This window comes from Sphaeramia orbicularis, chromosome 11, assembly GCF_902148855.1.
Source record: "Sphaeramia orbicularis chromosome 11, fSphaOr1.1, whole genome shotgun sequence".
In the NCBI taxonomy this organism is placed as follows: domain Eukaryota; kingdom Metazoa; phylum Chordata; class Actinopteri; order Kurtiformes; family Apogonidae; genus Sphaeramia; species Sphaeramia orbicularis.
Genome location: NC_043967.1, coordinates 47,530,098 through 47,590,686, shown reverse-complemented (window position 1 = coordinate 47,590,686; position 60,589 = coordinate 47,530,098). Strand labels below are relative to the sequence as shown.

At 36.5% G+C, this 60,589-nt stretch overlaps 4 protein-coding genes across 8 annotated transcripts; all 4 read right to left on the bottom strand.

The window, feature by feature from the left end:
• Positions 1-1,091: 1,091 nt before the first annotated feature.
• Positions 1,092-21,721, bottom strand: recql4 (RecQ helicase-like 4). Of its 2 annotated transcripts, none has more exons than XM_030146478.1 (28): positions 21,381-21,721; positions 21,220-21,253; positions 20,980-21,099; positions 19,677-19,823; positions 19,427-19,596; positions 17,468-18,476; positions 17,296-17,378; positions 17,112-17,211; positions 15,826-15,991; positions 15,499-15,606; positions 15,241-15,402; positions 15,051-15,143; positions 11,807-11,943; positions 11,600-11,683; positions 11,319-11,507; positions 10,260-10,442; positions 9,938-10,127; positions 9,209-9,402; positions 8,265-8,348; positions 7,746-7,883; positions 7,521-7,661; positions 6,015-6,204; positions 5,585-5,714; positions 4,827-4,993; positions 4,200-4,377; positions 3,838-3,991; positions 3,618-3,726; positions 1,092-1,342 (listed from the first exon to the last, which is right to left on the bottom strand). In XM_030146478.1, the coding sequence occupies exons 4-28, from the start codon at positions 19,782-19,784 to the stop codon at positions 1,221-1,223; spliced, it is 4,389 nt and encodes a 1,462-aa protein (XP_030002338.1). In that variant the 5' UTR covers positions 19,785-19,823; positions 20,980-21,099; positions 21,220-21,253; positions 21,381-21,721; the 3' UTR covers positions 1,092-1,220. The 2 variants fall into 2 exon arrangements, with proteins under 2 accessions (XP_030002338.1, XP_030002339.1); XM_030146479.1 differs by having other exon boundaries at positions 19,677-19,873; positions 21,034-21,099.
• A 1,639-nt stretch (positions 21,722-23,360) lies between these two features.
• On the bottom strand, positions 23,361-36,794 carry cndp2 (carnosine dipeptidase 2). Of its 3 annotated transcripts, XM_030147861.1 has the most exons (13): positions 36,630-36,794; positions 34,757-34,808; positions 34,602-34,672; positions 32,855-32,998; positions 32,578-32,740; positions 28,713-28,801; positions 27,340-27,540; positions 27,100-27,184; positions 26,010-26,170; positions 25,745-25,909; positions 25,347-25,488; positions 24,777-24,924; positions 23,361-23,565 (listed from the first exon to the last, which is right to left on the bottom strand). In XM_030147861.1, exons 3-13 carry the CDS (start codon positions 34,659-34,661, stop codon positions 23,499-23,501), a joined length of 1,425 nt encoding a protein of 474 aa, XP_030003721.1. In that variant the 5' UTR covers positions 34,662-34,672; positions 34,757-34,808; positions 36,630-36,794; the 3' UTR covers positions 23,361-23,498. The 3 variants fall into 3 exon arrangements, with proteins under 3 accessions (XP_030003721.1, XP_030003719.1, XP_030003720.1); XM_030147859.1 differs by lacking the exon at positions 34,757-34,808; XM_030147860.1 differs by lacking the exons at positions 34,757-34,808; positions 36,630-36,794 and having other exon boundaries at positions 34,602-34,750.
• Positions 36,795-38,259: 1,465 nt separating this feature from the next.
• LOC115428172 (zona pellucida sperm-binding protein 4-like) lies at positions 38,260-47,932 on the bottom strand. The gene is made up of 12 exons (XM_030147018.1): positions 47,797-47,932; positions 46,262-46,492; positions 46,050-46,153; positions 44,654-44,848; positions 44,436-44,535; positions 42,029-42,198; positions 40,113-40,210; positions 39,869-40,011; positions 39,557-39,734; positions 39,318-39,453; positions 38,383-38,457; positions 38,260-38,307 (listed from the first exon to the last, which is right to left on the bottom strand). Exons 1-12 carry the CDS (start codon positions 47,930-47,932, stop codon positions 38,260-38,262), a joined length of 1,614 nt encoding a protein of 537 aa, XP_030002878.1.
• Positions 47,933-50,766: 2,834 nt separating this feature from the next.
• dus3l (dihydrouridine synthase 3-like (S. cerevisiae)) lies at positions 50,767-60,239 on the bottom strand. Of its 2 annotated transcripts, none has more exons than XM_030147795.1 (16): positions 59,969-60,239; positions 59,675-59,780; positions 58,356-58,626; positions 57,912-58,263; positions 57,719-57,795; positions 57,539-57,628; positions 57,341-57,382; positions 56,646-56,798; positions 55,848-55,964; positions 55,338-55,403; positions 54,987-55,097; positions 53,965-54,061; positions 53,755-53,830; positions 52,059-52,247; positions 51,628-51,756; positions 50,767-51,122 (listed from the first exon to the last, which is right to left on the bottom strand). In XM_030147795.1, exons 2-16 carry the CDS (start codon positions 59,740-59,742, stop codon positions 51,050-51,052), a joined length of 1,911 nt encoding a protein of 636 aa, XP_030003655.1. In that variant the 5' UTR covers positions 59,743-59,780; positions 59,969-60,239; the 3' UTR covers positions 50,767-51,049. The 2 variants fall into 2 exon arrangements, with proteins under 2 accessions (XP_030003655.1, XP_030003654.1); XM_030147794.1 differs by having other exon boundaries at positions 59,675-59,769.
• Between the last annotated feature and the right edge of the window lie 350 nt (positions 60,240-60,589).

Genomic DNA, 60,589 nt, shown 5'->3' with positions numbered 1-60,589 from the left:
GTTAATTTTCTTGTTAAACAAAAAGTCTAAGTCAAATTAACAATAATCAATTGTTTTCAGTTTAAAGATCATCACCCACAGCAACGTTTCCCTGTAGTTTAACCCAGGAGTCTTACTCAGACACGCTGTCCTGTGAGGTGTTTTACCACAGCTCTTTGTTTTGTTCTTAAAAATAGATGGACATTCCAGTAAAACACCACATCCATATTTCCATGTTAGGGTAAATCTATTCTAGCAGTGTTTGCTTTCAGAATAACATTCCTAAGGAGCGGCTGTTGAGCATCAATCATGCATCATGTATGGCTTTGTCAACTGTTCAAGGAAAAGGATGAGTCAACAGGTTGGATCAGATTCAACCAGTCCTCAGAGTTAAACTGTTAGTGTTAAAACAGGTGATTATATTCAATTTACTGCAGCAATTGGCTGGATTAAATACGGGAAAAGTGACTCTTTGCAACCAAGGCAATTTTGAGTAATTTGGAATTCAACACATTCTCCAATGTATGCATTTTCATATAAATCAATTATCCAGATCTGTTTTTTTTTTCAGTTTTTCAATGCAACTTCAGTCAGAATAGATCACAATTTATGCAACCTTTGGCAACGTAAATATTTATCATAACTGAACAGGAGGGAGTCACTCATAATATAATTAATGCATTTTCATATAAAGCAAAATACTCATTGTAACATTGTAAAATAGGCCAAGTAGTTGCACAATCATGTTTAATTTTACTATAAGGAACATATCTGCATTTATTCCATTACCTGGACGTGGGTCTGGTGATTTATAGGATCCACGGGTTCTGCAGAGGTAAATATTTAACACAGGTGAGAGAAATTTACGGAGACCCCACACACCAGCTTTAAAGAAGTCATTATTAAGATTAAACTGGGACAAATATTTGTGTTCTTATCGTATGTTTGAGTTTCTTGAGTCAACAGCGATATGGCAGAATTTTCACTCTATTTTTACTTCCTTGTGTACATTCCTGGGTCATGAACAACCTGCGAGAAACAAGAAAAGTTTTGTTAAATCTGGTATAAAAACATGCAAATTTGTGGAAATGAATTTCAGTGAAAAACAAAGCTAGAAAAATAGAGGTTTTATTTGAGTTTTTTTTTTTTCCACAGTTGGACAAACATAAAAAACATTAAAATATTTGAACATGAAAGTAACAGTGACATGAGGTAAATCCATTATAATCCTGTGTCTTTGGTCACTTAAAGCGAATGATCTCCTGAGTGGCGAGTCGGATGAGCTGGTTGAAGTCAAACCTGATGTATTTCCTCCAGTAGCGTCGGTCTTTACCATAGACTTGGGCAGGAAAACATGGGCTGCCTACAGAGAGAAATGTTCAGTTTAAATACACATCCTTTAATGAGACAGTAAAAGTACTTCAATCAGATTGAAATTAAATAATCATCAAAAACTCCCTAACTCATATCTCCTGACAAATGGGAGAAGAATGTTGTGTTTTATAGTGTATTAATGGAAACTGAACTGGAATCATGAGAACAGCTGCACCGTCATCTGTTTAGATCCAAGCTTTAACACATATAGCTCTAGAAAAAAACAGAGACCACAGCAATTTTCTGTGAAATCAGCATCTGTACATGTGTGACAGCCATTCCATCCCAGTGTCTGTTGAATTCTAACACAAGCACACCTCATTCTACTGAATGATCACTTGAACCGTGTCTGATTTAATAAGTATAAAAACCATGCTGTGGTCTCCAGGATTCTCTTGCAATAGGACCAGTTGGATGGCAAAAACAGCGCCGGTAATTCCTCAAATGTAATTGGAATCAAAAAATAACTATTGAAAACACCTCTCCACTGACCAGGATGACCATCAACTCATTTGAATGTCTTAGGATGTCCTCAAGTCAACTAAAAAAAATATAGCAAAAGGCAGCTGAGGAGAAGTGCACGGTGGCAACAGTTCAAAACAGACTCTTTGGGGCAGGACTCAAGTCTAGAAGATAGAAAAAAAAAAACCTTGATCAGTGAGAAAAAAGAAGGGCCAGGCTGAGGTTGGCAAAAGACCATAAGGACTGGAGTAAGGTCATGTTCAGCTTTGTCCAACACCTGGTCATCTAATGTTAGAGGGAGACCTTGACAGGCTTAGAGGCCACAGTGTCTCATACCCACCATGAAATTTGGTGATAATCTTGGGGGTGGGGGCTTCAGCCAGGCAGATTCACCTTAGTGAAGGACACGTGAATCAATGTCCCGGAGGAAAACTTGCTTCCTTCTGCTTTGACAATGTTCCCCATCTGTGAGGATTGTTTTTCCAGCAGGACAATGCTTCATGCCACACCGCAACATCAATAAAATTGTGGATGAAGGACCACCATATCCAGACCCTCATACCCAGGCCCATGTCCAGACCTGAACCCACATTAAAAACCTCAGGAATATGATCAAGAGGAAAATGGATCATCATAAGACAAACATCACTGAGCTACTTGAACTTTTGTGCCAGTGAGTGGCATTAAGTAAACCAAAGACTATGGAGAGCTCGCCAAGAAGAAAAGGAGAAAATCAGGGTTATTCCACCAAATATTACTTTCTGAAATCTTCCCAAGTTAAAACATTAGTATTGCGTTTAAAATATTGAATAACTTGTTTTCTTTGCATTATTTAAAGCCTGAAAACACTGCATCCTTTTGTGATTTTGACCATTTGTTATGTTCGGCAAATAAATTACAATATTTTTATTTGGGAGAAATTATGTCAGCGGTTTATAGAATAAATCAAAACAGTTCATTTTACTCAAACACCTACCTATAAATAGTAAAATCAGGGAAAATGACAATTTTGCAGTGGTTTCTTAATTTTTTTCCAAAGGTTTGGCAGAGTAACTTCTTACAATCAGTCCCACAGTGCCCTCTAGAGGTCAATACTCTATATTCATTAGTGAATCTGCAATATGGTAGGTAGGTCTCATTATACAGAGGTTATAATTTGTTTGTAAGTCTAATGTTAGGGAAATTGTCATATATATGCAGATTCTTGACTGTAGTGGCAGTAAAGAAACCTTTCATCTTGTGTTGAAATAAGTCAAATGGATGAAGATCACAACAGATTAAAAACACTGTGCCTGCATCTAACAGCTTTCAGAGCAACAAAAAAACTATTCATAAAAAAAAAAAAAAAAAAAAAAAATCAACTGTGTTTATGAGGAGTGATGCAGTATCACAAGGTTTTTCCAAAAGTTTTAAAGTCTCATTAAACAGCAACAATTTGATGTTCATTTAATTATGGTTTCATGCATTTTATTTGCTGGTACTGTTTATTTTTATTTAGGTGAGATCGTTGCATTAAACCTCTTGATTTTTTTGTCTCACCTGCAAACTTTAAGTCTTGTTTTCAATCAGTGATATTCATCACAGATTTTTGGCCACATAAATGATCTTTTACTTAGTTATTGTGGGAAAAAAAAAGTTTGGTGGAGAAAATTATGGTTAGAATTAGTCAATGCCAGAGAGAATGGGGTTTGTGTAATCTTAAGCTATTGTCTGCTATCAACATCATTATTATTAATAATAATAATAATGCACATTATAACCACACATGATCAGATGTTTTGTGTTTGTTTGGGTGTTCTCACCGATGCCGTGGAAGATTCTAGCAACAGCTCTTCCAGAAAACTTTTCATCACTTCGGTAGGAGAGAAAACTTCTTATATCCGCTCTGATCTGATTCTCCCAGTCTAACAACTAAAAATACGAACACAACCAAAACAAACCACAGTGCTCAGAACAAGACACAAACAAGTCACAAGTCACAAACTGCTAGAACTCCTGTAAAACATCCTGGGTTTTTTTTACCTTATATTTGTCGAGCTCCTCAATGTCGACAGGTGTGAATGTGTGATTTTGGTCTCGCCTCTTTTCAAAGTACTCCAGGAGAAGGTTTTTGAGCTCAAGACTGCGACTCTCCTCCAGATCATCAACACAGGAGGAAACTCTCTGATACGCAACACTGCACACAAGGACAAGAAAATATCATTTGTGAACTTTAACACCCAACACTAACGAACTGATGATTGAGATACATACTGTATAAAGTCCCACAATCAATATACAGCACTGAACAAATTTATTAGACCACCTTTCCTTCAGTTTAACACTCGATTGAGTTCAGCATCACTGAACTCAAACATGAACGCAGCCTTAAAAACAGTACGTACCTCTTAAAAGCCTTAAAGCAGGCGGTCAGCTGGAAGAGCTGGGTTTTCTCCTGCTCCTGCACTCGATTGTGGAGGAACTGACACACTCTGTCCATCTCGTCATCACTGAGGTCACCATAGGAACGGAAGTAGAAGGAGGGATCAGAGAACTCAACGAGGACCCCGCTGCATCCCCCACCTTAAACACAATCAGATTAGAGTTTGATGAGGATCAGCTGTTTTTTTGTTTTTGTTTTTTTTTTTTTTAAATCAAGATCTTTTTATAAAAGTTTTCTCAGTATAATACAAGTTTAGTGCTGAATGGTCTTTACAGACATCTGAAGTAAGCATGGGTGTATATCAATGGCAGCTAGCACCAAAGTAAAACAAAACAGAACAAACAACAGACTATACATAAAATAATCCCTCCTCAGTCATTGCCAGTGCACTAGACATAGTAAAGGATCACTATCACAACAGAAACCTGTGCTAGGAGTAAGTACGAAGTGTGCAGCGTTGTTAAACTGCACCTAAATGTCAAGCATTTACAGGGTCTGGAATGTTTTTCAGAAGGGACCCCACACTTTCTGGAATTTGATGAGGATCAGTTTAACCGGGTGGAGGTTCACATCAGCGTCATAGTCGTACCTCTGTCGGTGCTCCACTGCAGCTGTCTCAGGCCTCTCTTCACCAGAGGGAGCTGCCAGCCCATGGTGTCCGCCACCTCCACAACGTCAAACTCCAGCTGATTACATGACTCCACTCGCTCTCCGGCCATCCGCCTTCTCGCCAGCACCACGGCGATGGGAGGGCAGCTGAGGAATATGAAGACAGACACAATGCTGACTTTAACAAATGGATCCAATTTTAAATATGTCTCATCTGGCTTTTGTTTTTGTCTTTGTTAATTTGCATTTTCAGAAATTGGTGAACATATTAACAGCAAAATATCCAATTAAAAGATGCAAAAAAGTCAACTCATTACATAATTATCCATTGATACTATTAACAGGTTTCCCACAGTCATGAAAAACCTGGAGAAGTCTTTGAAGTTAAATCATCAAAAAGTCATGGAACTTCATTTTTAGTGATCTAATTTTAGTGCCTTTTTTCCTTCCATTTAGAATTAAGTTTCCATTTCTGTCCAAGCCCTTGTGATTTATTCAGTTATTGCTATTATAAAAGGAACAAATGACAGTATTTCCACTTCATCTCACAAAGTAAAATAGTATATTTTTGAGAAATATAAAAATATTTTCTCTTAAAAGCCATAAAATATGTGAGCGATAACATGAATCCGATTCAACTTGTGGGAAAATCATTCCCATTTACACAAAGTGCCATTTATATTTTGTAAAATGCTCCAACAGAACATTTTAAAGGAGGAATACACAGATACTGCTTACATTTTAGTGATCTTCTGGAGCTGTCTCGGTCCGTCATAGCAGCTGATTTTACAAACTGACATAGTGGGATGAAGAAGTTCAACAAAGCGCTGAGGGTGCAGCTCCAGATAGCAGAGCAGCGTTTCCACACCTGATGGAACACAAGCAGACACACAAAAGAACAATTTACACAGGGAGGTTGTATCATCTTCACACAAGAGACATAAAGAACATGTTATACACCCCTGCTACTTTAAATAGTTCATTATTTCACTGAAATATTTCTCTGAAACCCACCTTTCTGAATGTGCGTGGTCTGAATTCAACTATATTTCGTTAATCCTAAGACATACTACTTTTACTTTCCACCCAGTCATTGTTGTCGACCAATCTCTGTATTCTTCTTTTTTACTGTTTCTTCATTCACTGTCCTCACCTGGTTTCTTCTTACCTTCTTCTGTAATGTCCAGACTCTCAACCGTCTGCTGGACAGGTATAGCTCTCTCATGTGTGTGACAAACTCGTTCTTTAGGCCAATCACTGACTCCAATCACCTCCTCATGTGTGTGATTTGACAACCCGTCAGCTGCCTCTTGTTGAACCAATTGCTCCACTTTCTTTTCCTCTTGGACTGATATCACCTTCCAACAAAAACATTCATTAAAATCCATGTCCCTTGTACAGATAACATCTAAGCTAAATATACAGGGTGTCCACAAAGTCTCTTTACAATGGAAAAAATGTATAACAAAAGCAGTTGAGATATGTTAATCAGATTTGTTCTATGTACTCAGTGGTTATCAGCGTTTTTATATAATCACATTGCATTGTGTATTTCAGGTACCCTGTTGATGAAATAGGTTGCGTTAAATGTTTACTTTGACATTTTGACTGAATATGTGTCACCACAACTAAATGACCTTCGACCAACCATCATTTTCTAGGTAGATGGTGCACCACCACATTGGGGACTGTATGTTGGTGGGTTCCTAAACCAAACATTTACACACTGTTGGATTGGAAGGGATGGCCCAATGACCTGGACACCTTGTTCACCAGATATTACTGCCCTGGATTTCTTTCTATGCTTTCTATTCTGGGGTTTTGTTAAAGATATCATGTACAGAACATCAGTGACCTAAAGCCAAAGATCACTGATGCTATTGACACCATTGATGAGGCTATTCTACAGCCAACCTGGCAACAAATCCAGTGCCATCTTGATGTCCTTCATGTAACTAATGGTGCCCATATAGAGGAGTATTAACCCATAAAGTCCCAAACATCCAATGTCAACCAAAACCAACTACTGATGTAAACTGTTTGATACCTGTTCATCCACTGATTCTATCAATCCATGTGTAAAATGCAGTTTGTCATCTTTTCATGTTCATCAGATATGACCCATTTGGATGTATAGAGGCTCAGTAGTGAACATGGAAACACCGTCATCTTCTACAACACTGATTCACAAATAAAACCTATGGAGTTTAATCAGTGACAGTGGATCGAGACACTTGGTTTATGTTCAGTTAATGATATATTTTACAGAAAAAGTCTAAAATAACCTTTGAATTTACTCTGAGCTTTAATGAACATCTACATGATCAGTGTATTGAATATAAGAAAATACATGATTTACACTGAAAAAACTCTAACTAAAGAGGATAACATTGCAGTAAATGGTGATAAATTACTTAACAAAGGTTAAATATAGACAAAAATTATTTGGGAACTGCCACCAAGGTAGCACTGGGTCTTTATGGGTTAAATGAGGCAAAAAAAACCAACAACTTCAATATCTACTTTTCATTTTATAATAATAATAATAATAATATGTAATAATTTCCATAGATTTGTCTATTGATTTCATTTCATAATAAATTTGTTAAATTGTAAAGAGACTTCATGGAAACCCTGTATATGTCAGGCCATAGCAGTAGAAATCCATTTGTACCTGTGCTGCCAACAGTTGTGATATATTTGAGTTCTGGCTGTGATTTGTGGACAGTATTGTGTCCTGCTGAGTAGGAGGATTCACACCGTTCTCCTGATCAGCAACATCCATCATCTCCAGCATCTCTGAGTCGTCAATGTCCTACAGACACAGAGAAAACATTCTTTCCTTTATTTGTTCAGTCACCACACAAAAAATCTGGTGTGGTAATAGTTTTATAGTTACCTCAGTTAGTTCCTGCTGCTTCTGGCGAATCTGTTTACATTTACACGGAGGGAAAACCTTCTGGACCAGTTTCTTTACTGTGTAGTAGTCCATGGTGTCTGCATAGATGTGACGACGGAGTTCATGAAGATCTTCACCCTAGACAAAACCGCAGAAAATTTACTTCAAAGAGTCTTCTTGAATAGATTTATATTAACTGTTTAATGTGGAAAAAAAACTTACATTACTCAAGCAGTTTCAATTACTTCATTTATAGATTCCAAACCAAGTAAAAAAATATTCATCAAAGACAGTTATGAGCCTATTTTTGACAAATACATTTGCTAATGTTCAGAGTCACTGTCATTTCGAGCTTTTGCTAGAACTTAATCGTCCGTATATCTCTATTTACTGCTTTCAGAACACATTGGCAATAAAATAGATCACTTTTGGATCGAGACCCACTAGTTGAGAATGCTGGTACTAGAACAGAGTAAAAATGAAAAAACATCCTTTCACTTCCTTCAGATGAATCCTCACCTCAGGGTCCAGGAAAAGGTGGCAGTGAGCCGGTTCTCCATCTCTGCCTGCCCTCCCAATCTCTTGAACGTAGCTTTCAAAACTCTTCAAAGTAAAACAAAAACTGTTTTAACTCAGTGGCAAAGAACACAGGACAATCTAATTATTAACCTTTAATGTATTCCTTAATTTATCCATAGAGTTTCTTTGCCATGGGTAAAATGTATTTATAGAGCCCTTTTCATTGTGGATGCACCAATTGCAAAATTCTTAGCCAATACAATGACATACCAGTGTTACTTTGTTTCTTTATATTGTTTTTGTTGTAATTTTTCCCCCACCTTCACACAGACATCGTCATTATAAATAAAAAAAGCACAGACTATTTTAAAGTCTTTCAGTCACTCATCACATTATCTTTGAATGAACACAGATTGAAATATCCTCTTGAAACCCAGCAAAGCATTTTAGTCCTTTGTAGACAAGAAGAGCTTCACAGATTTGCTTAAAAAAAAAAAATGCTCTGAACTGCAAGGGACATTCCATAAAAAAGTTTATGAAAAAACTGTTGCATCATGCAGTTTCCAATCAAAACAATTTAATGTAAAAAAGCCAAAACTTTTACTTTCCTAGGAGGATATACAAATTTATGAAAAACACTTTAACATACCCAGACAGACATAAACATCTGCCACTGCTGTCGGTGACAATATATCTTACATGTAGATGCAGATATTGCCAATCTCAGCATATATTAGATGACATATTGGTGTATTCTTACTTTTAATGGACAAAGTCAAAACTTGCTTTACAAGAGACAAAATGTGGTAATATAGAAACAGAAATTAAAAACAAAAGTTAAATCGCACAGTAAATAAATCTGGAATGAAAAGTACACATAAATGAAAAGTAACTGACTAACCTCCTCAGCTCAGATTCAGTTACATATTAGATGTGTTGTGTACCTTGGGCATGTTGTAGTGGATGATTCCACGGACGTCAGACTTATCCAGGCCCATACCAAAGGCCACAGTGGCAACAACGATTCTGAGCTCCCCACACATGAAGTTGTTCTGGACACGGCGGCGCTCAGATGCTGACAGGCCGGCGTGATACGACTCAGCCTGCCATTTCAGGGGTTTACGGATTTTCTTCCTTGCTGAGAACAGAAGCACAGACCAGGGTTCCTACAGGTTTCAACAAGTTAAATTTAAGACTTTTTAAGAACTTTTTAAGACTACTTGGAACAAAATTTAATGCCCATTTCACAGCCATACTGGCGAAAATACATGACTCGAGAAAATGTATTTACTTAGTCCAACATTTTAATTCCCATCGTTCCGAGTCATTTCTCACTGGTGGCTGCAAAGTTAGTGATAACTGGTTCCTAATTTCAATATAAAATGTCAGGTTGGAACTGACTAGACTAATGCTACTTTTTTGCAGCTTGGACATTTCCCTGACACATTTAAACACAGTACAGCCAACAACATAACTGAAGACCTACCACATCAAATTTAATATCTTTTAAAGACTTTTTTAAGGTATTAAATGCAGATTTGTAAATTCAAGACTTTTAAGACTTTTTAAGACCCTGTGGGAACCCTGACAGACAGAAAGAGGAGAAACTATGATGGGGTGTTAAAACAATGCTCCTGATCATATTTTTAAGCGGTAGAGTGTCTCGTCCTTACCCAGTTCTTTCTTCTTCTGTCCTGCAGGGTTGATGCTGTTGGTGATTTGCTTATTTTCTTTCACCACCACCCCCTGAAGGCAGGTTCTGAGCAGTGCAGCCACACGGACAGTCTCATCTCTTTTGGTGCAGTAGACGATGATGGAGTCCAGACAACCAAACCGATCGCCTCTCAACAAGGACACTAGAGCCTTAAAGATGGAAATGCAGCAGAGACAAACTAAATACCACATAGACTCATTGTTCTTCAGAAGTACAGACAGACACATGAAGGCAGGTGAAGTGTGGCTTTTTACTAATAATCAAAGTGTTACTCATCCCACCTGATCCTTTTCTCTGTCCACCGACACAGACAGATTCAGGTTCGGAGGCACTGCTGCAGATCTGACAGCAATGCCGTCTTCATCACTGATGTCTAAATGTCGAGCGATGTCCAGAGCAGTAGACATGGTGGCTGTAGCAGTGAGTCCCAGTAAACACTGCACCCCCAAACGCTCCCTTAGGACCTGCAAACAAATGCATGCTTTTCTGTAAATCAAAATCACAAAATGATGATCATATCTCTTCTAAAATTATCTTCAGTGGAACAAAAACTGGTCCACAAAACAACAGCAACAGATGGGAATCAAGAACTGGTTTCTGTTAAGAGCCAGCTAAAAATGGTCCAGTTCTGTGGAATCGCATGCCTCCAAGCAGATCAATTCCCTTTGACACCACTGTTATTATGACAATTGCAAACTGTAATGTGATATAAAACTTTACTGCTGCTGGAAACTTGCAGCAAGAAGCATTCATGACACTGCTACTGTCTTGGTTACATTGTTTGGGCTTTGGGTGACTTACTTCAACTGTATGTTTATGTATTCTGGACTTTTATTTTAAGACAAAAATCTGTCAATTAATCAATCAATAACAGAAAGGAAGAAATAATAAATAAATAAATACTTTGAAGTACTAAGAGTGGAAATAAGAGCAATATCCTCCTGAGATAGAGCAATCTATTTTCTGTCCTCTGCAGGGGACAAGAGTTTCACAGTTTTACTTGGGGAAAAAAAAACAAACAAAACATGACGCTGTCCACTGCAAAAGACATTCCATAAAAAATTTTTTAAAAAAACATTTATCTGTAGAAACTGTTGTATCATGCTGTTTCCAATCAATCCCAAACTTACTTTCTGGGTCTCACAAGGATAAGCTCAAACATCTGAGGACGCAACATGAAATTAAGTTTAAGAGATATGGTTTTCTTTTTCCATTTTTTAACCTTTTCCCCACATAAATAAAGAACTGAACTGTTTATCAGAATCAATAATATAATAATAATATTGTATGAATAAAATATTACCAGTTCCCATGCTTACATACAACCATCTCCTATTTACCTTACAGAGCCTCAGGTAGCAGGGCCTGAAGTTGTGTGACCACTCTGACACACAGTGAGCTTCATCTATGCAGGCAAAGGCCACAGGGGGAAGCTCCTGAGCAGACGGCAGACAACCTGACCCTGAACCGCCTCCACCAACCAGAGCCTCTGGAGACAGCAGCAACACACACACATCACCTGACTTCACCTGGAGGAACAGAGGAGACATGACTAAGAACTCTGCATCTTCATCTAAAGTCTTATAGTTATTCACATTGCAGATTCTAAACAGTGTTTTACCTTTTCTATTGCAGCTTCTCTCTGTTTCATCGTCATGTTGGAGTGGATACAGGCAGCTTTCAGTCTGGTTGGAAGCCCTGACAACTATACACAGTCAAAACAAATCTGTTAACAAAACTCCTGAATGAACATGTGCTGCAAACCTTTCAGTAATGATCAGCAAAGGCAGGATTCACATCTACATGAGCGTCAATGTGTCTGTGTTACCTGATCATCCATCAGTGACACTAAAGGTGAGATCACCAAAGTGATGCATTTTGACCGCTGTGCATAGAGGTAGGCAGGAAGCTGATAGCACAATGATTTACCCATTCCTGTTGACAACACTACAAGAGTGGACAGACCTAAAAACAGAAAGAAAGAGAAACAAACAGCATAGAATCAATACACAGTTCACAGATTTAAAGTAAAAATTCACAGATGAGTTGAGATCTCTTTCTTGGGAGAAAAACAGAGGAAATTATCTGGGTTGTGTTAAATCATTTAATTCAATTCAATTTTATTTGTAGAGCCCTATATCACAACAAGGTTGCCTCACAGGGGTTTAGAGAGGAAGATTAATTTAATGAGTAAACTTAACAAAAATAAAGTAAACAAAGACAAATTAACTTTGCAAAGGGAGTGAATAAAAACATAAAATACAATTCTTGCAAGACCACTCAGATCACGTACAGACAGCACTTCACAAATGTTTTCTGGATCACATGTGACTTTCCTAAAGAAATACAATATAACAACCCTTCAACACTGATATTTTTGTACAAAATCCACTTAAGGGATTTTTAAAAAATACGACATGATAAAAATTGATGATAAACAATTCTTTTGATAAACTCTGCACAGAAAACACAAAATATTTAAATGGTAAAAGTTTAATTTTACTCTTCATGACCAAAACATTTTGAGACAAAATTATCACATGCATCAGCTACATGTACAAGGTTAAAACAGTCGAATGGATTTTTTAACTCAGAGAGAGTTAGATAAGATGAAAACTTCAAGGACATCGGTAAAGACCAAAACAGCTGTTTATTTCAACCTCTTTACAACAAAATACAGTCTAATACCAGAAAACTCCATAAAGAAAGAGACAGAAAACACATTTCAACTCCACATCACAGTGGTTTAATAGATATTCCCAAAGCTGTATGTATGTGCATATGTAGCTTTCCCAAACCTTAAACGGGTCATTCCATGTCAAATCACCCAAAAAAAATTGACATTTTAAACCCCACCTCCTCCAAATTCAATGAAAATTGGTTTATAGGTAAATCCTAGCCAGAAAAGCCAAATTTTCAAATTTTAGCTAAATCGGACCAACGGTTTTTGAGATATCGCCATTTCTTTTTTTCACTTTTTTGCGAATAATGGCGTGGCCGCCAAATTTCAAAGTGCTGTATCTCAGTAACCAGTGGTCCGATTTTCAAAAATGAAGTATATTTGTGAAGGGGAGATCATAAGGAATCTAAATACATCATTACTTTTATCTTTTAAGTGATATATCTCATCATGACCTTTTGACCTATATTTTGACCTTGAAATTGACAATTTGGGACAAATGACCCTGCGACTACTTTTCCTGAAAATTGTAGCCCAACATGTTGCCTACAACATATAAAGAAATTGGAGAGGTAATATTTTTCATTGTGAAGCAATATCAATTAGAATGAGACATACTTGCCACTAAAATGATCATCCCTGTATTCTGTGTACATAAACCATGTATTATCCATGTACATCACATATTCACAAAGTCAAGAGAAGATATATGCCAATTATCAGTCTTAATATGGAAAATCCAGTGTCTTTAGTCTTTTTATATAATGACATGTCTATTCAGTGTCAAGAATCCATTTGTTGCATTCACTTGAAATCCTGAAAAGGTCATCTGAAGAGAGGCAATAGTTTCTAGTAGAGGAGGAGGTTAGGTACGGAGCAGTTATCACACATAGAATATCCGACTCCGGAATCCAACATTGGTCATCCCTTGATGGCCAATGGAAGGTTTTAGCAGGTCCAGATGGATGCATAAATTTGATGTGGTAGTCACCGAATTCCTCAGAAATTTCGTCAACTAGTCCGATCCACGGATGTTCATCGTACATACAGCAGACGAAATTCTGCTGTTTTATTTCCAAGGGAATTTGCATGACCCTGGGTGTACATGTTTCATTGTTGGCGTCTTGGATTTGTACCAAATCTGGAGGACTGTCCTGCTCAGAGAGTTTAAAGGCTTTAATCTGAGTGAGGGAGACAGGTACAAAACGATGATACTGCAGAGTGCCTTTGACAGTCCTTGCTAACTGGAATCGAGGTTTGAGGTTTTCTTCGTTGGCGGCGACTTCATCTTGTTTGACATGAAAGAAGGAGATTCCAGGGATATTCTTGACACAGTATTCAAACATTGCTTTAGAATCCAGAATATAACCTTCAGTAACACACTGCAGACTGGCCTTTGTGGCCAATCGCTTTATTTTTTTTTATTTTATTTATTTTTCATTCTTGTGTATGATGTAATTTAGGGCAGACTTGAGGTCTTCAGTTAACAGACATCAAAGGCTGAGGGAAATTTAGTGGCAGACATATGTTCTGCAGTTTAAGTGGGTTAGGTCATGTGACCCCTGACTTGTATTCTAGATATTTTTTAATAAAGTTTCAGTTGAGAATAGCATGCACTACTGCAAGCAAGTGGTTTTGAGTTGTCTTGTTAGTAGTGTAGAGACAGAGAACATGTTAACCATGTGGTAAGCATATAATGTGTGAAATGTGTTGAATTGTGTGTACGGATGTACATAGAATGTACAGGAGTAGGACTTTTAGCTGTGGTAATGCACATTTCAAACTGATGCTGCTTCAAAATGAAAAATATTACCTCTCCAGTTTCTTCATATGTTGTAGGCAACATGTTGGGCTACAATTTTCAGGAAAAGTTGTCGCGGGGTCATTTGTCCCAAATTGTCAATTTCAAGGTCAAAATATAGGTCAAAAGGTCATGATGAGATATATCACTTAAAAGATAAAAGTAATGATGTATTTAGATTCCTTATGATCTCCCCTTCACAAATATACTTTATTTTTGAAAATCGGACCACTGGTTGCCGAGATACAGCACTTCAAAATTTGGCAGCCACGCCGTTTTTTTGCGAAAAAGTGAAAAAAAGAAATGGCGATATCTCAAAAACCATTGGTCCGATTTTGCTAAAATTTGAAAATTTGGCTTTTCTGGCTAGGATTTACCTATAAAGCAATTTTCATTGAATTTGGAGGAGGTAGGGTTTAACTCATTGGGTGATCTGACATGGAATGACCCAAACAGAATAACTTGAAAGTGATTTATGTCATATGCGTGGATGTTCGTAACTCAGATTCAGTGTTGGCTCCAGAGGCTTTAATCCCAATAATATAAAAGGTATGAATACAGATACAGTCAATGTGTGTATTCTGTTTGTACCTGAGAGGATCCTCATTATGGCCTCTTCCTGTCCTGGTCTAAATGACTGGTAGCCAAGGTCTCTTAGTCCTGCAAACACCTCAGCTGGTGTTACTGAAAAGATACAGAGAGACAAACAAACTCTGAGCAAATGTTTTTTTCCATTGGTCATTTAAGTAAACACAACAAAAACACACAATGAATGTTTTACCTTGAACTTTCCCATCATCTTTGAGATCATAAAGTGGTTCCATGGGCGGAGGAGGAGCCGGACGCTCATAATCAGGACGAATCACATCCAGCAACACCTCATCTTTTTGTTTAACGTCCACTTCCTTTTGCTTATTCTGCTCATTTTTGATATTGGGAGAAGCTATGGGAGAACAAATCAGGATATTAACACAGCTCATTCTGAATTTCATGATCCTAATGTGGGTTTTAATACAACAGGGAAGTTCATTATGCATACCATGTGACTGTTGCAGAGTTCCTGTCGCCCTGGCAACCTCCTCCAAGGTGGGAAGTTCAAATGGCTCCTCATTGGCAGGTTGTTCATCAGGAACAGGAGCAGGTGGAGCTACAATCAAGATTTTACAGATATTTAGGGATCATTATAATAGATACATAATTCTGTTTAAATATCTAACATTCTCCTTCAAATATGAGTGAAAATATCAGAAAGTATCAAAACTAAATCATATAATTTTCACACTTTTCCACAGGTGAAATGAAAGTCTCAAAATTCAACAGCCCTGCCTAATAAGGACATTAAAGTGTGAATGTGTGAGTGTGTTACCTCGTCCCTTGCAGTCGATGGCCCAGTGTCCGGTCCCTCCACACTTGTAGCAGGTATCACCCTGTCGACTCAACCCTCCTCTGAAACCACCTCGTCTTCCCTGGCCGAAGTATCCACCTCCTCCACCAAAACGCTCCCCTTTCAGCTGGAACTTCTGCATATACATCTAAACACACATTTACATAAACATTTATTACATGACAATTTCAAGCAGCATCTGGAGTATCATATTTTACAGTGAAACTAATTTCCAAGTGCATTTGAATTTTTTTTTGTAGTTTATGTGATGAGACCAGGGCTGTGGCAGAAACCCTGACATTTCATTTCCAGATAAAACGCATTTTATGATACAGCTAATTTTCTTTAAATTCAATTAATAAAAGTATGTACGTATACACTGCCTGGCCACAAAAGTCCCCACCTGGATTTAGGGTAAGCAAATAATAAATAGTAAAAAAAAGTAGCAAATAAATGTGACATTGAATAAATGTATTGAAATTATGCCACAGTGAAAGCTCAGGTTAAATTAAGGTTAAGTAAGGAAAAATATTAGTGTGGCCCTTTAGTTTGTGGCTAGGCTGTGTATGTTTATTTTTCTCTTTAGTAGGTGGAATACTAATGTTCAAATGCTAAAAAGTAAATTTAAAAAACACAAGCATAAATGTGTAAACTCAATCTAGGATTTCTGCAGGTTTCAACAAGTTACAGTCAAAACTTCTATACATTTTTAAGAAAGTGATTTTAAGGCCTATTTCACATTTCAAAAAAAAAAAAGAAAAAAAAAAAAGTAGTAAGTACATGTAGGAAAATCTCAATCAGACTTTGGTGATCCTCCTGATGTGATGGCAGGACATTGCTGGTGGGTTTTTAAAGTGATTTTATGTTCCTCTAACTTCCAAAGCAACTCTAATGCATTTACTTAGAAAGTCCAAAGTATTTTCTTGCACAAAGTGTTGCAGGATTTACAAAGCACTGAAACCCTTCCATATTTAAACACGTCAAAACTGTATATAATTAGCTTAAAGTTTAAAATTCAGATGATTAGATTTTAGACTTTTAAAATAAAGGAATATGTTGGTATATAAATCACCAAGCAGCACAATAAGGCTTTAAATAAATAAAGCAAGTAAAGAAACAGCATTCATCTGTGTAGTGTGGAATAATACAAAGTCTTTTCCAAGTGAAAAACAGTGCCATAAAGAGTGGGATTTGTAACACAATAACACAAAAGATGATATAAAGTACAACATTTTTCTATCTTCACACAGTACACTGTATTCACTTACCTGTTTGCGTAGAGCCATCCCTCTTAGTGCGTATCCTTTGACATGAGATTTCTTTTTCAGATTTATCTTCACAAAGTTTCCCTCCGCACCTTTCATGTTCCTGTTCAAATAGTTTTTTGTTATTGAAAGACTGAACGTTTTTTCCTGAATACCATCTGTAGTTTGAGGAAACGTCCAGTCTTACCTGGCTTTGACCGGCTGTGGTTGATATAATTTTCTGGCTCCAAAACCCTCCTCAATTTCTCCAAATAAATTCTCTTGTGGAACCTTGAGGGGAATCATCTTCACCTTAATCTGAGGTTCATAAATGTGGATTGGGTATGCTTTAGTTTTTTTGGTGTAATGAACTTTCTTACCTTTTTCGGCTCCATTTTTTCTTTCAGCTCTTCTTCTCCATCGTCCTCTCCTTTCTTCTTGGTTTTCCTTTTCTTTCCTCCTCCTTGAGGTTGGCTGGTGTTTGTATCAGAATCCTCTTTCTTTTTTCCATTTCTTCGTTTCTTTTTTACTCCTCCCTCTTCCGTCATCTCTGCCTCATCGCCGTCTCCCTCTCTCTGCCTCTTTTTGACAGTTTTCTTTATACTTTTGGATTTGGGATTAGAGCTAATGTCGTCTTCTGGGGTCAGTCTTCTCTCCATCTCTTTACTTTCCTCTTCCATCTCTTTATCCTCTTTCCCTCCTCTACTTTTTCTTTTGTGTTGTACTGCAGGTCTCTGTGCACTGTCATTGACACTCTCTAAACCCTTTTCCATGTCTGCTTTTTTATTTCTGTCCTCCTCTTGTCCTATTTCTCCTTGTCCATCTCTTCCATTTCTCCGTATTTCTACTTCTATTCCTCCTTCTTTACTTTTCAGATCTATCTCCTGGTTTCCTGCTCCAGGCTTTTCCTCAGCCCCCATTTCTCCAAATACCTGACACCTCTCGAGCCACTTCTTATCAATGAAACCCAGCCTACTTGCAGAAGGCCTACCTCCTGTTCCCCCTTTAAAACCTCCACGAAACTGTGGACTTCCCCTCATGCCAGTCAAAGTTCCTATATTTGCAGCAACATCATGTTTATGTGGAGTTTCTGTGTTTACATTAACATCATTTGGACCAGTGATGTGTTTATTCATTCTGTCAGTTACTCTTATATCATCTTTTGAAGTTTCAGCACTACTTGAAGCGGATAATGATGACAACAGGCCTGACCGTCTGACTGGCGAGGGAGCATTTTCAGTAATGCTGTTCACACTGTTGTCAGTACAACTGATGCTCACAGCATTTAGACATTCAGACTCTATGGCTTTAAAAGGTTCAAATGGCTCCTCAGCCTCCACTGGATGGACTGTCTGTGAAACCGAGGACCCGAGACTAGTGCTGAATCGTCTACAAACAAATGGAAATTCAAAGAAAGACTTGTAAATTGTTTATATATAACTGTAATGTCACAAGATATAGCATTCTGCACACTGTGTTACTAATACTATAAAACCACTTGTTAAGTTATCAGTTATTTGTGCGCCCAATGCTATTTTTTTTCCCTTTTAGCATATTTACATACAAAAATAACATTTCTTCTGTAGGATGTTGGGTGATTAAGCATAGTATCTCAGAAAAACCACGACCAAAACTTTATCAAAGTTGAAAATGACTAATAACTTACATAGTCAATGAATATGTAATAAAAATTGATCATGGGTAAAAAAAAACATTATATATACTTTGATTATTGTATCTTACGCATTCATTGTACCACTGTATTTGTGGTGTTTCGTGGCTTTATAGATGAAGACTGTATATTTTGGTCATCTGTGATTGTGTATGGTTGGGACCTAGTAATAGCTTTGAAATAGAAAAACTCAGCTTTCATACTCTGTATTGAGCTGCATTTTTAACAGGGTTTATAGTTGGTGTGATTTCATTTGCCAGAAATGTACAATGCAACATTTATGTAGCTTTATTGGTTCAATAGTTCCCTCTCTGGCAGCCATAATACTATTCCAGTTCATGAAAGCCTGAAGAGGTGCATTGCCAAATAAAGCCCAGTACATAAATATTGTGTAGGATGTACGTGCTACAGGAGCCAAGTAGCATACAATTCTTTTGTTGTATGCTGTGACAGTTGACTACAATGAGTCAGTGTTTACAACTGACTAGTATATATTCTTCTACTCAGGAAATAAACACTAGCATTGCAAAGTCAATCAAGCCTTTGGTCTATGGTTTCAGACAAAATGTATTGTTGAGGAGTTGTTTCCAAGCTGCTGCAACAAAGTGTATCTGATTCTGATTGATTAAACCAATTAATTTATTCAAATAAAAGCATGCAATAATACCTTGGTGAGAAGGGGTTGGAGAGAGTTTTGGATGATTCTTTGGAGTGTTGGATGGATGTGATCTTGGGAGTTCCCATAGGATTCTTTGTTTGTTCACCTTGTCCATCTTCCAAGGAGTTTAGAGGTACCCGACCATGAGGACCAGACTTCTTTAATGACATCGGCCTCTCCTGTAGAAACAATTTTGTCAGTAAGAATGAAAAAATCTTTATTCTTTCACATTACAGCAACAGGGTTCATGTGTGTCCACCTTGGTGAGACTGCCCACGTTGGCTTTAAACTTCAGGCCATAGTATTGAGCAGAGGCTTTAAGACTGTCTCTGTCCTGGGACGTCAGTTTTGGAGACGATGCCGGCATTGCACTACGATTTAGATGAGCTCCCCAACAATCTGAGCCCTGAAACAACAAGAAGATACACAAGTTAGCACAAACCAGTGTTGTAAACTCTGGAAACACTTGTCTGTATCAGTTTCATGTTAAGTTGTGAAGGTAGACCAAGGAAGCCAGTTTTACCCTATGAACCCTCGCGGACCCTGAGGTCCTCTGGCACTGGCCTTTTAACAGTTCCAAAAGCCAATACAAAAACCCATGGAGAGGCAGCTTTTCAGCATTATGCTCCTCGCCTCTGGAACAGCCTGCCAGGGAACCTCAGGGCCGCAGAGAATGTAGAAATTTTTAAAACCAGGCTCAAGACCCACCTTTTTAATTTGGCTTTTAACTGATGCTTCTGTTTTATCTACGCAAAGGTTTTATAGTTATATTTAATATATATATCTTAAGATTCTTTTAACCAGTGCTTCTGTTTTATCATTTTAATGTTTAATATTTTTATTATTTTCATATATGTCTTAAATTTAGCTTCTTTTAATCAGTTCTTTTATATCTTTTTAATGTTTCTTATTCTCCGGTGTTTCATCAGAGGGAGCCCTCCATGCCAGGGGGCGGCTGTGGACTCCGGGGGCTGTGGCGCCTTCTTTCACTGGGGTCCGCTCCTTTCTGGTGGGTGGGGGTCCCAGTTGGCCCTCTCCCGCTAGTTGGGATGCGGGGCTGTGTTGCTGGTGCCTGGTCGCCGGGGTCGGCGGCTGCCTCCTGGTGCGGATGGCTCCCTGACACAGCGCCTCCTAAATTGATCTTTTACCTTTACTTGTACATTTTTGTTCTGGTCTACCCGTGCTCAGTCAGTCTTCTTAAATATGTGTGAGCTTGTGGGTTTGCATGTATATGTGTGTGTGTGTGTGTGTGTGGTGTGTGTGTGTGGTGCGGGTGAGTGGGTGGGTGTGGGTGGGGGGCGGTACTGATTTTTAAACTGATATGTAAAGCACTTTGTGCTACAGTTTTTAATGTATGAAAAGTGCTATATAAATAAAGATTATTATTATTATTATTATTAAAAAAATATCCAACATGAGGGAAAACAGAAGGTGGCATCAAATACTTATATTCAAAGAGATATTAAGGTAAATACTGGAGAGAAAACTGTCAACCTCAACCATGTTTACGCTAACATAGTGTCACATTTATTCCACAGCTTCAAACACACTTTCTCTGGTACCTTTTGGGGTGGGTTTGCTTCAGATGTAGATTGAGATTGTTCATTTTTTTCCACTAGTTGAATTGGTGCTGCTGCTGTTTTCTTTAGCCTGTTTCAAACTGCGGTACTCCTTATACAGTTCTGGGGGGAAAAAAAGACAATTTAATAGTTTAATCCTATTCATGCATAAAGGGCAGGTTAATAATGGGTAATAAAATGCTTATTTGTACATCTGTGTTGTAAGTTATAGACTGTACTCACTCCTGGTCTCCTCTGGAGCTTGATCAATGTCTTCCTGCAGAAAAAAAGTGGTTGAATAAGTATTGAAATCTTTTAAGTGCAAGTGTCAATACAGCAATACAAAAAAAAGTTGTAGTCTTACTCTCATAAAACAGTGAATGGTTTCTGTTTTTTTTTTTTACCTTGTTGGGTTTCCTCTGATGGTCTCTGACAAACTCCTGCTCCCAGTTTTTTAGAAGAAGTTTCACCATGTTATACCGATCCATAATGAGTCTTATCTGACAGTTTTATCATTTAAACGTTTTCAACAGTTAGTGTTATGCTCAGACAGGTTGCACAGTTCGGATAATAACGCTATAACATGATTAACAAACTTTACTCGTTACGTAAAAAATCGTAAGGTCTGTAAATGTGGCTGTAAACTTGCCAGTGTAGTAACAACGAGCTACTTTAGCTTATCGTTTCTTTTTAAAGCCATATTTAGATTTAATTGCCCTAAATTTGATGTAAATGTCAACCAACCAGCCAGACGAAGTGTTTATAAAGAGCCTCTTCCGGTGCACGTTTCCCGCCCCAGGTTACGTCATCACGCGTTGCCAGATTGCAAGTCATCTATCCCCCGATTTCACAAATCTAGTTTACTAGTATTTTCATTTAATGAATTTTACAGCTGATTTATGTCCCCTTTATATGTATGATTCTGATGCCAAGATCCATTTGTCATTTTTTCCTTTACTGCAAATATACATGCAGTATAAGAGAATATGACCTAACAAAGTAAAAACAGGCAATTTTTTTTTTGCTGTTAAAATATGTTACAATAGACTATTTTTCTGCACAAAGTTGTGTTGCAAGACACATTTCTATTTCCTCAGTCAGGATACTTAATGTTTAAATTCTGGGTGACTATAGAAGCAGATTGTCAATGCAAATAGTACACGTCAGCCAAATATATTAACAAGAAAATTGTAAGAAGTTTTTCAGAATCATTCAAATTATGTATTGACATGGAAGACATTAAAACAACTTTCGTTGTTATGTGCCAATGACACATAGGCTACAAACACCAAAGGGGTAATTCATAAAATAATTCAAAATAATATAGAATTCAATCATGGAGGACGTTGTTGAGACTGGAAATGTACTTCAGTATTAGAGCTGCAGGGTAGAAGCTGAAGTGAGTAATGAAGACACCACTGTGTTGTACACAGTCTAGATTTTGTTTCATCTCCATCAATAGAGCAGTTTATCTCCCACTGCAACCTCCTTTGCTCATACTTATCCAAAGTACTTTTGCATAATGATGTGATAAGTAACAACAGTTGTGACTTATGATGCTACCTGACATAATCAGCAGGGTGTAAAATAGTGCAAACTGAAGCATATTTCAATCCTATAGTCAGTGGTGGAAGAAGTATTTCCAAAACTTAGGTAAAAGTAGCAGTTAAAGTAAAGTGCATGTCTAGCATTCAAAACTTTAATTAAAAATATGCTAGTATTATCAGCTACATGTACACTATATAAAGTATAAAAACAAATGCAGATACTGTCTTTAGCTGTTAAATTATATCCTATTTTTGATTAACTTTACTGCCACATGAATAGTTATATATTACTGCTATACATGCTTACAGTCGAGTTCATTTACACTACTCTATATTACATTAATTTATTCTGCAATGTAATTGTTTTTGGCTTTGTGACAATGTATTTTCCAGCAAATTTCAGATTGTTTAAGGTTTATTAATCCCAAGAGGTAGAATTTTCTCAACCATTAAAGTAATGCCTAATCATTATGACAAATATTCCATATGAACATATTTGCAGATATGTGGTTTTCACTGGATAGGAAGGGACTGAAATATAATAATCTGATAAGCAAAGCTGTCAAAGAAGCGCAGTGGAAAAACAGTGTAATCTAGTATAAAATGGGAATACAAAAATTACATTACATTATTAAATAAATTTTGCCAAAAACTCAAACTTGTTTTTTTCATTTGACATCTGTAAAATCGAATTTCATTACATACAAGCAGGTGCATAAAGAGTAAGTATGAGTCACTCAACTGCTATAATTCATGGCCAGTATTTGTTACAGTAAAGTTGATAATTGGTGCAGAACACAACAATGTGATGAAGAATTATCAAAACAGGACAAAAACCAGTAACAAAGAAAAATACTTTTATTAGGAGGAAGTGTGTATAAAACTGATACTGTATCAGGTAAATCATAGCACAGTTATTATGGCTTTGATAGTGAGGATGGAAATATTTCACAGCTGTTACGATGAGACATGAATTCATTCCAGCTGAGAAACCTCGTGGAAGTATGCGCCCAACATCTTGATCCCCTGGATGTAGTTGGACCTGAAAATGGGAAACAATGATGAACCTTTGAGGATTTTCAGCTATTTGTTTGCTGACAAAAAGAAAAACTGAGATGACAATACAATAAAATTGTGGTGGTCAGACCAAAAACCACAAGAATTTTGCTAATTATCACACCCAAATAAGCAAAATTAAGCAAAAATGACATGTCAATAACCAAAGATAATACAAAAATGTGTAAAAATAAAATAAGTGTGGATTTGACATTACAGTGGTATAAAAAAAGTTCGGGCACCCCTGACAATTTCTATTATTTTCATTTATAAATCATTTGGTGTTTGGACCAGCAATTTCATTTTGATCTATCAAATAACTGATAGACAGCAATATCTGAACAGTAAAATTAGGTTTATTGGATGAACAGAAAATGTGCAATATGCATCTTGCAATTTTGTGTCCCAATTAATCAGTGCTAAGTAGTTACAGGTATTCAAATCAACAAAATGACAAGGGTGCCCAAATTTTTGCAAAGCCTATTTTTCACATCTCATTTAATTTCATACAATTTAATACTGTTACACTAAAAATCTTTGTATGGACAACACCCCAGTACTCAGCTTTTATTGAAGATGAACGGCATGCCACTGTGATCATTTTCTGTGAGGACAGAGTAAATTAATATGCAGCCTCAGAGGGGTGCCTAAACTTTTTCATACCACTGTATAAAAAGCATTATTTTGGCCATTGAACTGAAATTAAATCTACCATATTTCCTAAAACAAAAACCAATCAATTCTATGCTGGTGATGAGGTTGACATGAACAAACTAGGGCCAAGCATAAAAAATAATATGGATAAACCTCAGATGTCTGCGCCAGTTCAGCACTGGTTAGACTTCTATTGCTTTAATTTAACATATTCAGCCACATACTGCTGCCTTTTTTTTAAACACTTTGTTGTTTTAGATCACTCATCTGTAGTGTTATTGTCCAGTCTTGGTCACTGCAGGTGTATGTGAATATTTTAGCCAAATTGTAAAACATTACGAGGCACAGGAACACATTTATCCCTGTTAAGCAAAGAATAGCTTCCATGGTCTGAAATGGAATGTTAAATTGCTATAAATGACTTCTATATTACCCTTAAGTGAGGCTTATTTATCTGATTTTGATTTTAACTTCAACAAACTTTTTTTTTTTTTTTACCTATACTTTGTTACAGTTGTTCAAGTGCAACTAAGTTAAACAAACCTGTTGATTTTCTCGTTCTGGGAGTGAGCTCCATCATCTGAGGATCCGACTGGAAGCAGCATGACATTACGTCCTGTGGCCTCCTGGAAGGTCAAGGTGACGGGGATGCTTCCACCTTCGCGGGTCAGGTCAGGCTCCACACCGAAGACTAAAGCCCAGCAGGACAACCAGACAAGGAAGGAAAAAAACAAAGTCAAAAATGTAGACATAATGTTTAAATCAGCTACCTACAGTGACATAATTTTCCCAGACTACACTAAAGAACTCTTTCTTTCCCACCGTCATCAGACTCAGGACTACCATTGTTTTCACTACCTGTTTACATTTTTACTTGCGCAGACAGAATTGCACCATTTACATTTACCCTATTTTTCTTTTTTTAATCTATCTTTTTCTTTTTTATCTATATATACTCATTTGTTATATGTATTTATTTGGCATTCAGTGGACAGCAAAGCAAGAATTTGATTGTAGAGGGAACATGTTTCCTCACCGTGCATGTGTCAATAAACGCCTCAAATCTCATGAATCTCAGTGGAAATGAGCCTGTCTCATTCGTTTCAAATTTACCTGTCTTCATGGCCTTCCGACCAGCCATGTAATGTGGGTGGTTGAAGTCAGACACCCAGGCTTTGGCTCCATGACCCATGTACACTTTCAGTTTGTTGGGACTTCCCAGAGCAGCAAACTTCTTCTCCAAATGGCTGATAACCTTGAAAATAAAAAGATAACAAAACATTAGTGGAATCACCAATACGTATTTTGAAAATGTGATTGTTTGTAACAGCATTGTAAGACAGTCTGACAATAACAGATATAGATATTTCCCTCAGTGGAGAACAATGACACAGAGGCTTCAGAGGTTTTGAGGCAAAATTTGCTGCTTTGGTAATCGTCTGTCTATGTGAGCAAAAACTTTGGTGTGGACAGAAGGCTGAGGGTTTTCAAATGCGCAGATGTTATGTTACCTGTTTCTCCACAAGTTTGGGGTCCATGTCAGGGACGAGACGGATGGAGAACTTTCCGATGACCTTGCGTGGGATGACCGTCTTGGCTCCGGCTTCAGCGAACGCTCCTTCGATCCCGTGGAGAGACAGAGATGGGTACCTCCAGCGATGCATTAGGATCTGCTCCTGAATGGGGAAAATACACAACATACGGGTGATTTAATGTGCAGGAACCCAAAGCAGTGAAGCACACGTCCATCCAAAAAAACAGTGTTAATTTTCCTACCTTGGTTTTATGCAGGAGGCATCCAACTCCGACATCTTTGCAGTATTCATCCAAGTCAAACTCTATTTTCTCGTACAGTTTTTGCTCCTCATCTGTCAGAGGGGCCACGCTGTCATACATCCCATCAACCAGAATTTTTCCTCTTCCATCCACAAGGGTCCCTTTAAGAAAAAAAAAAACAAAACATTGTTACACTGGCCTGAAAATGTCATGTTATTAAAGTTTTTATTGAATTTTTTGTGTAACAAAATTTACCACACAAACATATTAATTTTCATCAGCACATGTAACAGTTACTGGACAAAAAGAAGAAAATACACTAAGTATTTTAATAAGTAAATACACTTACAACACTTCCCCTTTCCACAATTCCATGAAAAATTGCACTATAACTGTATATAAGTTGATACTGTATCTTTATGTGTATATATATATATATATATATATATATATATATATATATATATATATATATTTTATATGTATATAGAGTTACTTTTTTTCTTATTTTACTTTCCTTACATTTTTTAATAAATCTTGTACTTATAATTTACTAGAGAGACAACATTTACCAGCAAAGAATTCCATGTATGTGTTCACAAACTTGGTGAATAAAGATGATTCTCATTCTAAGTAAATTAATTTAAAATAATGCTTTAAGTCCTGTCTCTGACTGGACTTATGGATGCACAAATACAGTAAAAAAAAACAAAAAAAAAAAAACAGGTAAAATAAAAAATATAAATAAATTAAAATACCTCAAGAGCACCAATACTGCAAAAGCAAAGTTTAGCTCTTATTGAACATTTTCAGCTTTTATAAATAAGAGCAAGTCCATCAAATATAATTCTTTGCGATTGTGTGATTCAGTTCAAATATATAAGTATTAGTTCAAATGATGCGTTCACTGACAACAAGTTAAACGATTCTTTATAATCAGCTCTAACTTGGGGTTTCCAGTGACGAAGGATCACTCTGGGAGCTGATATAAAATCTTTTAGGGCTAAAGGAAATTTGGGAATCATTTGTTTGAGTTATTCTACTCAAATTAACTTCATGAAACTACATTTAAAGCACAAACTTCACTTACCCATAAGTGCAATAAGGTCGGTCATGGCCTCATGAACGGAGCCACCGAACACACCTGAGTGAAGGTCCTTCTCACAGCATTCCACCTTTAAAGAATAAAAAAAAATCCTGTTAATATAGCACAGAATTTCACAAAGCTTGATGTCTTACGGTGAAATGCTGCATTACATTACATTTACACATGGTTTCCAGGTTTTTACAAATTGTGTGACATAAATAAACAGCAGGACAATGACTTCACCTCAATGAAGAAGTAGCAGATCCCCCTGAGACCATATGTGATGCAGGGTTTGGTCTTGCCCAGCCAGTAGTTGTCAGAGATGCAGACATAGTCCACATCTTTTAGGAAAGTGTCTTTACGGGAAAAGACCAGTTCATCCAAGCCCTCGGACCCTGACTCCTCCATCCCCTCGAAACAGAATTTGATGTTGATGGGCAGCTCCTGCAACAAGACAAAAGATATTGAATTACTGAATGTGAAGGAAAAAAAACATTCTTTTATGAATATCATCACCAGACCTTGATGTATGTGACTTTACAAATGAGGATTTTTAACAAAAAGTAGAATTAAAGTGAACAATGAGGAAGGCTTTAACACTAACATCAATTACTCCTGATTATACAGTAAATTTTGTCAGAGAAAGATGATTTTTAACTCCATCTTTATCAATTTCCAGTAAAACATTATATCTCTCAAAATGTCCCAGAGCTAAAGATGGTAAAAACAAAAAAATCACACTGGTGCCGTCATTTGGTTTAATCATTGATTGTCGTCTGGGGTAAGACGCCACATGATTACCTGCTTCATTCTCAGACCTTTGATCACCTTATGTGCTAATGGGTTTATAGTGATCAACAAGCAACCACCAAATCACCTCTGTACTTTAACACCGAGATATCCCTCACAATGATCATGAACCTTTTTAGCCAGGAAAACCCTTAAATTCACTCTTTATATATCCTCCAGCAAATAAATGTACTTAACAGCTGCATTTTTATTGCAAAAACTGTGCTTACATTGAACCTGGAGCCATAAAATTTACAGAGTTTGCAAGAATCAGTCACATAAAAGGCCTAAATGAATTTGTTAAAGGGTGTAGTTTCTTTAAAAGAGATAGAGAAATTACTTTGTGAATGCATCAAAGAGAGGAACATAACCATCATTCTGTTCACCTCTGTTGACTTTCGATGGTTTCATCCATGTCATCACTCAGGCCTGAAATAAACTGCCACACCTGTTTATTTTTACTCTACATCCAAATAGTGTTCCACTCTATTAATTCTAATACATTTCCCATAAACCACACCTGTAAATCAAACCCAACACGTCAGCTCATACAAAAGGATTCTCTTCATTGTTTTGAATTTATTTAAAAAAATTTTTGGTCACCCATTACAAAGTGAACCGTATAAAAATGCTTTTCATTGAGCAATTCATCATCAGATCTTGGTTTTCCAATCTCTATCACAATCATTTATCCTCAAATCTTCAATTAAAGACTCTCTAAAGCAGACCTGTGGGCTTGGATGCTCCTCATCACACCCCATGACAGCAACGGATCAGATTTCTAATTAACACTCAAGTAAAACAGCAAGACTCCAACAGAATTTTACCTGTTTGATCTTCTGGTAGGCCTCGATGCAGTTAAACCAGGCCAGCACTGGACCCTTGTCATCAGTGGAGCCCCTACCATAGAGCTTACCTGCAAAAAAAAAAAAAAAAAGTTTTTAGTTTAGTTTACTTACAGCATCTTACAACTGCATTTCAGTCATAAAAGCTCCATGTCCATTTTTATTGCATTTATCTTCTGCTGTCTGGGGTAAGGTAAGTGACTCAGCTTCCTTAAGCTGCTAGTGTGGCTTTAAAATCTTTAGTAGTGCTAAAAAACTGTTGACTTTTTTGCAAATGAATGACCCTTATTCATGGTGAAATGTGGAAGACAGATCTATGACAGCTTGTAAAAAAAAAAAAGATGACAAAAGCAAGAACAGAGCTGAACAGACAGGAATGAGGCAGGAGGAAAAGGGATGTGGTAGTTTCTGTCAGCTGATGATCACCAGAGGATGCATGACACGACTGTGATTTAGTTACAGTAAAAGTGCTAATCCAATAAAAACGAAATGAGGAAAAACCTGTCTTACTATGTGAGCCAATTACCTGGAGAAGTGTCCCTTCTGTTTTATTATTATTATTATTAGTAGTAGTAGTAGTAGTAGTACTAGAGTCAGTAGAATTAAGTGCATGTGCAAAAATAAAAGAAGTTGAATAACTGAAGATTCTCCAAAGAGTGAATTATTTATTTTCATGTGATACACTCACAGATACAAACATTTCACTACTATACATACAGTCCTGGTTAAACTTGACCTGTGATGTTTTCAGATAAGACATGATTAAGACCATTAATGACGACTCTGGACTTAAATATGAAGCAACTGGGATGGACTTTGGAAATCTGCAGCTAAAGTACAAAGCTGATAAAAGCTCAAAGAGCATAACAACAACTACAGGTGAAGTCAGAGAGGTTCCACAGTCCTGTAATTCAAACTCCCACTGTCACTAAGAGGGAAAAACTAAAAAACAAAGCTGTGAATTCTGAGTTTTCGCTTGGTGTCACTGATTAGTTTAGTTTTCTTCAGTGGCATCACTTTCATCACCCCCAATTACATTTAATAGGTTAAATGACAAAAACAGGCTAAATGCAACAAATGACTGTCTGCTTCAATTAAAGGTGACACTGATACTTATGATTTACCAAAAAAATTTAATAATCCTTCAAGTTACATTTCTTGACATTTATACATTAACTCGCTCATTTCATCATTGAATGAACTAAGCAATCATTTATTTATTTGTTTATTAATTTATTAGGAATAGTGCATATTAATGAACATCGACAACAATTGCAGCTGTAAATATGCCAGATTGTAGCAGCAGTGCCAATTTCCATCTGTAGTCCCTAGGCAGGTGACAAGAAAGACAACTGACAAAAAGGCAAAACATGATAAACACACGCAGAACAACACAGTGAGGACAATCTACTGATGGTCACAGGCTTGGTTTTCCTTCATCCAATGTTTAAGTTGTGATTTGAAGGAGGCATATGATTGTGAGTCTCTTATGTTGAGTGGTAAACTGTTCCAAAATTCAGTTCCAGTGACTGAAAATGTAGTTTTTCTAAAAGCAGTGCGCCTTTGTGGCACCTCACAGTCTCCTCAAGCTGTGGCCCTGGTGGCCATCCCACTGAAAGAGCGGGTTTTGATAAAATCTGTCAAGGGAAGAGGGGCAAGTCCATGCAAGACTTTAAATATCAGGCACGCATTCTGCCTCTGGTAAAGCACATTATATGGTATCAACTACAAACATTACATAAGCATTAGTATCAGTGGTTAAAGTAAGAATCTAAGAGAATTAAAATTATTGTGCACATGTATTTAGCTATTAGTTGTTAATTTACTGATGCTAAAACAACATTTGTATAAAGCGTTACATTGAAATGAATATAGTTTTCCTTGTTCAATAAAGAAGTCAAAATCTTGAATTTTTCATTTATCGTGAACATGTTTTTCAAGTCATATGTGATGTAGTTTTAGTAATGAACTAGAAGCACTCGGAGAGCGCAGACCTCCGCCAAGGCTGATCAGTGGCCCCCCCCGTGGGCCCCCCCACCCCCGATCACCATCAAAATTTAATCATTTCTTCCTTATCCCATTTCCAACAAACCCTGAAAATTTCATCCAAATCTGTCCATAACTTTTTGAGTTATGTTGCACACTAACGGACAGACAAACAAACAAACAAACAAACAGACAAACAAACAAACCCTGGCAAAAACATAACCTCCTTGGCGGAGGTAATGAATATTATTTTTATTTTTAATGTTTTGCCTTAGTTTCTTGTAGCCAGAAAAAAAAAAAAAATCATAAATCAAAATCATAAATCAAATCAAAAATATTGAAAGAAAAAAAAGATTACATTTTTTTGCCCTCATCACCCAGCTCTGTCTGAAAGTAATTTACGCTACATGACAAATGAAGCAGACAAGTTCTGTGCAGTCACATAACTTTTTTCTATTATACACATCTATTTTGTGTTTCTTTGCAGACCTTGGCTGACTGTGACCTCCTGTGCAAACCCTCTATTTAACGGATTGTTGCCATGATGTGTTTTATGTGAGAAAGAAAGGACAAGACTGACAACGTTCCTCAGTCCAGCTGTGAGAACTGGCAACAAAAAATACTGCGTCATAGAAATTAAATGCCAAAGCAGAGAGACAAACTGTTCTTTCATAAAGCTTTAGTTTCTGTTTCATTTTGAACTGATAAACATCAAATTCATACTGTCAAAAAGATAAATACAGGAAAATGCAGACTTAAAGTAGGAATCATTAACCTAGACAATACTTAAACCTAAATACACAGTAAAAATAGTGCATAACTTGTGGTATTGTGGGTAAAACACCCAAGTAGTACCTGCACTAGACTTTTTTCTGGTTTTTAAATGCATTCCTCATAGAATTTACAAAAACAAAACCAATAATCTCAAATAACCAATGTTAAGGTGGTTGGTTTTTTTTTAAGTTTAACAAATTATATATTGTATTTTACTCAAAATCTAGTGTTGCAATGTGTGTTTTTAGGGACTTTTCGAATAATCTCAGCTGAGATGTCTTAAACACATCCACTAAACCAGTGCAAATATTGTCTAATAATTGCGTTTTTGTACATAGTAATCTTAATTTACATAACACTCTTGCAAAAAGCAGTTAACGAAGTGCCTTGGCAGGACTCTTAGAAATAATAAGTGCAACAAGTCACCAAGCTTAGATGAAAACAGGGATGGAACTGTCATGAAAGATAAACAATAAAGGAAAATGCAGAATTAAAGTAGGAATAATTAACCTAGGCAGTGCTTAAAATAAAGAAATTAAAAAATTAGTAATATTAATATTCAATCCCTTTAGAAGCTGAATAAAACAGACAACATCCCATCATTTTTCTCTCATCTTTTCCCTCATCCAAGCCAACACTCTGAATAAAAACTGTTCTTAAAGTCTTCTGTGGTAAAATAAAAGTACAAAATCTTCTGTAAACTTTGGATGTACACTTGGATACTGACACACAACAGTCATAGTATGCAGATCACAAATAACTCTGACTGCAGGAAAGGACATTATGTTCTGTAACATCAGCAACATGTTGATTATTTGCATTGATTTATTTACAGTGACTTAATTAATTAATTCACTGTCAATTAATACTGAGTCCAGCTGTAAGAACAGCCAAGAGAAATAGTGAGTCACAGAAATTTTGTCATTAAATGCCAAAGCAGAGAGACAAACTGTTCTTTCATATAGCTTTAGTTACTGTTTCATTTTGACCTGATCAACATCGCACTCACACTAGAACAGCAGCAGGGATATTTTGCACAGAACAAAACAAACAAAACAAAACTCAAACCCTGTGTGTCTATTCTTACCGTCTTTCTCCACCAGTTTGAAAGGCTCGGTGTCCCAGCCGTCGTCGATACTGGCCGGCTGGACGTCGAGGTGGCCGTAGATGCACACGGTCTTCTTACCCGGGTCTGATCCCAAACGACCCAGGACGATGGGCGGCAGGGGGATCTCCTCTCCACTGGGGAGCTGCATGGTCGACAGATGGCATTAACTATAGATCGCTACATTTGTGTCATCCTTATGTGCATCAACACGACAAGAACATGAGGTTTAGAAGCAGAAGTCCTCAGTCGCTCTCACCTTCTGTTTACCAATGTCCACCAACTCTGTTGTCCCCCCCAGTCTCTCGATGTCCTTGGCGGCCATCTCCATCATCTTCTTGATCTCCCCGCGCTTTTCTGGCCAAGCTGACACACTCTGTACAGCCACCCAGTCCTTAAGACGCTGCAAAAACACAATCAGAGCAGGGATTTCAAAAGACTTAAACTGCATCATCAACAAGGTCAAGGCCAAGTTTACTGAGACCCAGTAATGCATTTTTGTCCTCTGTGATGGACAACAGTTCCACAACTTTAAGTGTCCGCTGCAAAGGACATCCCATAAAAAATATGTATCTGAAAAAACTGTTGAATTATGCTGCTTCCAATCAAGACAATTGTTTAATGTAAAAAAAAAAAAGCCACATTTTTTACTTTCCTGGGTCTCAAGCAGATATAGCAGATTTAAAACAATACAAGCTGCCCAAAGTGCTATACAAACATAGAAAATAAAATGCATAATATGGCAAAACAGTACAAATCAGAACAAAAATATACCAAAATTGATAAAAAGAGATCTAAAATAATAGGATAAAACATCTAAAACACAAGATTAAATAAATAAAAGTCTCACAGTTGTGCAAATAAGTTAAGAGAACGTCAAAACAACTTTTTTTTTCTTTTCTTTTAAATCAGATGTAATGGTTGCAGTTGGCCACAGTGGGCTTACTTTGTTTTTAAGCTTTTAGGATGTTGGGATTTTCTTATCATATGATCTACCTTTCCCACATTTATGTATGTCGATATGGCAATAATAATGATCCAGAATGACAAGAAATTATATTTTTTTTTCTTGCAAAAATTTTAGAACACAGACTGCATCTAAATTCATAGAAACCTAGGAAAACCCTGGCATTGTTTTGTATGTTTGCCTTACAGTTTGTACATTTAGTTCAATTAGAAAATAACTGGTGTGTTGAATAAATACACTAATCTTGCATTTACGACCAAATTGAAAAGTTTTCTCATCATCATATCATTCGTCATATTGTGCAGGTAAATAGCTCGGTGGGATTCAGCATTTTCCCTTAATTTGGGGAAGACTTATAAGCATATTTGAGGGGGTTTATGGTTACTTTATTTCAATAAAAATATAGCATTTATGTATGTTTTTAGTATAGATGTATGGCTGAAATTTCTACTCTGTTACTTCTGGTGCTGCTGCTGCTGTCTTGGCCAGGACACTCATGCAAAAGAGAATTTTAATCTCAAAGAGTAACTTTTTCCTGGTTAACTAAAATTATAAATGTAGTAATAAAATAAGAACTACACATCAGGTTGGGCCATTGTAATCTCCACATCTGTAAGCAAAATATGGAAACACAACAGCATAGAATAAACAAAGACTTCAAAGTAAAACCTGCCATAAAAAGTCACTTATGCTGCGTTTATTTTATATTAATTTTGTGCCTAAAATGGCTTTGGAGCTGCACAGAAACCTTAGAACAGAAGGGAAAGCCCTATAAGAGTGTATAAAATGCAGAATATCGGGTTTTACAATTTAGCTCCATTTTCATTCTAACTGTAAACTGAAGCCATATTTAACAGGTCAGAGCACATCGCAGTTTCCATAAAATGCAACCACAGGTACGGTTAAGATGAGATTTCAAGTGTAACAGTGGCAAACATTAACAGATACAACACTGCTCCAGTTTCAACACAATGTGAGGACACACACTTCAGGGTTTAGGGAAATTATGATGAAAATTGCCAAAACAACAGAGTCTTACCTCCACGTATTCATCCTGGTTTTCGTCCACATACTTGAACAGAGCGGGGAGATGAGCCATGTTTGCCGGAGCTGTGGGTTGAACAGAGCGGAGTGAGACTCTACCTTCAACCGGTTCTAACTTATGTAAAGGCAAAGACCACGCCTCCTGCAAACCTGCTGACAGCTGCTGGATCTGTGGCTTCTGTCAGGCTCACAGGAAGTTGAGCTGGCATTGTTAGTTTAAAAAAAAAAAAAAAAAAAGAAAGAAGAGGGTTTTATTTCTCCATCAAAATAGTGGAACATATTTAATTACCCTCCGGCTGATTGTTAAAACTAGGCTGAAAAGTTTGAAATCACCTCTGAATTTTTGTTCCTTTTATTATTTCATTTATTCATTATGAATTAAGTTCACCTTATTTTTCTTGACACTACAAGCAGGTCTGGCATTGCTTTATTTTAATGCACGCATCAGTAGTTTTTCCATTCATTTTTAATTTCTTTACCTGCTTGTTTTATGACTGTGCAGTTCTACCGCTGTTTTATTTGTTTGTTTATATGGAAAGCACTTTGTAAAAAATTTTAATAACTGCTTTAAAAAAAAAAAAATCATTATTTAAAACATTGATTAAAAACCAGATGGTGAAATCTCACAACAGTTGACAAATCAACAACATTGATTATAAAAAACAAGTTTTATCATAGTAGTAAACTGTGAGTAAACTCTGATTATTTGCTCTCTTGGAGTTTCTAAAGGACAACTTTAATAATATTGAACTACTTTATTACTATTTGATGCTTTTTCCAAAAAATTTTATTATTGTGCTCTATTTTCCCCACCTTTATCTTACTCCTATACTAACTAATTACAGCTTTATGTGATTAATGTATAAAATTAATGCCCTAAGTCATTGTAAATAAATCAGTGCTAATAATCAACATGTTGCTCATATATAGAACATAATGTCCTTTCCTATTTGTGATCTGCATACTGTGACTGCTGCGCGTCAATCTTATTTATGTATATCCAAGTTTACAGAAGATCTTTTATTTTACAAGAAAAAAAGACTAAAAAAAGTTTTTATTCAGTGTTGGCTTAGATAAGGGAATAGACAAGAGGAAAATTTAGTGATGTTTTGTCTTTTGTCCTATTTTTAGTTTTTTTTTATTTTATCCTATCCTATCTTTTAATAGAATTGAGTATTAATCTTACTAAGAGTTTGTTACTAAGTATTGTCAAGGTTAATTATTCCTACTTTAATTCTGCATTTTCTTTTATCATGGTTTATCTTTTGTGACAGTTATATCCCAGTTTTCATCTAAGCTTGGCGACTTGTTAAACTTATTTCCAAGTGTCCTGCAAAGGCACACCGTTTACTGCTTTTTGCAGAAGTGTGATATAAAAGAAGAATACTATTATATCAAGAACAAAATTAAACAATATTTGCACTGGCTGAATGGATGTGTTTAAGACTTCTCTTCTGAGATTAGAAAACTACCTAAAAACACACATTGCAAGATTAGATTTTAAGTAAAACACAATATATAACTTGTTAAAGTTAAATAATAACCACCTTGACATTGGTTACTTGAGATTACTGCTTCTGTTTTTGTAAATACTATGGAGAATGCATATGAAAACCAGAAAAAGACAAGTGCAGATACTTCTTGCAAATTTTAACCACAATGCTACGAGTTATCCATTATTTTTTATGCGTTTAACCCACTTAGTAAGTCATTAAAATGACAAAATTGAAAGTTTGGTCATATAGTTTCATGTGAACTTCACAGTCATGGGTTGTTTCTAATATTTAATCTCATGATCTGACATGAAAACAGTGGAAATGGAATGAGGGTATACATCAGTATAAAGGTAATGGAGCCAGAAGTGAACAGACCTGATCTTATTCTATATTAAACTGAATGTATGATCCACTAGAGGACAGTTGTATTTGTATAATGTGTGGACCTGCTGCACATACAGCTGTTATTTGATGGCGGTGGTCAAACAGGAGTGTGTCCGTGTTCGGTTCCATGTGACTTTTCTCACCTGACCAGAGTTTCCTGGTGACGCAGGGCTCTTCAGACCAGACGCACAGAAAAACGGAGCTCAAAGTCTGCGTTCAAGTGTTTTATTCCACAAGAAAAAACAGTGAGGAAGCCTGACACTTTCACGCGTCACCGGATACAGATTGTAGCAGTTGGACGGTGCGTCGTCGCGCAAAGCATTGTGGGTGAGCGGCGGATGCTTGGTCATGCTGGATGGGAGGAGTTGAAAGGGGGGGTTGTCTGGGTCCAATATGAACCAGACAAGAGGGTTTTACATCCAGGGATTTCCAAACATGCAGATTTTATTTCGTGTTATATTATTTTTCTGTACATTAATAATTATAATTTTGTCAGTTCCATCAAAGTTAGGTCCAAAAAACAACAACAAATTTTTAATGTGATTTCAGTCTTTGATAACATTTTACATGTGCATAAATTGAAATATTAATTAATTTGAAATATAAACATAGTCCAACATTCATTTAAATAGTATAGTATTTATAGCTTTTTTTTTTTTTTAATTTGTCCGTTTTGATTTTGCTCTTTTTCGCTCTTGTGTGCTTTGCTGAGCTCAGCCCCCTCTTCATTTTTCTGGCCTCTGGGGGGCGCTAAAGGTCAGTGAAGACACTAATCCTGACTGAAACTCCCCAGCAACTAACTAGTCATGTAGGGTTTTTTTAAAATTCTAAATATCCTTATAAGACACAGGAAAGTAAAGGTTTGGGGGGTTTTGTTTTGTTTTTTTATACTGTCTTGATTTGAAACAGCAAAATGCAACAGTTTTTTCCAGATATATTTTATACAATGTCTGTTATTAAAGTAACCTTACAGAGGACAAAAATCCATTGCTGGCTCTCAGTTGTGTAGAATTTTTTTTTTTTCCTCTCATGTACCCAGGGGCTCGTAAGAGGGAGAAAAGTGACGATGATCCTAAGGATAAATTTTTACAATTTATCGCCATAAAAGAATGTTTGTTTCACCAGGTCCTAAAGCATTTATTTCTTTGCATTATTTTAGATTTATGTTTGGCAGAAAATAATCAAATCAGAAATCTGTTCTTCTACACTCTTATTACACAGGTTCCATTTTGTGTCCTTTGCTTCATAATGCCTATAGGAAATGACAGAATGGACAGTGTGTGCTATTTAGATTACTTTATACATTATGTTAAGGCTTGGACCAGTTGGCCTTGCTTGTATAGGTCAAACCCCTGTGACCTTCTGATCCTAACCTTTAATCTGAGGCATTCACCACATACATGCTCTTACTTCATTCTATCGTGTATGAGATTAAGACAAACCATAAACAACACTAAGAGTCACATTTATGCCTACCCATTAGGAATCATTTACACATTTAATTGTTTTACTAACAATGAAAATATGAGTAACTTTTTAATATTTTCTACATGCTGTAAAGCCTCTTTAATGTCGTATACTGGATGAAGAGAAACCCCACCCTTGACAAAGATCCAGTCTGTTTGTCCTCATCGATTTCACCAAAAATAAGCCACAACATGATCATAATAGTCTAATGATGAAGGATTTGCTCTTTAAACACTGGATAATTTGCATGTTTAATAGAAAACTATCAACCCCTGATCATATACAATAAAATGTTTTATTTAGGAGTTAGTTTTTCAATGTGTCTTTAGGTGGAAGTCCTCGCGACTGTGGTGACTGGGGGGGGAAGAAAGACATTGTTTAGACATTAGAACCATTGTGATAGTATATTTGCAGAGCTTGGAACCTCACCTTTCCATCAAAGCAATGCTGTTGGCATGTCTTTTCTGAAGACCAGCAAACCTCTGAAGAGCACATGAAGTAGATCTGCAAGAATGAGGTTAATGAGAAAAATCCAGACATTACGTTTTAGCTAAGAGAAGACATTGTGGGTCAGTGCTTCCACTACAAATGTCATGCATCCCACTGAACCACTCTGCTGATGTGGGCAGTCAGTGAATTAACTAAACCTTTGTTTTGCTGGTAAATATGATCCATTCTGTCCAACATTCATCAGACTTCAGCATAAATCAGTGTGTTGAGGTGGCCAGGGCATTTACAATACAGCCAACACTCCTTTTACTTAAAGCAGGGGTGTCTGGGTCAGACCAGTAAAATACTATTATAATAACCACTCCAAATGTTTCTTCTGTTTTAGTGAAAAAAGTAAAATTACAACAAGTATACATTTACAAACTATCCTTTCACAAAAATGTTAATAACCTGAACACATTCAAACTTGAAATGTCTTAAGAGAAGTGCAATTTTAACAATAATGTGCCTGTTACTAAATGTTTTGTGCATTTGTACTTTGTGTTCTGTAAATTTAATGCACATGTGCAAATCACAAGATGAGGCATAATGTCAAAATTTTACTTAAAGCATACTTTGGAGATGTAAACATTTTCATAATGTAATTTTACTTTTCTTACTGTTATGTCCCTGGTTGTGCCCAGTTGAGACTATACTGGACTGTATATGGCCCCAAATATAAAATTAGTTTGATCCTGTTGACCTAGAGATTTAATATTTTTGCACCATCCTGTTCATCCACAATCAGTAGTGCTGACTTCTTAATTTGTGCACAGTGATATTTGTTTAAAAAACAAAAAAACAATTTGTTCACATTATCCAAATTCAGCTTCTGATCTTTAGTAGAATTTGTCATGCTCGTGGCCTTCACTCACTTCTTCATTAAGGTACTTGTTTGTTTTTGTATCCATAAACTGGAAAGTCTTGACCTTAAACCGCCTGATGTACTGATTGTTGGGAGAGTCATTTACTGGAAGGATGGAGACATCTGGGTCATGGGGGTTGGTACACCTAAATGGAAAATGGTAAAGTTACAGGTAACAGGGCAAGAACAGGTTTTACAGTTAACTTGAACATACAAGCATCTGGTTCATACTGAAGAGGCTGTTCCTACCCTTCATAAATGAGCACCAAAGCATTTCTTGCAGAGCGAGGGTAAGCGATGCAGTAGTTGATGAGGAGTACTGCATATGGTTTTGGAGACTGCAAACGTAGCTCTAGATAGACTGGTTTACCAAGGAGGTGTTGCAGAGGCTGATGGTAGGTGGGGTAGTAAGACGAATACGTCTCATCTGTTACAAAGGAAAGGTTTGGATTGCCATCAAGTAACTTTAACCATTTTCTCAAATCATTAGTAATAAAAAATAGTTGCTGCTCTAATCAGGACGTTCAATTAGAGGTCTAGAAATATGTACAAATACCCAACCTTTGGCCATCCTCAACACAACTCCATGTAGGCCTTTGGCGAAGATAGTCGTCGGCAGATCAATGGGCGATGTCTTCACCATGTAGGAAACACTGACCAGAGACTGGTCTTGAGATTTACTGTAGCGGCATTCAATCAAGAACCTACACAAAGCATTGGTTAACTAAGAGTCAAAAGCTGGAAACGGGCACAACACCAACACCTCAAACTGAAGATGAGTTTGAGAAGATGTACAGCTTCTAACCTTAATGGATCAGTTCTTGAAATCACGCCGTACTTTAGGTTCCAGGCTTGAACAAGAGTTTGCACTTCAGCCAAGTAGATCTGTGTCTCATCAACAGTCTGCCAGACAAAGTCACATTGCCTTCAATTTCATCTTTTGCTTAAAATGCTGAGTAATTTTACCTCCATGTACCTCCCAGTACTTTATTACCTCCACCAGGAGGTATTGTGATCACTTTGCTTTGTGTGTTTGTTTGCATGTTTGTTTGTTTGTTAGTTAGCAACTTTACGGGAAAACTATTCCAACCATCTTTACCAAATTGTACCTACAGATAGGCCTAGGCCCTGGGGCCAACCCATTAAATTTTGGGCCAAGTAGGCCAAAGTTCAAGGTCACAGCAAGGTCACAAAAGGTCTCCAAGGTCTACAATTTTCCTATCTCTCATCATTGAGCAATTTTCGAAAATTCATAAAAAATTCGAAACGACTCCGATTAGCCTCCAATTTGATCCACCTGTAGCTTATAACAATATCTTGTATCTGGCACAAAATTGTCCACATCCACTGTGGAATGTGGACTCTGTGGACATTTCAATTTAACTTTGAAAATCCCATTTACCACACATTTTTCATTATAACTCAACAAATAGATTGGAATTTAATATAATTTGACATACACATGACTGGTACCAAACTTCAACTTTTTCTGCTGTATGGAACAACCTTGAAACTGTTCAATTTAAAAAGAAATAGTCGATCCACACATGCACACCATTCAGGGTGCTTGGTGGAGGTTTGCATTCTCTGAACACTTGTTATTTTTCTGATACAGTACTCTATTTTACAAGTGTGTATTTGTGTCTGTCTGTGCAATAACTGTTTTTATGTTCTGTTTGTCTTTGTTCATATCTTTTTTAACTCCGTGACTCAGGGAAACACACAAGAATTCCAATGTACCTATACTGCGATGTATCTGTGCAAATGGCAAATAAAGTCCATTCCATTTTATTTAACCACATTGGTCTCATTTAGATGAGGGTCTCTTTTTCAAGGAGACCTGGCCGAAACAGCAGTGATAGTCACATAAGTAATGAGCATGTTGAGAGACACACACACACACACACACACACACACACACACACACAGTAATTCCAAATATAACAATGTATGTCATGAAAAAGCTATATTTTCAAATGTTTAAACCTTATTGGCTCAAAACCTTTATTACATCACTGGCAAATTATTGTGTTATTGGATATAGACCATTTAAAATTGCCAAAGTTATTACTTTATTGGCAGCTATTACATTATTGGTGGCTAGATGACGTGTAAAAAAGGTGTGATATATACACATCTGCATTGTACCTATGGCAGGAGCATGACAAATTTTTCCCCTCAAAGTTGTTTTAATAGTTTAATGACCAAAAGTAGGGTCAAATTTATGCATGTTAAAAAAAAAACAACATTCCCACATCACCAACTGACACATTATGCCACATCATTAATTGTAAGTTTATATCCTCCTGAGACCCAGCAATGCATTTGTGTCCTCTGTGGTGAACAAGAGTTTCACAGCTTTACTTGAAGAAAAAAAAACAAAACAAAACAAAAAAACAGTCCGCTGAAAAGAACATTACATTTAAAAAAAATAAAAAATGTCTATGAAAAAACTGTTGCATCATTTATCAATTAATTAAGGCAATTATTTAATGTAAAATGCCAAAAGTATTTACTTACTGGGTCTCAGGAGGATATGAGCACTCAACTGTACAACTCTGCATTGTAACAAAGACAGTTATAGCACACACATTTTGAACTACTTAAAATATGGCTGCAAAGTGAGGATGTTCTATGTTAAAAGCCTGTTTCCTTGACTCCTCTCACTACACCTTCAGAACTGAAGTGTAGATAGTGTGGTGTACGTCAGCCTCTACTTACATAAACATGGACTCCACATTCTGTCACTTTGAACTTGAAAAGGGCGACCTTGTCAGTAACAATGACTGGTTTACAGTTGGTTCCAGGAATGATCAGTTTTCTGGGGTCGACAGGGATGGATGCAGAGTCACAGGAAATACGGAAGATGAATTGTTTATCTGGAGTACACCCTGTGGGAAGAAGAATCGAAATCTAATGGTTCAGGTATATTCATTTTACTGCTGCTTCTTTGTGCTGCTCCCTGTCCAGTGAAAACCAAGAATCTTCAGATGTATTGATTTGGAGGAAATATACTAAAAGATAAAGTGTTCCTTTAAGGGTTAGGAGGAGCCTGTTTACATGCACACCAATACGCTGATCATGGAGTTATCAGATTATTCAAGTGATCATGTAAACAGGATAATCTGATATGCTTCATCAAATAACAGTAATCTGATTATGAGAACTTGCATTAACACACTTTGATTTCTCTCCAATACTCCAATGTCTTCCTGTATGTATAGCCTACAGGTTAATCTGATTTATTTTGTTCTTTTATGTTGGCACATGTGTAAACACTTAAAACTGTAGAAAATGGAATTTGCATTGTCAAACGTAAGCGGATGACAATAACAGGAAGTTTAAGTTTACTATCACTATCTACGTACATACTCTGAAAGAAATCCAATAATGGACTGGAGCGTCTAAACCAGGGTTTTTGATTATTGCATTTCTTAAGTGCATGCAAACGCATCACATCTGGTTTGTACAATTATCCGATTACTCCCAGGTACTGGAATTTTATGGTCATGTAAACAGGCTCCATGTTAAATAAACTCTTTAGTAAGTGTTAAATCTACATTAGGACATGAAACCACATACCATGTAGTTGATGACTAAACATCTTAATGAGGGATTTTTATTTTATCATTAAGCTCAGGCTTTTTTGACTGTAGATTCTTACTTTCTATATTTTTGGGACAGTCATTCAGCTTTTTAGTTATTTTTTCTTAAGTCATATTCCATATTTGTGCAACATGAACATCTCTCGCCATTAATGTTTATCCCTTAAAACAGGGGTGTCAAATTCACTTTAGTACAGGGGCCACATTCAGCTAAATTTGGTCTGAAGTGGGCTGAACCAGTAAAATAATAACATAATTATATATAAATAATGTCAACTCCAAAATTTTCTCTGTTTTAGAGTGAAAAAAGTAAAAACAATGAAAATGTATACATCTACAAACTATCCTTTCAAACAATGTGAATAACATGAGAAAACTGAAAAAATAAGTGTAATTTTAAGAATATTCTGTCTCAGTTTATCATTTATAACTTACAGTGGATCACAGTGGATCTACAAATACACCAAACATTCAGTAACAGGCAGAATATTGTTAAAATTGTACTTACTTTTCTCAAGACATTTCAGGTTGTTCATATTTGTTCAGGTTACTCAAGTTTTTTGTGAAATTATATTTTGTTTTAGTGTAGAAACATGAAAATATTTACATTTACAAAGAGAGAAATTTGGATTTGTGAGTGTTTATAGATTATTATGATACTATTTTACTGAATCCTGCCCACTTGAGATTGAATTGGTCTGAATGTGGAACCTGACCTAAAAGGATTGTTAATATCTTAGTGTAATTTTTGCATTTCTCAAATTCATCCCAAGGGCTGGACTGGACCCTTCGGAGGGCCAGATTTGGCCCCTAGGCCGCATGTTTGACACCTGTGCCTTAAAAACTCTTCCATTTACTGAAAAATGCATCAAAGCTGAAAACAGACCTGTTTAAGATTCTGAAAAGTTGACTTGAGAGAAATAACACTGCAAAAGTCCATTAGGTTTGTATTTTGATAATGTTAGAATAACCACAAATACGCATCTCTCAGTCTCTGTATCAGTGTCTGCAACAAGAATATACAGGAAATAGGTAAATGGTATAAGTGTTAAGAAAAACTGGGGCATTCTGAAGGAAACTTGGTGTAATCTGGGACCAAAATATTTCCAAAAAATTCCAGTTCATTCAAGACATCAAATGTGCTAAATCAAAATTAGCATCACGCCAAATATAAACTTTCACCTGTAGAAATTTTTTTGTCTTGATTTGTGTTTTAATAATGAGCACATATTTCCTGCTTTTTTTACTTTTTGTCTTGTGAGAAATACATATTAAAAAGATGCATCCTCATGCAAACCTGCAGAAGCAAAGCTAAAGGAAGCCAAAGAATGTTTTCACAGCAGCAGTAAAATGACTCAAAATCATTCTGGATAATAAAACACTGACCTCTTTACTGCACAACTACTTTTATTTTTTTATCCTTTAAGCAGATGATATGCAATTAAGAAGTGAAGGATCTGAATATTTTAGCCAATGTAGAAATGGCATTGACATATTTACACCATCTCCATCCAAAGCCTTACCATCCACGGGATAAAAACAGGAGGATGTAGACGAACATACGCAGCATCCCCTCTTCCGACATTCTGAAGGTGATATGTTCCAGTTGCCACAGGTCAGCCGCTCCAACATGGGAACATCACAATCTGAAACAAGACCTTATGTTATTTCTGAACACTAAATTAATCCTCAGACAATGAATTTTCTGTTACCTGCATCCCTTACTTTGTGCTGTTTGTACCCTGATGGGTTCTATTACAGGGGTTGGTTTAAGGCCCTTTGAATCGAGCACAGATTTTCCACCTGAGCGAGGGTCTATTCCACGACCACCCTCCACGTCGATAATTTCTTCACATAATACGGTAAGAATTTGATGCTCGCCTTTCTCACCAGGATACCAAAACTCCAAGGTGTAGTTGTCAGTGTCACCATCACTCTGAAACAATTTACACATTTGTTCTCAGCCATGATGTTCTTATTAGAAGAATGAATCAAGAATTAAGAGATTTGAGACATTTCTTACATTACGCTAGAATCCAGATTATAGTGTCTAGTACAACATCATTTAGTTATAGTTTATCATACAAATAAATGCAAATAATGATTTCTCTCATTTTATAACACCATTTTTGCCTAACAGTGCAATATTCATTCATTAATACTAAACATTAGACTTAGATTATTAGTCGCAGATAGGTTGTTTTACAAACTTAGATTTACTTTTCTCAGTAAAAGTTTATTTCAATTTCATCCTGACACGTTCTTATTTATAGCTCATCTTGAATATATAGATAGATTGACTTAATCTGCAGGAACAGAATACTCCACAACCTAAAATAGTGGCAGAAATTTGTTCCATATTTGCTCTCAACTGGAATTACTACTTTGATGAAAGAAAAAGACAGAAAAAAAACAACAACCGTACACCTAAAATCATTCAGTTTTTTGACAGGTAGCACTCTACATATATTCAACATCTGATTAATTTGATTAGAAATGTATTACTTTTACTTGTTTCTCAGTTAAATAGTTTTTGATGAAGTAAAAAAAATAGAACTGATGCATGATCTATTCTAATACCAATACTGAATTCTGTTATTTGCATTTTGGCTGATACTGAGGTTTATAACATGCATCACTGTATGGAAGACACTGGGATCGTGTGATGTTTAAAGCAAAATCAAACTGACTTCTACAATGTAAAATAATGCAATAAACACATTTGCTACATTAATTTAACAATCATTTCACTGCATCTTGGTAAAAGTATGTTAAGTAGTATATGTATAAGTATGTTAAGTAATAGTATGTTTTTGACAATGAAAATTCAAACAATAAAATCATGTAATAAACAAGCCTCTGAATGGATCTGCTCGTCACTGAATCCTTATCATTGACCAGTTAATCTGCTTTTTCCTGGTAGAAACGTTCAACATTTAGGAGGAATATAGAAGAGTTCCACTTCTGTTTGACATTTAGGTCGACAGATACTCATTGAAATGCAGTGGCTTCAATATTCAAGTACCTCAAGATCAGGAGGTAGAGGCAATTATCCACTCAGATTCAATTTTAGCAGACATTTTGGTGATATGACATGACACTAAGATGAGAGTACAGTAACTTTTCAGTAAACGTACTTGCTTTGTCACATTACATCCAGTGAAGGGTATGAAAATTTGCTCATTATGAAGTTTCATATCACACTGTAATTGAGCTTCTTTGTCAGGTTTCCAGTCTGACCCTGCAAAGAGAAAGGAAACCTAAGCAAGTTGGCAACAGGATTTAAGCTGAAGAACTCCAGTGAACCAGTGTCATCACGTTACTTATTCATATTTTAAACTACATGTACCGTCTGGTAAAGTGATTTCAAAGCCATCGTCGGTGCAGTTGACAGTGACCTCGGGGTCCTGACTGAAGGCCCTTGGAGGGATCAAAAAGTCGTCAGAATCATCTTCAGCTGAAGGATCGAAGTCCAAAGAGACGCCTGTGGCAGTCTCTTCAAATTCAGGGATTTTAACTTCAGAAATTATATCGTCATAATCATCATAATCACCGAGGTCATCAGGTTCACCAGTGTCACCTGCAACAGAGGAGTTAAAATCTTTACTGTTATCTAGAACGATTTAGATCAACTTTGATTAAGTGAAATGACCCAGAAGTGCTTCCTTTAGTACAGTGGTTCCCAACCTATTTTGGCTCATGACCCCATTTTAACGTCGCAAATTTCTGGCGACCCCAGACATTCAAAACTGAGACGTTTTTTTTCTAAAATTAATTTGTTTTTGATTATGTAATAGTTTGCTATACTATGTTGCAAATAAATGTTAATTTTAGACTACATTTAGTCTATATAATGTATATTATTATGGGCAGAGGCAGAAAAACCAGGTGTAGATTACTGCACAAAGTGAGAATTTTATTTTCCTTGGTCAGGATATGTACAGTCAGTTCAGCTTGGATTTCCAAGGCTGACAATTAATACTGAACAAACAAGAACTCAAACTATGAATTATGAAAGAGCTGCAGCATCTGAAACCAACCACAATGAACATTTGACAGATAAACAGTACCACAGTGCTTCAGTTTCAGCTTCACAGTTTGTCATGTCTTTTATATATTGTGATTGTTTCTCTCAACTCACCATATATTTTTTATTAGTAAGTTGCTTTTTTTTTTTTTTTAATCAATTATTAGAAATTTCAGGCAACCCCATTTGAATTCCAGGTGACCCCAAGGTTGAAAAACAATGCTTTAGTGTCTGGGATTTAGGCTATAGGAATGTATTTATTAGTAAGTTTAGTTAAACAACAAGTGGAGGTATAAATAAGTAAATAAATAAAAACATTTTTAGGTCTATATTGTAGGTGTAGCATCAGAAATATTGACTTTCTTCAAAAGAACTTGACTCACATTGACAAAGATTGATGGATTAAATTAGATACAGTTTTTAATGGCAATGGAGACCTTGCAAAATCAAAGATCACTTAATGCCCCAGACGTCATGGTAGTTATGAAATTAAAGATATCCCAGTTTATTTGGGTAGCTGCTCTTCTTTAACGGTATGAAAAAATGGAGCAAATTAATACATCTAGAGAGGGAGACAACCTGGAGAAAAGACTGAGGTGCATTTACTAAACCACTTAAACAATACAACCAGGGTTTGTTAGACTTCACTGTACTGTACCCTTAACTTAAAGAAGCACATTTGAGGATGTAATGGTCATTTAGGTTAAATTTACAGAAATACTGAGATTTATTATTATTATTATTATTATTATTATTATTATTATCATCATCAATGAGCCAAGAACAAATCCAAAACACATTTCATCTCAGATTTGTTTGCATTTAGAGCCCAGTGTTGTGTTGTTGACGGTGTTTACCTCCAGTTAAACCCAGTCTATCATCGTAAAACTCAGGTTGGTCCTCCGTGATGATCTCCCAACCCTCCTGGCCTGAAACCAGCAGCAGTAGAGTCCAGATGAGGACCACCAGAACCTCGACCCTGTTCCAAACCATGCCGGACACCGGATCAGATGGACAGGTGAACTGGGTTCATGTAGGAGGAGGAGCTGATTGGAGGCACCTGGTGGAGGCTGATGACAGCACCTGGAACAAACTGGATCCTGAGCTGAATAAAGAGACTGTGAGCAGTGATTATGACATAAAAAGAGTAGCTGTAGTTACTTCATTCCATATAGGGCGTCAGCACTGAGAGGTATGATTGGAACAGACGCATCATTTCTATAATTATTACCAAACGTCTGGTCTGGAATATATATATATTTTTTAAAGATTTACTTGCATTTGCATACATTAAAACAGGTTTATTTTGTATGCGATAATATTTTTAACATGAAACATTGCATTCCTATTAATTTCTTCATCATTAAAATAACAAATTTTGAAAATATACTCCATACTTTATATATTTCTCCAAATTACACAAATTTAATGTAGATCTTAATTTCTAAATGATATTTGACAAAAAATCTGCGGCAAATCTGATATTTATTTACTTGAGGGAACTGAAAATAAATATTTATAATTTAGAGAAATTAAGTAAAGACACACTCAGTCTTTTCTTAAGTCTTTAAAGTTCTTCATTTGGTCCAGAATTCCGAACCAAATTTAGTTTATTTAGTCAATCCAACATCACACCTTCACATCTCTTTACTGTCTTCCAATCAAATAGAAATGATCAGAATTAATTACAAAGATCTTACTGATTATTTATATAATGTTTTGTTTGGCATGAGCCGGCCTCACCATACAACCTCAATTCTAACACACTTTGTAAAATAAAAATAATTTTCCACTTTGCCTCGAGTTTAAAATGGGGAAGGGAACCTGGCGGCATTTCCAGACCATGGTCCCATATAGATTCTTCTGTACATGATAGAGCTTTAACCTGTACTTGAGAATGACACAATGAACTGTGTTCACAGACAGTGGTTTCTTTAAGTGGTCCTGAGCCCATGCAATGATTTCCATGACAGAATTTAATGCAGCCCTGCCTGAGAATCTGAAGATCACATGCATCCAATATAGATTTTCAGCCTTGTGCCATGTACGCAGAGATCTAAATTGTCTGAATATTTTAATTATAGCATGTACTGTAGACAATGAGATATTCAGTCTTCATAATTTTTCATTGAGGAACATTATTCTGAAATTATCCTACAATCTGAAGCTGCAGTATTTACTCCTGGCAGATAACTTCTCTAAGATGTTCTTCTTATACACCAGTCATGTTACTGACCTGTTGATTATTAACCCAGTTAGCTGTAAAATGTTCCTCCATCTGTTTATTTTTTAGTGTCACTTATATTTCCAGACTTTTCTTGTTCCTTTCCCAACTTTTTGTGTTGCTGTTATCAAATTCAAAAGGTTTGTTCCTTTACTGCTCTAAATAGTTACTTTCTCCAGTTTTACATTATATTTTCCCTGGGCATTAAAGGGGTCATATCTTGCTAAACCCACTTTTATTAGTCATTGGTTCATTTATTTGTGTATTTGGGGAACCTAACAGTTCATAAAGTTTGAATTTGAACCCTCCAGGTGCTGCAAAGCTATCTTTATATTAGTTTAGGCAAGAATCAAGTGGATTTCTACAACCCGTTTTAATTCCTGCTTAATTCGTTATGTCTATAACTACAAACATTTCTCAGAGTACGCCATAATTGTTTGTCAGCAGCAGCGGTTGTAGTCCATACTAAAAATATTTCCAAACTTTGCACTGATTACCTAAAATGTTCAGTTGTTGGTTGAACAGGACAGAACAGCAGTCAACAACCTGGAGGGGGTGGGGTGTGAAATGGCTCATTTGCATTTAAAGGGCCAGTGCTCAAAACCACCTTTCTGGTGTCATTACTCAGAAATAGGGTTGAAGATGGACCTGTGGAGTTCAGTTAATGAAGAATTCAGACCCAAGCAGAGCATTTACAGTTTACGTAGACCACAGGGAAATGTTTCAAAATCCGTAATTCCATTTAAAAAAAAAAAAGCAAAAAATCACTCCTTTAATACATTTGTTTGTGTGTAACTGATAAATTATTTTTGCAAGAGAAATCATTTCAAGAAGCTACTTAAAACACACCCTCTGTAATAAATGCAAAAGATAAAACATATTTATTGAAGTGTGGCAAAGGACTTTATTGCATGTCACAAATGGGTGCTTCTATGAAACTGGTTCCTAAAAACAGAACATGGGGGCTAAAAATTGAAACCAGATGTAGACTAATGTTATGAAGCAAGTTTAGAAGCACGTTGGGTCCATTTTAAAAATAAATATTTGCTGAGATAAAGGAGAAACAATTTTTCAAATAAAACACATTTTTCTATTATTTTCATACAAAAATCTGCATGTAACACGGTAAAAAGGACATGAAAATTACACGCTACTATTTTTTTCAAATATCTTTTTATTCCCTCACAGGTACATTTTGAGAATCGAACTAATTATGCAAGGCAGAGTGTTTCACAAAAATGGCCACTGTTGCAAAATCACTCGCAATTCATTTGTTAAGGTTCCCCATGTAATTCCAATGAACACGATGGGTTACGCACAAAACCTCAAATGAGACTGGCAATTCATGAAAAACCTGCATGTCTGGATTAGAAAAACCACTAGGATCAACAAATTTAACACAGTATCTTTACTTATAGCTGTATATAAGACAATTTCAAGCAATGTTTTCAAGACAAAATGCACTGAGACCTAGGTAGCTTTTCCTGTCCCAATTCTGGTCCTATTTTTGGCCCCAGTAAATTATTAAAAAAAAAAAAAAATCATTAATTTGGGATGGCTCAGCGCAAAAGTATAATTTTTTTGCATTTATCTGAGGTCATCATTAGGTACATCCTGGGGGGAAGTATGTCTTAATTTCTCTTTTATTATTGGGTCTACAAAGCTGTCAAAGTGCCAGGTACCAAAATGAACCCACTTTCATAGAAGCACCCAAATAAAGAAACTTCAGAATGTGTCTACAGTACAACCACAGGTTAAATAAAACAGACAATAGTCTTAATTGATCTAAAAGCAAAAAAAAAAAAAAAAATCCTGAAATCTTGATATGCAGATCAAATAAAAACACACAACATAAAACCCTCTTAGTAGTATCAGGAAACAGAAAATCACTTGTAGGCGTTGGCTTTATGTTTGGGCAAAAAGTTGAAATTCTTCGGTACAGGTCCAAGCAGCATCTCACTGGAAAAAAGCAAGAGGTTGTCAATATCATTCCATGCATGAACAAATATCTCAGTCCTAGTGCAATTTTATGTTAAAAGGAGATGCATATAGTATTTGTACTTTAAAAATGTGTTGTATGAGATGAAAGAAAAGATGAAGATGTCAGTGTATTGTACTGGAGAAACAAGAACTGATTCTATTCACTAAACTGTGACAGTTCTGACCTTGGGTGTTCAATTCCAAACAGATCTTTAGTGCAGCTACTGACAACACAAACCATACAGAAAATAGAGGCGATTTGTGGTTTTACAGTAGCTGTTTTCAGAGCTAAGCTAACAGAGCTACCAGCGTGTGTGGATTATTAGACAGTTATTTATGTTATTTACGATCAAAAAAATGGATTACTACATTTGTTGGTGGTTTGTGCAGCCATGGGAGTGTTCTGGCTCATGATGATGATAGTTTAGAATATCAGTACTACACAGAACCCTTTCATAGTTCTTTTCAAATCCATTGTCGTTACCTAATCCTGATCCAGTCCCCAACATTCTGACTCGCCATCAGTGACTCCAGGTAGTTTCTGCCCATGTAGTACGGAGGTCGCTCATTGATCTTCTGAGGCACTCGCTCCAACAGCCCAACAGGAATGTATCTTTGAGAGAGGAAATAAAAAATAATCAAACAGGATTACCTTTCGAATGAAGAATGTGTTTACTTTTTATCTCCTAACTTTTAGCAGAAGCAAAATTGTCTTGTGCAACTTCATATTCAACTGCTGGATTTTTATATTTCTTTATTTCTACTATTGCCAGATTAATATTATAAATATGAAGACCATGTGTGGTAAAAACATGACGCCCTACTGTGGTTTTATTGTTGTTGTCAAATTCAGATTCCCTCCATATTCTGCAGAAATGCAGTGTATTATTACATAAGCAGGTGTATGTTTCCTACCTGCACATGAAGGAGAGCCACTCCAACATGAAGGTGCGAGTCTTTTCCACGCCCCGGGTGTCGGAGCCCCAGTGTTCCAGACCGAAGTTGGAGAAATCCCTGAGGATGTCCAGACGTTCACTGGACGAAATGTCCCAGTGTCTGCTCTCCTTGATCTCAGTGAAGATCCACGGCTTAATGAGTGCACCTCTGAAAAACAGACCAGGCATTTTTTTAAATACTTTGTCAAACTCAGGCTCACTCTTAATGTGGAGTAATTACTCTGGTCTGGATCATTTACTGCTTATTTACATTAAAAGTAGATGCATTAACAAAAATTGCTCTGCTGTTTATCCAAGAAACACAAGAAAACTACTTGCTTTATGGGGTTTAAAGGTGCTGATAGTTTTTTGGTGTTATTGAGCAAAACCTCCACAACTACTTTTCACTCTAGTGTAAGTAAACTGGTCCAAGAGGAAATATGAATCCTATACATTTATGCAAAATCTACCCTATGATCCAGATTTTTCATAATGGCAGGTGTTTTCAGACAGGAAGGGGTTTAAATATGTGAGACATAACTCTACTGCTCTACTTCATGGGTTGACATGGAAGTTTGGAAAAGTGTTCTTCTCTTTTCCACAGTGGTGTGAAACTGTCAGGTTCATCTGTATTTATATCTAGTATTTTAGTTAGGTGTGGGTTTCATGACAGTTTGTTTTTGTCTTTATGCCTGTGTATGTAGCTGGGTGTCTTTGTTTATGTATTCTACTTCTCCTGATTTTACTGTAAAGCACTTTGTGAATTCTTTCTCTGAAAAATGCCATATAAATAAACTTCGTTTACTTAGTCTATTGATTTGGAGGAAGAGGAAAGAGCTGCAGAAGGAAGGTGGGTATTCTGGTGTTTTCGTCTTCCTGATTCCAGCTGCTGTAGCTTTAAGTGGCCTACCAACTGCCAAACCTATGTATGACTTATTTTTGTAGCAATCTGAAGTGGGTATTTGTCACTAAGAGATTAAACTGAAGAATGAAATGTTCCTTTTCTTGGGATGAGAAACTCCCCCTTCCTTTTAAACTAAAACCCTTTTGGATTTACTGGAAAATATATTGAAATATACTAAAAAAAAAACCCTCATGATTTTGAAGGTCTCCCTAGTCATATAAACAAAGGATATATGGTTTGTTATATTTCTGTTCTGCTCTGAATAAATGTGGAAAAACAGGCTAGTGACAACAGTAATAATATGGTCAGCTGGTTGTTCATGGCTGAATGAAAAGAGTTGGAGACGTAGGTCATGTTTGTTTGTACACTCACAGATTGGGAAATAAAAATGTGGCCAAATTCATGTGTTTGTCATTGTAACAGATGATGCCATGAAAAGAACAAGACTTCTGTGATCAGGATGATATTGGCTGGGATATGATAGAGTGAACACAGATTTACTGTAGATTAAACTACCAATAGTTTATAAAGTAGCTGAAATGAGCTTAATCTGAAACATATACAGCAGTAAATTAAAACTGCATAATAAAACATTGACGTGGAGAAGTTCTCCTTTCTACACACTGACTACATTGAGTAACATTTTACTGATAATACTTGCATACATTTACTTGAGGAAGATATTAATATTCATGTATTTTTTTACCCTTTTACCAAACCATTTATTCATCTTGAGCATGAACATGATGTTTTCTGTTTCATATATAATCACCTTGCAATCATAATACCAGAAACTCCAGTATCCCTTGCTCTCATGGCATCTTCATAGGACAGAATGTCTCCATTACCTGAAACAAAAACTCAGTCACCTTAGTTCAACTCCATGAACTGTGCACAATCTTCTTTCTTTAAATTTTTTCCCTCATGCTGTACATTTCTTATGTGTTTTCTTCGCTGCTGCTAATTCATCAACTCCACATACCAAAAAGTGGGACAGGACTGGCCAGTTTGGAGCAGGTGGAGATGTAATCCCAGTCGGCTAACTTTGTGTAGCGCTGCTCTCTGGATCGACCGTGTAACTGTAAGACAATGTCAGCTTCAGGTACATGTCATCAGGCAATTCTTAATTCTTTACAACAGTGATTCGTGAACTACTTCTGTTCAAGACCCATTAGAGAAATTCAATGTCTCCTTGACCCACCATGAATAATCTGCCTTTTTAATGACTCTCCTACCATCAAAACACTGTCTCTGACCATTTCTTTTATGTTATTTTTATGTTTTTACATCTTATGCATTGCGTTGTCTTGTAACATCTGTAATGTAATTTTTGTAATTATTGAATCTTGTTGCATCCCTTTAGTCATGTAGGATTTTTAAGTTGCTTTTACAAAGTTCATGTCTTGTTACAACTTTCTCATCATGAACTGTCATAGATCTACATTTTTACCAACCCCTCTAAAGTCAAAACATCATTTTAACTTTATAGTGTTTCATGTCGCTTTAGTTTTTTTTTTTTACATCTATTATATAATTTTCATCTTACAACAGAGGCCTCATTTTTGCATTTCACTTGACTCTGATGAGGTCAGGACACGTACATACTCTTCCAACGAACACACTCATTCTGTTTGAACTCAGAAAATTAACTCAAATATCATGTTATTGCTATAAACACTATTTTCCTCTGCCCGTGGTGTGCCAATAAAAACAGCTCTGTTACCCATTTTGGGTCCTGACCATAAGTTAGGAAGGCACTGATTTATGAATATGAAAAAAAAAAAGACAGACCAAGGAAGAGCAACAGTGATTACACATGACTAGTTTGAGAAAACATTTCATAGATGAATCATTGAAAGACACCTTTTGAAGGAATGATCAAAATCTTACATGCAGTTCAGAGGATTTCTATGACGTTACATTAGGTTTGAATCATTTAATCTAATACTATATGTTTCAGAGTCCCCTAAATATCTGCAATAATGTTTTTTATGCCATACTCACTGTGATCATAGAAACGCCCCATTGCTTCATCTCTGGGATGAGTTTATGTGCTATGTTGGACACCTGCTGAACACCAGTCCGGATCTTCACTGTTAACGGGACGTCAAGGACCTTTGGACAGCAAAAGAACATTTAGGTTTAGTGCTTGGGGATATATAACTAGTACACACATGTATAAACAGAGTAGAGCAACTGACATAAAGCCACATTATTATTTTTTTTTTTTTTTACATTTTGTATAGATTCAGTTTGGTTTTTTTTATAACAGACAGACAGACATTATGAAAAACACCTGTTATTCAAAAATATGCTGTGGCTTCAATAGGATACATAAACATCTGAAATACTTACATAGTTCATTCCCTTGACTATCTGCTCAAATTTTCTGGTGCGTGTCATCAACCCACAGCCTCCGCCCTGGAAATAGAAAGTAAAGCATCAGTTAAAGAGTGGTGGCAGTAGCTTGATTTGGACAAAGAGGAAAGAGTTTCAGAAGGAAGGTGGGTAGTCTGGTGTTTTTTTCCTTCTGATTTCAGCTCCTGCAACTTTCAGTGACCCATCGACTGCCAAAACTACGTATTACCATATGTATTATTTATTTTCTATAGTGGTTTAAAGTGGATTTTTGTTTCTAAGAGATTAAACTGATGGATGAAATGTTCCTTTTTTGAGATAAGGAAATCCTCCTCCTTTTTAAAGTGAAAACCCTTCTGAATTTGTGGAAGATCTACTGAGCAACATAAAAAAATACATGATCTTGAAAGCCTCTCTAGAGAGTGGTAGCAGTAGCTGTAGTGTGTGAAATAAATAAACAGCTACGCTAACAACCAACCAAGTCAAACCACTTAAAGATCGATTTACCTTCTTGTAGACGAGGTCGATGGGACATCCAGAGTTAATATCCACAAAGTCAACGTCTGTGTTGTTGTTGATGAGCTCTGCACACCTCGTCATGGTGTCAGGGAAGCAACCTTCCACCTGGAGACAAAACTCATCAGAAATGGAGCTGAAATATTCACTCCTGGAATCTGTGAGGACCCTACACATCCATGCCATCACCCGTGTGAACTGCTACCATCAGACAGACGCTACAAAGCCCTTCATACCCACACAACCAGACTAAAGGGCAGCTTCTTCCCCAGAGCTGTGGCTGCTCTGATTCAGGCCAGGAAATTCTAATGCACAAACCACCACAACAATTACACTGTTACGCTCACTGTTTTTAATGTATAATCTGCCCATCCTATCATATACATAATATATACTAAATTACCACCCTGCTACTATGTTTATAACACATTTACCTTTGGAACTAATTGGACTATTGCACATAGTTCGACCCATAGCCATATTTTTGTACTTTGTCATATTTATACTGATGTTATACTGCATATTTACTACCCTTAGTTACCTTCTGTTTAGATTTGCATAGTGTTAACTGCTTTCTTCCTTCTGTCTTTTATATTTACTAGTCCACTTTACAGAAATTACAACAAAATCTCATTGCACTGTAGTTCGTGCATCCTGCAAATGACAGTCAACTCAATTCTATTTTATTCTACATTCTGAAAATACATCTGTGTGGTGTAATCAAAACGTCAAACTAACAGACTAATTTCAGGGCTCTAAAAAGGTTAATGGAGTTAGATAAACCATCACCTGAACTCCAAATATGTCTTCACTTTCATGCCTCTTCAGCAGAGCCCACTCCGACTGCTGCCCCTGTAGCAGGTTGGTGCACATGGCCATTTCCCCGCAGGTGATGTCTGCACCAAACCGCTTACAGATACGCCGGAAAGGCAGATTTCCACACTGAAAAAGAGTCACATGAAAGCCACATTTATAAAGCAATTTGTAATATAAGTCGGTTTCATGATTGGGTCTTCAAAGGTAAACTTCATTATTTATTTATTTGTACATATATGCTAACGCAATTTAATCAGATTTTTTGGAACAGTTGCTAGACTGAATCAGACTGACTGCATATGTTTGGCTGCAGACACACAGTGGTGGAATAACTGACATTCAGTGTTTTGGATCCAGCTCTGGTGTTCTGACCAGACTGATCTGTTCTTCTCTGTTTGGATCATCTTTCCTGACAGTAATGTTCATCTTATTATCATCTATACTTGAGGACGGCCAGAAAGGAAGAAAGGATTGTCGGGTCAGATGTCTAGTGCATCGATTTCATTTGATCTGAGTTCATTTGGTCAAGTATAGTTTTCACCCTCAGAATAAACATGGTGTGTTTTTAAGTTCTTTGAGAACATGATCCATTTGTTTGGCAGTATTTAATCATTCATCTATAATAATTATAAAAGTAAGTTCCGAACTACTGCAAAAATAGTACTTACAGTTGTCAGAGGCGCGAGGTACAGCTTGTCTTTAAAATCGACCTAAAACACAAATTCACTGGTCATTAGTAAAAGTGCAAACACCAGAGTAACTATCAAATAAAACATATTACTTATATCATGTATTTGAATTTTGAACTGTATTCTGAGGAAATTGATAATAAACACAAAAACAGAAGAAGGATGGATGAGCTGTACCTGTTTCTTTTCACACATCCTCAACTTGATGATGTCTGTATCAGTCAATGGACCAACAGTTTTCTCTGGAGCCTGTTTCTCTGAGTTTGTCTAAAATCATCACAAAACACACATGCAGCTTCTAAGAAATTGTTATTAGAACAGAAGAAACAAAAATAACACTCACTGGAGTTAAATTACCTGTGTTTCAGCATCAGTAGACACATTTTGTTTCTCTTCTGTTCCATCTTCAGATGCTTCAGCTGCACAAGCATCACCTGTACACCAGAAGGATTTACTGCATTACTAATGCATTACTTTTTAAGCTCTTGTTAGTTTGTCAGGGTGTCTTGTTTCTTTAATCTCCTCATATTTTTATCTCTCTGTGACTTACCATTCTGCTTCTTGTCATTCTTGTCTCTGTCCTTGGAAAGTGTTTTCAGATACTCTGCAGACTTTTTGAAAGGCACTGAACGCTTCCTCAGTCGATTCTGAAGGTCTTTACTTAGTATGTTCTTCACCAGGTTCCTGCCCTCATAGGTTTTAACTAGATCTGCTTTTTCCAAGGTTTTGAAGTCAGGTGTAGTGTGAGCTTTGGCAAAACGGCAGGAGAGGCCGAAAGAACATTTTCCAAATGTGTCATAGAGGTAGCAGCTGTCTCCGATGTCAGCAGGTTTGGTGGCCATGTACTCGGCAACATCATGGGAAAAGTGGCATTTTTCCCCAAAAGGACATTCTCTATTGTCCTGAATAAAAAGGAGAAGACATGACAATAAGCTATCAAAACACACAGAGGGCAAAAAGCAGTATTAGAGAGTGGTTGGTTAAAGATTCACACCTGAATGACTGACAGACAAAGCCGTCTTTCATCGTAGGTTGTAGGTTTCGTATGTGGTCTCGACTTATTCTGACCTCGAAGCCGTTTATTGTCCTGTTTCCTGCTCTTATTCCTCTCATCAACATCCAGCTTGACCTTTTTAGCTTCAGGTTCCTCCACAGATGATTCCTTTACCTCCTCAGGTGTGACGTCATTGCTGACCTTTTCTCCTTTTGAACCCTGCCACTCAGAGTCCACAAACTCATGAAATCTTTCTTTGGTTGTTAAAAACCTGCAAAAATCAACAAAAACAGGAAAAGTATCCATCAGTATAAAAACAACTAACTGAAATGCAACAATAACTTCATTAATGGCTTATAACAGCTGTAGGACTGCGACAAAAATTCACAGATGATGATGTCACAAAATAACATAGGTGTCATATATGTTCACTATAGCTGTTAAGCCTCTTATGTTTTTGTTGCCTTCATCAAACTGCTGACACATCACTGCTGACACAACACCAGCTTTACTTTGTTCTTGGACAAACTCACCACCCAGGGGCTGGGGACTTGAAACCAGTACTGACATTGGTTCCTAAACAATACTTTTTCCAATGCTAATTTTCTATTTTAACAAAAAGAAGCAAACATTTGCTTAATTTAGGTTTATACACTTCACAAAATTTAACAATATCAAAATTCTAAATGTAATTATCTCAATGTGGTATGTCTCAGTTCTTTTTTCAGCACTTGAACAAATGTTAAAACATAATAAAATGATGAACCTCAACTTTCCTGATAACGTAACACTAATAAAAGCTGTGTGCATGCACTGATGGTATTGAAATATGATAATTACAAAAAAACAAAACAAAAACAAGTTATTATTTTTAACTATAGAATCTAAGTAAGCTATTCAGAACTGAGAAAGTATTAAAGCCTAGGGCCCAGCCTTCAGCACTCCAATTCACACTTACTATGGGCTCTATGCACAGCCCCACTACTTCCTGAACTTCAGGTGGGTCCTTTATTTCCTGTCTTTTATTATTGGACACACTGATTAATCCAAGTGTGCCTAATTAATCAGTAGTCACAAGAAGTAGCAGACACACCTGGATTAATCAGTGTGTCCAATAATGAAAGACAGGAAGTAAAGGAGCCACCTGAAGTTTAGGAAGTAGTGGGGCTGTGCATAGAGCCCATTGTTGTTTCACATAATAAAAGTCAAAATTAGCACAGGACATGACGCTTCAGGCTTTCAGCAGCTGCATCATTACAGACAAAACCACTCTAACCGCTGTGTTAATGTTTAAGGAGACTTCAACTAATGGTACTCACTCAGGTTTGAGTGACGCTTCACCCTTTATCACTCCAGCTGTGTTTTCCTCTGTAGGTTTCTCCATCATCACACCTTCAGAAGTTTTCTCCAGGTCCTGCAGAGAAACTCCTCATCAGCGGATCACTTTACATGTAACTGTTGTGTCTAACTGCTCAAGACTAGGTCAGTAAGGTCCACCAAAATAATCGGTAGAGTTATGCTAGTTTCAAGTAAACTACATCACTGACTTAATGTTGACTGCAGTTAAACTGAGGTAGAACTGAAAGAAATAAACAATTAGTCACGTTACTTACCTATTGATATCGCTATTGCTAAAGTAAACAACTATTGCTGCATGTTTTGCTCGACAAGGTTCAATAAACACTTAAATTTGTTAGCACGCTATTAGCAAACAGAAGACACTAGACGCAAATAAAATGTTTGACAGTTAACCGTTAGCGTATTTGGCGCTGATTTACACCAACTAAATGTTTTTTCAAAAGTTAAAACAAAAAGCTCAGTCTGATACAACTTGCGTTTGACACCAACACATACAGCAACCTGCAGCGTGAGGGTAAGGCTGTGTAGCTGCTTAAACTGTCCGTGCAGAAATTGGAATCAAACGTTGGTTCCAGCAATGGACTGAGGTACATATTTACAGCTATAAATGACAGAAAGAATGAATGGTGAATTTATTACATTTTGAAAAAAAAAAACCAAAACAGAACAAAAAACCCCCCCCAAAAACATAATAATGATAATAATAATAATAATAATAATAATAATAATAATAATAATAATAATAATAATAATAACTTACCCTTCCATAGAGTCATAGTTTCAGTTTAATATACTATTAAGCTGATTGAAAGTAACCAAACATTAAACAGTTCTCCTTATTGGTAAGATTTACACCATATTACATATATTCCTCA

What these genes read in the sequence shown, in the direction of transcription:
- recql4 (XM_030146479.1), bottom strand. Translation starts at nt 21,464, where the DNA reads ATGGATCGGTATAACATGGTGAAACTTCTTCTAAAAAACTGGGAGCAG. An exon ending in TCCAACCCCTTCTCACCAAG is followed by an intron (nt 18,477 to 19,426) that starts GTATTATTGCAT and finishes ATTTGTTTGTAG; the next exon opens with ACGATTCAGCACTAGTCTCG. An exon ending in TGCTTTAAGGCTTTTAAGAG is followed by an intron (nt 3,992 to 4,199) that starts GTACGTACTGTT and finishes CCTTGTGTGCAG; the next exon opens with TGTTGCGTATCAGAGAGTTT.
- cndp2 (XM_030147861.1), bottom strand. Translation starts at nt 34,661, where the DNA reads ATGGCTCATCTCCCCGCTCTGTTCAAGTATGTGGACGAAAACCAGGAT. An exon ending in TGGACATTGGTAAACAGAAG is followed by an intron (nt 32,741 to 32,854) that starts GTGAGAGCGACT and finishes TCGACCATGCAG; the next exon opens with CTCCCCAGTGGAGAGGAGAT. An exon ending in CAGAACGAGAAAATCAACAG is followed by an intron (nt 23,566 to 24,776) that starts GTTTGTTTAACT and finishes TCCCATTTTCAG; the next exon opens with GTCCAACTACATCCAGGGGA.
- LOC115428172 (XM_030147018.1), bottom strand. Translation starts at nt 47,932, where the DNA reads ATGGTTTGGAACAGGGTCGAGGTTCTGGTGGTCCTCATCTGGACTCTA. An exon ending in TGAAATCACTTTACCAGACG is followed by an intron (nt 46,154 to 46,261) that starts GTACATGTAGTT and finishes TTCTCTTTGCAG; the next exon opens with GGTCAGACTGGAAACCTGAC. An exon ending in TTGGTGCTCATTTATGAAGG is followed by an intron (nt 39,454 to 39,556) that starts GTAGGAACAGCC and finishes TTTTCCATTTAG; the next exon opens with GTGTACCAACCCCCATGACC.
- dus3l (XM_030147795.1), bottom strand. Translation starts at nt 59,742, where the DNA reads ATGATGGAGAAACCTACAGAGGAAAACACAGCTGGAGTGATAAAGGGT. An exon ending in GAATGACAAGAAGCAGAATG is followed by an intron (nt 57,796 to 57,911) that starts GTAAGTCACAGA and finishes TCTGGTGTACAG; the next exon opens with GTGATGCTTGTGCAGCTGAA. An exon ending in TAGTCAAGGGAATGAACTAT is followed by an intron (nt 55,098 to 55,337) that starts GTAAGTATTTCA and finishes TGCTGTCCAAAG; the next exon opens with GTCCTTGACGTCCCGTTAAC.